This window comes from Myotis lucifugus, unplaced genomic scaffold (genome assembly GCF_000147115.1).
Source record: "Myotis lucifugus unplaced genomic scaffold, Myoluc2.0 scaffold_105, whole genome shotgun sequence".
NCBI lineage: Eukaryota > Metazoa > Chordata > Mammalia > Chiroptera > Vespertilionidae > Myotis > Myotis lucifugus.
Window position 1 is genome coordinate 38,471 of NW_005871153.1, and position 66,709 is coordinate 105,179.

Genomic DNA, 66,709 nt, shown 5'->3' on the forward strand with positions numbered 1-66,709 from the left:
TATTTACAAACAAATAATTATGTTGGAGTTTCAGAGTAACATGGTTGAAAGTATATATTAGAAGCTTTTTGGCAAGTCTCTACTCTGTGCTTCTAAAAACCTAGCAGAAAGCCCCCTTCAACAAGAACAATATCATCAACACTCATTTTACCTCCCATGAGGAAAACTGGGAGAGGTTCAAGTTGGCCTCAAGCCCAATTTGGCTCGTTCATGTCACTCAAATGTACCCCCTCCAACTTATCCCAATAAAATGTAACTAGCTTGCATAAGATCTGCATAAAGTAGTATTTGTTGCCTTGGCTGGTTTGCTCAATAGTTAGAGCGTCAGCCAGTGCACCAAAGGGTGGGGGGGGGGGGTGTCGAAGCCCAGTCAAGGGCACATGGTCAAGGGCACATGGTCAAGGGCACATACCTCGGCTGCAGGTTCAATCCCCAGCCCCAGGAGGCAACCAATTGGTGTGTCTCTCTCACTTCGTGTTTCTCTTCATCTCTCTCTCCCTCCCTCTCCCCTCTCCTCCATCCCTTTCACTCTCTCTAAAAAAAACCAATGGCAAAAATACCCTCCGGTGAGTTAACAAAAATATATATAGATATACAAATAGTCAATAAGCACATGAAGCCCTAGCCGGTTTGGCTCAGTGGATAGAGCGTCGGCCTGCGGACTCAAGGGTCCCGGGTTCGATTCCGGTCAAGGGCATGTGCCTTGGTTGCAGGCACAACCCTGGTGGGGGGTGTGCAGGAGGCAGCTGATCGATGTTTCGAACTCTCTATCCCTCTCCCTTCCTCTCTGTAAAAAGGTCAATAAAATACATATTTAAAAAAATAATAATAAAAAATACTGAAAAAAAATAAGCACATGAAAAGATACTCAACAGATTAGCCATCAAGGAAATGCAAATTAAAACTACAATGAGATACCGTTTCACATCCACTAGGACAACTACCATAAAAAAGGCAGAAAATGAGTTTAGGATGGGTTGGAGAAATCAGAATCCTCAGACACTGTTGGTGCAATTGCAAAATGGTGCAAGTAGCTTTGGAATAGTCTTAGCTCCTCCTCAAAAGGTTAAACATGGAGTTATCATTTAACTCAGCAAATCCAGTCCTATGCATATATCCAAAAGAACGGAAAAGAAGTCCACACAGAAACCTATATACAAATGTTCCTAGAAGCACTATTCATAACAGTCAAAAAATGAAAGGTAGCATTTGAGATCTGGCTCCCCAGCATATATCTCAGTTTGGCTCAAATAAACTCTTATAAAAATCCTCCAAAAGAAAGTAAGAAAGAAACCCAAATTTCCATCAAATGATGAATGGACAAAAAAATCTGGTATATGCACACAATGGATTATTTGGCCATAAAAGGAAATGAAGTACTCATATGCACTACAATATGGATGAACCTTGAAAACACTGTGCTAAGTGAAAGAAACAAATCACAAAAGACCACATATTATATAAATCCACATATGGAATCTACTTGTATGCCCAGAATTAGACTAATTGTAGAAACTAATTAAACTAATTATAAAAATAAATTAGTGGAAGCCTGGGGCAAGAAGGCAGAGTTTGGGGTCAAATGAGTGACTGCTATTGGGTGCAAGATTTCTCTTTGGGGTAATGCAAATATTCTGAATTAGTGCTGATGGCTGCACAACCTCATAAATATGGTTTTTTTAAAAAACACTTAAAAACCTTTACAGTGCTGACCAGTGTTGCTCAGTTGGTTGGAGCATCATCCCATACAAAAAGGAGTGGCAGGTACAGTTCTGGTCAGGGCACATGCTTTAGGTTGCACGCTCGATCCCCACCGGGGGAGCGTGCAAGAGGCAGCCAATCAATGATTCTCTCATCACTGATGTTTCCATCTCTCTCTCCCTCTCCCTTTCTCTGAAATCAATAAAAGTATTTTTAATTTTAATGGTAGAACTTATTATATAAATTATCTCTAATTTCTTTAAGTTTAAGGAAAAGAAAGAAACCATGTGGGGCAGATGTAGACCCAGAGAGCAAGAAGGACTGATGGAAGCAGAGGCAAGGATGGAGGGTTTGCCTCTGGTGAAGAGGACAGACTCTAAAGAATATGCTGTAGTCTCCTAGAGCACTTCAAAGAGAAGAGTTCTAAAAAGTGACTTGAAGAATGGAAGCACATGGGAATCATCACACAGCCTTTCAAACAGGACTATTCTGAAGGTGACAAAACTATTTATGGTTTTTGCTGTGTTCAGGAAAGAATCACTTGCGTAACTTCACAGTCATGCCTCCTACATTCTACGTTGCTGTTGTTCATATCTGAAAAAGGTTGATAGTCATCACTTTATTTTTTTAAAGAACCACAGTCTCTAGAACACCTTTTTAAACAATTTTCTTTTAGCCCAGCTGGTATGGCTCAATGGTTGAGCATCAACTTATGAACCAGGAGGTCTCAGTTTGATTCCCAATCAGGGCATATGCCAGAGTTGCTGGCTTGATCCCCAGTGGAGGGCGTGCAAAAGGCAGCCAATCAATGATTCTCTCTCATCATTGATGTTTCTATCTCTCTCTCCCTCTCCCTTCTTCTCTGAAATCAATTTAAAAAAAAAAAGACATCATTAATTAAAAAAGAAAAAAATTTATTTTATTGATTTAATAGAGAGAGTGAGAGAGAAAACAATTTGTTGTTCTATCGATTGATGCATTCATTGGTTGATTCTTGTATGTGCCCTGACCTGAGATCGAACTCACAACCTTGGCATTTCAGGACGACTCTCTAACCAACTGAGCTACCCGACCAAGGTGACATTCATCACTAAAAAAAATAAATAAATAAAACCACACACAAAACAAACAAACAAAAAACCAACCTTGCCTACCTGGATTATTTATTCTGCTACTCAAATTTCTATCTGATAATAGAAAAACATGGGAGTAAAAATGTGTCCTTTTCCCATTTTAAAGAAATTAATGTTCTCGGAAGCAAACAATTTTTAAAAAATATATTTTTATTGATTTCAGAGGGGAAGGGAGTGGGAAAGATAGAAATATCAATGATGAGAAAGAATGATTGACAGGTTGCCTCCTGCAGGCCCCTCACTGGGGATAAGAGCCCACAACCCACGTATGTGCTCTGACTGGGAATCAAACTGTGACCTCCTGGTTCCTAGGTTGATGCTCAACCATTGAGCACACCAGTCGGGTGAGGAAAACAATTTTTAAAAATCATCTGTTTCTGTCTTTCTATCATAATACCCAATTACCACAACTATCCATGCCTCTCAAAACAGCTTCCTCACAATTTCTAAGTCACTGCAGCTATGACTTAATAATTGTTACTTATTACACCCAAATCCACTCTTTGTCACTCCCAGTCTATTCTTTCCACTGCAGGGAGCACATTTAGAACATATTAAACTTTATCACTTCAGGTTTTAATATAAAGCCATTAATAGTACACCCATGATCACCCCTAACTTTCCAGACTCATTTCTTTGTACTCTTTCCCTCTACAAGATTTAACTTTTTATCCATTCTTAGCCATCTCGGATCTTCCTGGAAAGGCTTCTGTTCAGTGACCAATTATTCCATATGCCTGGGACTGAGGGAGTTTTCCTGGGAAACAGAGACTGGATCATTCATTCTTTCGGTCCACCACCTCCACCTGTCAAACACTAAGTATTGGTCTAAAAACTACTTTCTCAGAAAAGCTTCTCTGACACCTCTTTGCTCCCAAACCATGCACATTAGTTTATTCCCTTCTGCCTTAGCATTCATCACGCTGAATTTGCTTTTTTTCCCCTTTAATATTTTATTTATTGTTAGAGGGAAAGGAAGGGAAAAAAAGAGAGAGTAAACATCGATGTGAGAGCAGAACAGTGTCGGCTACCTCCTACCAGGATCGATTCCAAAACCTGGACTGGGAATCGAACCGGCAGGGAACCTTTCAGTGCACATGCCAGCCAGGGCTGGATTAGCTTTTTAGAAAATATTTTTACTGATTTCAGAGAGAGGAAGGGAGAGAGAGATAGAAACATCAATGATTAGAGAGAATCATCGATCGGCTGCCTCCTGCACGCCCCCTACTGGGGACTGAGCTGGCAACCCAGGCATGTGCCCTGAATGAGAATTGAACCATCACCTCCTGGTTCATGGGTTGAAGCTCAAGCACTCACTGAGCCACACTGAATTTTCTTTTCTTTTTTCCTTTTTTTAAATCCTCACCTGAGGATATTTTTCCATTGATTTTGGAGAGGGAAAGATAGAAATATCGATGTGAGAGAAACACATAGATTAGTTGCCTCCTGTATGCGCACTGACCAGAGCCTGGGAGGAGCCTGCAACCAAGGCCCTTGACCAGAATTGAACCTGGGACCCTTTGGTCCACAGGTGGATGCCAAACCGGTTAGGGCTGGATTTGCCTTTTTTGTTGTTGTTAATCCTTACCCGAGGATATTTTTCCATTGATTTTAGGGAGAGTGGAAAAGAGAGGGAAAGGTAAGAGATAAACAACAATGTGAGAGGAACACATCAATTGGTTGCCTTCTGCAGGAGCCCTGACCTGGGCCCGGCCAGGGAGGAGCCTGCAACCAAAGTACGTGCCCTTGACTGGAATTGAACCCAGGACCCTTTGGTCCATAGGCCAAATCGGCTAGGGCCGGATTTGCTTTTTAAATGTCTTCTACGTTATAAACTCCACAAGCATGGATCCAGTGAAAATTTTGTTGACATTACATCACTAACACCTAGCACTATGTCTAGTCCATGTGGCTAGGAGATGAGTAATTATCTGTTTAATGAATAAATGGATCAATGAAAAGGTTTATCTGTGATGAAAGATTTAGGCTAGGGGAGATCCAGGAAAATTTGAAGATACACCCACTATTCTATTTTCTTTAAGATATCTATTTTAGAAAGCTAATTACAATTAAATGCTCCATTTATCCACCATATATTCAGGATAAGACCAGCAGGATATTAAATAGTCTAAATTCTCACTAGTCAATCTCTATTACAGGTATTTTTCAATTTACAACAGCTCATATTCCTACCCAGAAAATGGGTTCTAGGCAACAGGAACAATAAGTATGACCTAGCTCATGAGACAGCAGGAGACAGGAGGGCATACAGTGGCAAGTACTGGGAAAGGAGACTGCTGAATGGGGTCAGAAAGACACACATGCTGGGCCATAGGGAGAGCCTGGAAATTTGAGAGATTTAGTTTTAAGATTTTGGGTTTTTTTAATGCTCATAGTACATGAGCATTATAAAAACAAAAACAAAACAAAAAACCCCTCAAACCAGAATAAAATCTAAACTAAAAAAAATTCGTAATTCCACTTCCCAGAGAAACCTACTTATATATATATTTTAACACTAGAAGCAGGGAAATGAAATGAAGGGGGAGGAGGAAACTCCTAATAAGCCTCTCCTAATTCCAATATTTACTTAGCATATGTACAATGTGTCACATACTGGAGATCAAAATATTAAGGTTTAGTCTCCACTATGAGCACCAAACTGTGAGTGGGAAATAGTAACACAAGACTACTCTGCAACTGAGATGAGCTGAGAGGGATGAGTGAATGCAATGGAAAAGAGCTCTTACTTATATGAGAGTAATTAGGCAAAGAAATCAGAATTGGCTTTTAAAGAATAAGAAGGAATCTGCCAGGCAAAGAAAGAGAGGAAGGTCTCTGTATACAGAGGAAACAGTGTGTGTTAAGAAACTTTGTAATCTAAATGTTATGATCCTTCTTTTTTTCTTTTTTTTTCTTCTTCCCACATTGGCCCCCATCCAATCACTACACTAAAAAGTGAAACTCAAAAAAAGAAAGAAAGAAAGAAAACGTGAAACTCAGAAAATGCTTCAAAACTGCCTGTAAGATAGGGAATGGGGAAGCAGAGAGGGAACAACAAAAAGATCAAAGTTTACTGCCCTGGCTGGTGTGGCTCGATTGGAGCATAGTACCATGCACTGAAGTGTCAAGGGTTTGATTCCCAATCAGGGCAAACTTGATGAAACAGGCATATATGGAGAAAAAAGACCAAGATGAAATAAGAGTAATTTAGGAAGAAAGGGAAGCAGGGTAAGTTTTTAAAGGATGTAAAGAAACGAAAATGTCAATAGCAGAAATAAAGCTGAATAGGAGGTGATGAAAGAAAATCAAATGAGTGATAAGGACAACCATTTGAGAAGCTTACACAAAGGACAGAAATAATAAGCCAGACACTACTTAGTACAAGTGTTTTCAGGGAAAACAGAACTAAAGCAAAATAACCACAATATTTCTGGAAATGAAAAAAGAACCAATTTTGAAGAGTGTAAGTAGCTAATATATCAGGCAACATCAATGAACAAGACATGAGCTGTCAAAATATTTCAATAAAAAGAAAAAGGAAAATTCCTACCACAATCAGGCACAAGAAGCTCTGAAACAAACTGATGAATGCAAGATGATAGAGTGATTATCTACAGAATTTCTAAGGACATTAATGATCTAATAATTTTGAAGTATGTCTTCCAGTTATTCCTACTAAAAATATTTAGCTGAAAATCTATGCTACCTGACATACATGATGAATCTGTTTAAAGGTTAAGATTGAGAAAAATGGCAATGAGCACTGAATCCATCTCAATAAAGTTTAAATAATTTTTGAGAATTTTTATGAGTTTATTTGAGCCAGACTGATGACAACTGCCAGGAAGCGAAATCTCAGCTTCTAAATAATTTGTGTTAGCACTGAATATAATTACCAAGATAAGTCCTGAAAGATGAAGTTAAAAACATGACATGTACCAAAAATATACTAACAATATTCTGAGGTCCCAAGCTCACCATACAGAGGGAAAAGGGAATAAAGTGAGGATGGATTAAGAGAAAATAACAGTCTTCAGATATAAAAGTGAGTCCAAGAATAATTTTCTTTTTCATGCTGACAAACCAGAAAAGTTTGCTTTTTAAAATTTATATTTGTACTTGAATTTATTTAAACTATAAACTAATGCACTTTAAAAACAGGATGTACACAGCCTGGCCAGTATAGCTCAGTGACTGAGGGTGGACCTATGAACCAGGAAGTTACAGTTCAATTCCCAATCAGGGCACATGCCCAGGTTGGGGGCTCAATCCCAAGTGTGGGGCATGCAGGAAGCAGCCAATCAATGATTCTTTCTCATCATTGATGTTTCTATTTCTTGTTCCCTTTTCCTCTCTGAAATCAATTAAAAACAAACACACACACAAACCAGTAAGCATTACATAAAATGACAGAAACACACCCAACAGAATTCATTACAACATTTCTCATATATGTTTTAAAGATTCATTTTGAATTAAAACAAAAATAAACTACACATAATTTATTTTTTATTGTTGGGTGTTTTTTAAATTGATTTCAGAGAGAGTAAGGGAAAGATAGAAATATGGATGAGAAAGAAACATCTACCGGCTGCCTCCTGCATGCCGCCTACTGGAGACTGAGCCCACAGGGCATGTGCCCTGACCAGGAATTCTCAAAACTCAACAATTGAAAAATAAACACCACAATTAAAAAATGGGTAAAAGATCTGAAGAGATACCTGACTAAAGATGACATATATATTAAAGATGGCAAAGAAGCACGCAAAAAGAGGCTTAACATCATGCCTCAGTGGGGAATTATAAATTAAAACAGTAAGATTCCACTACACACTTAGAATGGCTAAACTCCAAAACACTGACACCACCAAATGCTGGTGAGGATGTTGAGCAACTGTTGGTAAGAAAGCAGAATGGTACAGCCACTTTGAAATACAGTTTTACAGTTATATATAAAACTAAATATACTCTTACCATACAATCCAGCAATCATGGCCCCTGGTATTCACCCAAATCAGCTGAAAGCTTATGCCCACACAAAACCTAAACACAAATGTTGATAGCAGCTTTATTCATAATTGCCAAATGTGGAAGCAACCAAGATAGCTTTTTGTAGGTGAATGAAGGAACAAACTGGTACACTGGGACAATCAAATATATTCAGTGCTAAAAAGAAATGAGCCATCAAGCTATGAAATGATATGGAGGAAACATAAATGAATATTGCTAAGTGAAAGAAGTCAAGTTGAGGTTACATATTATCTGATTCCAACTATATGACATTCTGGAAAACGCAAAACTATGGAGATATGGGGGGTGAGGGAGTAAGAGATCAACCAAAGGACTTGTATGCATGCATATGAGCAAAACTAATGGACACAGACAGTAGGGGGGTGAGGACTTATGCTTGAGGGAGAGGGTGGCGGGGAGAGATCAATGCAGGAAAAAGGAGACTCATGTAATACTTTAAACAATAAAGAATTTAAAAAATTAATAAGGTCATATAATAAGAACTATTAATAAGGAATAAGTCAAATAAGATCATTTCAATAAAGTTTAATTAATAGATATATTACACTATATCCTGCAAACAGAAAATATATTATTTTTAAGATTCCAAGGAACACTTGCTAAATTGGATTATGCTTTAAATCACAAAGAAACCCTCAATAAATTTAAAAGGTATTTTAAAAGACTAAGGTCACTGACAACAAGGGGAAAAAAAAGAGTGAGTAGAGCTGTCCTAAATACCTCTTGAGTCAATGAGAAAACCAACCTAGAACTACCAACTATTTGTTTAAGTATAAGAATATCATTCATGTAAATTATAGATTGCAGCCCAGCCAAAGCTGTACTCAGAGGTAAATTAAGAACACTAAATTTTTCATTATTTTAAACAAAGGAACTAAGAGTTTAATGAGTTAGAAAAAAGTACAACAAAAATTATGAAGAAAAGCAGGAAGAGCAAAATAAAAAGACTAGTAGAAATCAGGGAATCAGAAAACAATAGAATAAACCTCAATAGAATAAATCACTAAGTAGACAAACATCTGGCAAATAAAGTCAAGAAAAATCACGAAATCACACACACAAAAAAAGATGGAAATAGTCCTGGCCGATGTGGCTCAGTTGGTTGGAGTGTCATCTGCAACACTAAAAGGTTGAAAGGTCAAGGGTTCAATTCCTGGTCAGGGCACATACCCAGGCTGCAGGTTTGATTCCTGGTCTTGATGTGTGCAGGAGGCAATCGATCAATGTTTCACTCTCACATGTATATGTTCCTCTCTCTCTTTGAAATCAATTTTTTTTATTAATCCTCACCTGTTTTCAGGTGAGGATTAATTTAAAAAAGGTGAAAATATATACCAGATTTTAATAAAAAAATATTACATGCATCTCTATAACAAATTTAAAATCTTAAAATAATGTACCACCTATGGAAATAGAAATTATCAAAACTAACTCATCAATACCTAAAGATGCCTAGAAAGACTACAGAAGTAACTGCAGGCGTTACCATATGGCCTGTTACTCTTATTAAACTACTAGTAAATTTCTATGATATTCTCTATCCTTTCAATAAGTTCCATACACTTGACTAACGTGAGTAGGGTTTTGATTCCTTCTATGCCTTCTGTTATCGGCAAATTTATTATTATATACCCTTATCAGTAGTTAAAAAAGAAAAACCTGATCATCTCCTAAATAAGTGTCACACAAAAACATTTGATAAAATTCAGAAGCCATTCCTATTTTCTGTAAAGCAGAAACAGAATAAAATAATAAAGAATCTCTAGCCGTGGCCAGGTGGCTCAGTTGGTTGGAGCGTCATCCCACACACCAAAAGGTTGCCAGTTTGATTCCCAGTCAGAGCACATACCTAGGTTTCAGGTTCGATGGAAATAGTCCTGGTCCCAGTGATGGCACATATAGGAGGCAACCGATTGATATTTTCTCTCTCACTCTCCCACTTCTCTCTCTCCCTCTCCTCCCTCTCTCTAAAATCAATAAAAACATATCCTAGGGTGAGTACTTAAAAAAAAAATCTCTCTCTAAAATCAATAGCTGCCATCATCCTTAATTGTAAAAATACCAAAGATGTTCCAAGACAATTATCATCTCTCTTATTTAACCATGACTTGGAGATTCTGCCCAATGTAATAAAGAGCTAAAACAGATATAAATATGTTGACTATTGGAAAGGAGAAAAAAGTTGCTATTATTTTCACAATGAACCAGGAAAACAAAAGTAAATAAAATTTTATTGAAGTCCAGGGAGATAATAAAAATAACAGTGAACACAAAAATCTAGTTATTTCTACGTATTTATCAGAACTAAAACGAGATTCACATTTCTAGTGATAGTAAATATCAAACCTCTCTGAAGGGTCAATTTAAGACTTTTAAATGCTATACCTTTTCATTCAGTAATTCCACTTCTACAAATATATTCTAAAGTAATAATCAGGAATAGAAAGATATTCACCATAGTATTATCTGTATAGTAAATAAGTTAAACATTCAGCAATAGGAAAATAATGAAACTAAGGCAGAGCTCTACAATGGTGTTAGGTAAACATGAAAAAAATCATGTTTAGTCCTTGCCAGCTAGTTGGAGTGTCATCCTGTGCACCAAAAAGTTGTGGGTTTGATTCCCTGTCAGGGCACAAACCTAGGTTGCAGGTTCGATCCCTAGGTCGGGCCACATACGGGAGGCAACTGACCGATGTTTCTAGCATTGATGTCTCTCTGTCTCTGTCTCTCTCCTGCCCCTCCCTCTAAAATCAATGTACATATCCTTGGGTGAGGATTTAAAAAAATTATATTTAAAAAGAATTTTTAAGGAGAACAAAGGAAAACTTTCAAGATGTAATATTAGGTAAAAAAAAAAAAAAAAAAGAAAGCACCCTAGCCGGTTTGGCTCAGTAGATAGAGCGTTGGCCTACGGACTGAAGGGTCCCAGGTTCAATTACGGGTCAAGGGCACATGCCCAGGTTGCAGGCTCAATCCCCAGTAGGGGGCATGCAGGAGGCAGCTGATCAATGATTCTCTCTCATCATTGATGTTTCTATCTCACTCTCCCTCTCCCTTCCTCTCTGAAGTCAATAGAAATATTTTTTTAAAAAGCAAGATAGCAAATTATACAAAATATGATACCAATTTTATAAAAGTAAACTATGTACACACATATATATAAAGAAGAAAGAACTAGCAGATAACATACCAAAATACCAACAGTAGTTACCCATAGGTAAAGAAATGAGTTTTTCGGTGTGTTGTGTTTTTTTCCTTCAAATATTTAATTAGGAAGGTGAAAAAAAAGTTTAGAAAAAATTTACAACAGAGATAAGTTATTAAACATCTGGCTATATTTCCACTATTATATCTGTCAATGTAAGTTCTTATTAATAATTTGCTCTTTAGAGTACCTGAAATTTTATCTAAATGCTTTTCCCCATATCTATTGCTCATGTGTTTATTATATAACAATTCTGCTTCATTCACAAGCCTATGGATTACTAAATAATCTCAAAATTAAAAGGAATAGGAATTAATTTTTAAAAGCTAAGATTATCTTAAAATACACTTTGCTCTTAAGAAATAAATGCAGCCCTAGCTGGTTTGGCTCAGTGCATAGAGCACTGAAGGGTCTCAGGTTGGATTCTGGTCAAGGGCACATGCCCAGGGGACATGCAGGAGACAGACAATCAATGATTCTCTCTCATCATTGATGTTTCTCTCTCTCTCTCCTTTCTCCCTTCCTCTCTGAAATCAATAAAGATATATTTAAAAAATAAATAAATGCAAAATAAAACCTATCTTTCCAGAACCTATTAAACATTTACATGAAACAATATTACCAAATGTAATAGCTTCATCAGAAAGATACTAATGCGGATTAAAAGTACCCAAATAACTCATGTTTTCAGCGCACTGGAAATGAAGGTTAGAGGTTAACATGTTAAGATAAATATATAAGAACAGTAAGAATATCCAAACCATAATGGAGATCAGGAAAGACTCACAAAGAAAGCTATACACCAAGCATGTCAAACTGAAAGGCTAATACGGGTTAAACAAGGTTCAAGTTTATGTGGGCCGCAAAAGAACAAAAGCTTCAATTTTCATAGAAATGTAGGTTTATTTTGATAGAGACATGTTGAATACAAAGGGTTGAAATAAATGAGTAATCGTTAACATAAAATAATAGGACATTTTAATAAAAATTAATATTTTTTCTTGAACATTAACTTACCAGACACTGAATAACTGCACAAATTAATAAGCATAACACAAATAAACCTATTTTTCTTGTTCTCCGAAAGCAAAATATTTCCTGTTGCTCACACTAAACAAGTCAGTCAAGACTAATGACGTGGCAATTGTCTGCTAAAATATTCGCTGCTAGTATTAGTGGAGAGAAATGGTGCACCTGCGCGTAAGGCGCGTAAGGGAAATAAATGCAATATGATTATAGTATTCAGTCGTTAGCAAACGTTGTAGTCCGTTATTAATAATTATGTATAACAGGATATTGTGAAAATTAAGTTACGAAATTTTTATTAAAACGTTTCTTACATACCGTTATATTGGCTGGGCCACAAAAATATTCTTTGTGGCCCCAAGCAGCCCACAGGCCGGAGTTTGACATGCTTGCTATACACAAAGGCTGAGATTTGCATACATATGCATGTGATCGAATTAAGTAGGTGACTAGAGAGAGGTCAAAAGGGGCACTTTTTTTCTTTTCAGATGTGATGCTTACAATAAAACCATTATATTATTTTCTGAATCCCTATAATGCAACTTTCACACCAACGTCAAACTCCTAAAGACATTTTTATATCTGTATTTTATTTCAGTAGCCAAGCTATTTTATATTTTTAAAACTCTCTTATATGACCTCACCACGAGCAAAAAAAAGTCCAGAAGGATTAAGATTAAAATACAACAATTATTAAAAGTACAAGACAAGCCCTAGCTGGTTTGGCTCAGTGGATAGAGCACTGGCTTGCAGACTGAAGGGTTCCGGGTTCAATTCCTGTCAAGGGCACATGCCCAGGTTGTGGGCTCGATCCTCAGTGTGTGGTGTGCAGGAGGCAGTCGATCAATGATTCTCCATCATCATTGATGTTTCTATCTCTCTCTTTCCCTCTCCCTTCCTTTCTGAAATCAATAAAAATATATTTTTTTAAAGTACAAGACAATATAGAAGAATGTTCTGTATATATTTTTATTGATTTTGGAGGGAGAGAGATTAGAAACATCAATGACTGAAAGGTCCCAGGTTCGATTCTGGTCAAGGGCATGTACCTTGGTTGCGGGCACATACCCAGTAGGGAGTGTGCAGGAGGCAGCTGATTGATGTTTCTCTCTTACCGATGTTTCTAACTCTCTATCCCTCTCCTTTCCTCTCTGTAAAAAATAAAAAAAATAAAATAAATAAAAAAGAAACATCAATGATGAGAATCATTGATCGGCTGCCTCCTGCATACCCGGGCATGTATCCTTGATGGGAATTGAATCCAGGAGCCTACAGTCCACAGGCCAGTGCTCTATCCACTGAGCAAACCAGCCAAGATGAAGAACGTTTTTTTGAAAAAGGTGAAATGGGGAAGATCTTAAACAGAAGGCAAAGGATTAATATCTATTATGTATAAGGAATGTATACAATTAGATAAGAAAGTATGGATTGGTTTGGCCTTTTAGTAAGTGAATTTGGCATCTACTGAAACTTGAAGTGTACATTTAAGAATTCTTTTTATGAAAATACTTGCACACATATGCATGTGCACAAAGATATAAGGAATTCATTAGGTCTTCAGTTTTAGTTGCTCATAATTGAAACATAAATGACCATGAGTAATTAAAGTAGAACTATGTAATGGAATAATACCTCATGTCTGTTGAATGATGAGATACAACTATAAGTATTGACAAGGAAAATAATATATAATAATCGATTTTTTAATTTAAAAAAACTAAGGAAAAACTATACACATGGTACTTATTTCTAATTGCACAAGTAAAACAAAATTATTAACAGTGAGTACCTCTAAGGAATGGGACTAGAAAGTGAGGAAAAACTAATCTTCACTTTTTACTCTAAATAATTTACTTGAACCTTTTATAATAAGCACATCCCTCTTCTGGAATTTAATTTTAAAATAAGGGAAAAAAACCAACACTAGCCTGTCATAATAGTTATCCTTGAGGGCTGAGAATAAAGTGGTTTTTGTCCTGTTCCTTAGTATTTTCACTACTTTCAAATTTTCTATGAGAAATATGCATATTTTTAAATCTGAGAAGCCTGTATTTTAAAAAAACACCTGTATTCTTTTAATGATTTTTTACAGAGAGGAAGGGAGAGGGACAGAGTTAGAAACATCGATGATGAGAAACATCGATCAGTTGCCTCCTGCACACCCCCTACTGGGGATGTGCCCGCAACCAAGGTACATGCCCTTGACTGGAATCGAACCTGGGACCCTTCAGTCAGCAGGCCAATGCTCTATCCACCAAGCCAAACCGGTCAGGGCAAAAAAAACACCTGTATTCAATTTCAGTGGTGAAACTAATTTTTTTCCTGAAAAATAATTTTTAATTTAACAGTTATGGTCTCAGAAACTTGGTCCTGGGATTCCAACCTCTTTCACAAAAGTCTTAAATCTAAGTTTGGGAGTAGAACATTTGCTGTAGAAGCAATTAAATGTAAAAACCTATTTTAGAATGGAATATTAACTAACATTTATTAAGCACTTAAGCACTGCATCTGCTAAGTACTTTACCTGCATTGCTCTAAATAGCTCTATGAAATTTGTATGATACTGTTATTATTCCCAGTATACAGATGAAAAAAAAAAAATCAGGTCTTGAAAACAATGCATATCTTGGCCAGGATCAAGTAGAAAAGCCAGGATTCAAACCCAGGTCTCCAGCTCCTAACCACCTGAGATATACGGAATAAGTACCAATGCACCTCAGAGACAATAAGCTAGAACTCAAATCTTGCATGAGTGTTCAGATTGTCTACTGTTAACCAGGTTAGTGATCCTGAAATGAAGAAGTAGTGAAACTCAATTCCGAACACAGAAGAAAACAATCAGTGTTTCTTCAAGTCAATAGGAGCTATTTTTTCCTTCTCTGCTTCTTACCAAGGTGCAAGAAGGATACAAGGGACAACTCAGATGTGTAAGTAACTTAACAACTTCCCTCTTATTAGTCTGAAATTAGTTAGCCCTCTCACTGAAATTAGGCTTTTGAAAACAAATTGATCAGAACTCTGAAGCCTTAAACAAGGCCCAGTTTCAAATTTCATCAGAAGAAAAAACTTAGAAAGCCAAAAGAAACATTATACTTGAATATTAGAATAATCAATATCAACAGATTAAACATAGGAAGGATTTAACAGTAGCTACTTATTTTATCCTCAGCTATTTGAACAAGCTCTCTTTTTTAAAAAGTATAACTGAAAGTTTATCCTTAGCTACCTGAGCAAGTTCTAAGTTTTCTCTTATAATTGAAAAAGAAATATACACCACTGTCAACCATGTCTACTTGGAAACCGGCCTATCAGAAACATCAGAGAAACATAGAAACCCCTATTCATTTGTTGAGTAGATATTCTCCAACTACAAACTTACTGCAACTTTATAAATTTGGTATTAAATGTCACAAAGTCCCGAAGAATAACGCTATGTATAACTGGTAAACCATGAATCAAGGCCCCAAAGGAAGTGGAACACCTAGGAGCTCTTTCTCAGTAAAAGTACCTGCTTATAGAAGGAACCAGCAGAGAAGCTGACATCACAGACTAAGTTTTACACTCAACATTCTATACCTTAACCCTTTAGGGCGGGAGGCCAACAAGACCACCCCTTAAGTTGAAGACAACTGACACTACCAAATTATGGCAGTATTGAAACTCAGTACTAAGCCATCAGTAACAATGACTATTTAGTGAAAACATAAAATTCACTGAATTAAGGTGAATGTCTTTCACCAAAACCTGAAAGTGGGTTTAATGTATATTACAGGTCAAAAAAATTTTGAGGTTCACTTTTCACAATGTAAATCAGTGTTCTTTGTAAACCAGATTTTAAAACCAAGGATGCAAAAACTGCCTTAAATCAATACCCTAAATAGGAGAACGTGAGCAAAACTTTTCATGTAAATTTTTTTCACATCTAAATAAAACATATAGAAGTGAGAATGTTTTACAAATGCCACAGAGCATCTGGCAAAGTTGACAAGTTCTAACCTGCTTTAAAAATTACTATTCACTGCCTTCATCCCAATCGAACTTCATTTAATGTTATTCTTTTGGATAAACTCTACCAAAAAACAACAACAAAAAAAACACCCCAGAGCAAATTACTGAATTCTTGTACATTTCAATATCCTGCCTACCTGTAAGAGCGGAAGAGTTGAACAGAACAGGGGAAAAAACGTGACGTGCACAACCTTGATCCAAAACACAGCTCGTTGTAGTCTAATTTCAGGTCTAACCATTAGTGTCTTTTTTACAGAGATTAAAAAAGAAAACTATAGGTCACTTGTAAAGGAGTCCTGAGATAATTATGTCAATGGGAGTTGGCGTTATCTATGGAGGAAACAAAATCACGGTCACACCAACAGTATTCCCACAAAATGTAGGGTACAAGAAGGGTAAAACAGCAACTGACAATGGTTTTTCACACTTCAGTTACTGAATGAACTTTATATTTAAAGAATTAGTCAAAAGGTTAAGTCCACCGAGGACTCTGTGGGAGCGGTGTGTGTGTGTGTGTGTGTGTGTGTGTGTGTGTGTGTTTTAAAGATAGCCAAACATGGTTAAAAGCCCATCTTCACCTAAATTACCTAAAGAAGCAAATAATCACCTCCTGGCTGAAGATCAAACAAAAAAAAAATCACAAGAAGACCCGAAAGTTCTGCTCTTTAAGCGGAGGCCCTCAAACCCTCGGAAACTATACGTTTTTACGAATGCGAAATGTGGAAGAGATCAGATTTGAGTTTAAAAGTGTCACGGACTCGGGACAATGTGCCTGAGCAATAAAGCTGGGATGAGCAGAGCAGCGGCCAGGGGGGCTGGGGCTCGGGGAGACGGGAAAAATGCAAGAATCCGCCCCGAGAGCCGGTCCCGCAGCAAAGGAAACGGAGGAGAGGAGGCTGAACGGCGAGGAGGGTTTCGGGGAGGGCAGAGCCCCCGGCGCCGCTCGGGCCGGGGCAGGACCGGGTCCAGGAAGAGGAGCCCCACCGGCGCGGCCAGCTCCCCGCTTGGGGCGACAGCGGAGAAGCAGCCGCCCCAGGGAGCAGACAATGAGCCACCGCCCCGGGGGCCGCGGCTCCGGGCGCGCAGGTGGCGGCGGTCCCGGGCCGCCCGCGCCTGCCAGGCCGCGGAGAAGGAAGAAGGAAGGAGAGCGGCGGCCCCGCGCCCGGCCCGTCTGCCCACTTACCCTGCGAGGAAAGGTCCCCGCCCAGGAGGCGCCTCCGTCCGAGCTCCGGCGCCTGCGGAGCCGCCCCGGGCCAGCGCGCGGCGGGCGGGGAGGGGACGCAGGGGGAGCGCACGGGAAGAGGGGCCGCGCTGCAGGCAGCCGCCCTACCGCTAGGCCGAGCGGCAGCCGAGCCCCACGGGCGCCGGGAGGGGAGGGCAGGGAGGCTCCGGCAATGGCGACGGCCCCGGCTGGAGGGGAAGCGGAACAACCGCCGCCGCTGCGCGTGGCCACAACCCTGGGGGAGGGCGGCGGCGGGGAGCGGGGAGGGGTGGGGAGGACAGCGCCCCTCCCGGAGCTCCACGGAGGGGCCGGGCACCGCCTCCCAGTAGGCGGGCTCTGGTGGGAGCTGCTGGGAGTTGTAGTTGATGTGTACAGCTGCTCTTTTTTGGGGTGTGGGCATGTGCTTCATATTGAGAGAGGCAGCCAGTCCCTCATCTGATTCAACATTGTCTCCACTCAGCTCCGGGTCAACCAAAGATGCTGACAGATGTCTGTTATATGAATTGGCTCCAGGACATTTGTTTCTGGGAATTCATCCATTATCCATTTTACTTAAAAAAATATCCTATCCTCCTATATAATAAAAGGGTAATATGCAAATTGACTGAACGTTGGAACAAACGGTCGCTATGACACATACTGACCACCAGGGGGCAGATGCTCAACGCAGGAGCTGCCCCTGGTGGTCAGTGCTCTCCCACAGGGGGAGCCCGCTCAGCCAGAAGCCCAGAAGCCGGGCACACCGCTGGCAAGCACAGCAGCGGTGGTGGGCGGCAGCGCTAAGGCTGTCCGACTGAAGGCTTAGGCCTGCTCCCCAAACCCTGAGGGCTCCCGGACTTCGAGAGGGCACAGGCCAGGCTGAGGGACCCACCGAGCGCACAAATCTCGTGCACGGAGCTTCTAGTATGTATGTGCGTGCGTGCGTGCGTGCGTGCGTGTGTGTGTGTGTGTGTGTATTTTTTCTTTTTCAAATTGATTTCAGAGAGGAAGGGAAAGAGAGAAACATCAATGATGAGAGAGAATCATCCATCAGCTGCCTCCACTGGGGATTGAGCCCACAACCAGGGCATATGCCCTGATGGGGAATTCAACCGTGACCTTCTGGTTCATAGGTCCATGCTCAACCACTAAGTCACACCGGCTGGGCTATCCATTTTTACTTTTTACCTACAAACTCTACGATATTTTGCTGCTAAATTAAGTCCCATCTCCTTACAAATTAAGGCCTCCAACTTTTATCTTTAGAGGAGTTATCGATGTATTCACTACTACTACAAATATTTGAGTGTCTAATATGTACCAGAAATGGTTAAGGCATCAGGGACATAAGAATGTACGAATCACTTTGCCTTTGTGGCACTCACAAATATAAAAATACAATAATTAAAATAGTGATATCTGGATGAGGGAAAACTGGGGAGACTGTTTTGGACAGCTTGACCAAAGAAAGCATCTTAAAGAGGTGACATTTAGGCTGAGAACAGAGAGAGCCATGAGAAGCACCCAGGAGAAAGGATTCCAAGCAGAAGGAGGAAGAAAGGGGCTTGCTAAGGTCAGCTCAGAACGACTGTTTAGGTGAAGCTTAGGGCAAGCAGGGTAGTGTAGTATGAAACCATTAGAGTAAACAATATTCAGGTCAGGAAGGATCTTGAATGCCATGGTAAAGAGTTTGGACTTTTTTCCAAGAAGCTATTAAATTTGCCGAAACCGGATGTTATCTGGATTACACTGTAAGATCACTGAAAGGTCCCGGGTTCGATTCCGGTCAAGGGCATGTACCTGGGTTGCGGGCACATCCCCAGTAGGAGATGTGCAGGAGGCAGCTGATCGATGTTTCTCTCTCATCGATATTTCTAGCTCTCTATCTCTCTCCCTTCCTCTCTGTAATAAATCAATAAAATATATTTTTTTTAAAAAAAGAAGCTATTAAATTTAAGCAGGGAAGTGATGTTATCTGGATTACACTGTAAGATCACTAGGTTGCTACGTGGAGAATGGAGTACAGAGATGCTAGAAGAGAAATGAATTAGGGAGGCAGTAATCATGACGGATACAAGAAAAAATAACAGTAGAAATGGAGAAAGCTAGCCAGATTGTGCTTATCTATAGAGAAAAAAAACCTCTATTGATATGGAGAGTACGAGAAAGGAATTAAAAAGCAATATGGCTATTTACTATTAGATAACCTTAAAAACAATCCTATTATTGGCCCTGGCCAGGTACTCAGTTGGGGATTCAATCCCCGGTCAGAGTACATACAAGGATGAATGCATGAATAAGTAGAACAACAAATCGATGTTTCTCTCTTCCTTCTTCTCTTTTACTTATCAGGATAAGTAAAATAAATCTTCTCAAAACATATCAAAGTGAAACTGCAAAATATCAAAGGAAAAACAACCAGAAAGAAAAGACATGCCCTGTAAAGAAACAACTATAACAATGGGTTGCCAGTTGACAATGAAAAAATATTTTCAAAGTGCCAAGAGAAAATAACCAAATTTAGAAGTGTATACCCAGCTAAATTATCAGTCATATAAGCAAAGGGAAAATAAAGATATCATCAAACAAAAAAAGATATATTACAAAACAGAGACCTACTAAAGCAGTGGTTCTCAACCTTCTGGCCCTTTAAATACAGTTCCTCATGTTGTGACCCAACCATAAAATTATTTTCGTTGCTACTTCATAACTGTAATGTTGCTACTGTTATGAATTGTAATGTAAATATCTGATATGCAGGATGGTCTTAGGCGACCCCGGTGAAAAGGTCATTCGACTGCCAAAGGGGTCGCGACCCACAGGTTGAGAACCACTGTACTAAAGGAACTCCTTGACTACCAGAGGGAAAAGGGGGTGGGGGAGGTAGAAGAGGGTATAGGAGATAAATGGTGATGGAAGGAGACTTGACTTGGGGTGGTGAACACACAATACATATGATGTATTATAGAACTGTACACCTGAAACCAATGTCACCCCAATAAATTCAATAAAAAAGGGGAAAAAAGGAACTCCTTAAAAACATATACTTCAGGCCCTGACTGGTTTGGCTCAGTGGATAGAGCGTCGGCCTGCAGACTGAAAGGTCCCAGGTTCGATTCCGGTCAAGGGCATGTGCCTTGGTTGCGGGCACATCCCCAGTAGGGGGTATGTAGGAGGCAGCTGATCGATGTTTCTCTCTCATCGATGTTTCTAACTCTCTATTCCTCTCCCTTCCTCTCTGTAAAAAATCAATAAAATGTATTTAAAAAAACAAAAACAAAACACATATACTTCAGGAAGAAACTGATTCCAGAAGTAAGGTCTGAAATACAAAAATCAGGTAGATAACTAAACCTATGATCCTATCACTGATTAGGACAATGCTGAAGGGCATACTTAGTCCATATTATTTCATTGTCTCTCAGCCTACCAAAACCCTCTTACATTCAATAACCTGACAATAGCATATTTTGTGAGTATGGGGAATAATACAGATAGGTGTTCGTCACCTCACTCTAATTTCTTTATCTCCATACCATATAAACCAGAATCAATTATCAAAATACAGGTAAATAGCTTGAAATGAATAGAATATCTGACTAGAATAATCCTTAAACTCATTATATTCTGAAATAATTAGAGCTACAATAGATCTTTCCAGTTCCCAAGCCATGTATATACCATCCTCCATGAGAAATAGCTAAAATATCTCAATTCCGATAGAGTGGCTGAGAAACACACACACACACACACACACACACACACACACACACACACACAAATCTCTGTTACCCCCTTACTAGTAGTTGAGGTTTCCTCTCTGTTATTTTCACCCAAAAGAACATAATACTTTAAGAAAAATAAACCGCAAAAGTAAAACAAATACTGGATCATAATAATCAAGAGAATAGTACCCATTTTCTTGTCCTTAAAAAAAAAAAGATGATATACATAATTACAAAACTGATTTTTAAAAATAAAGTGCTTATTCATTTTTAAAATATCCACAGAATATACAGAGTTCAAAACCAGAAATGTTCTATCAAAAGTAATGTCATCTGGCCCAGCCTGTTTGGCTCAGTGGTTGTGTGTCGACCCATGAACCAAGAGGTCAGTTTGAGTCCCAGTGAGGGCACATGCCTGGGTTTTGGGCTTGATCCTCAGTAGGTGGTATGCAGGAGGCAGCCGATCAGTGATTCTCATCATTGATGTTTCTATCCCTCTATCCTTCTCCCTTTGTCTCTCTGAAATCAATCTATAATAATAAAAGCATAATATGCTAATTGGACCAGACAGCCGAACGATGTTCTGGAAGAAGCTGGGGTGCAAGGGCCGAGCCACTTGCATGAATATTGTGTATCTGTCCTCTAATAAAAACATATATATATATTTTAAAGTAATGTCGCCTGCAACCACTTATTAGGCAAGAATGGTCATATCCAAGTGTTTTTCACTGACATACATTTTTTAATACTTTTGAATAGCTATATAAATGAGTAAATGGCTAAAACATGTTCTAAGCCACAATTCAGACAGGGTGGAAATTTTAGTCATTTTAAAGATTTCTAATATTTCTGCCTTATGGCACTGGATTGCTTTTTTCAATATTTAAATTCTCAAACACATCTTCAAAAAGAAATGTTATGACTGGTCGAGCCATACATGTCAAATTATAAAAGATTTATTCCCATAAAAACACCAAGCTATTGCCCTGGCCGGTTTGCTCAGTGGTTAGAATGTCGACCCTCAGACCAAAGGGTCACAGGTTCTATTCCTGTCAAGGGCACGTACCTTGGTTGCAGGTCCCCCCAGCCCTAGAAGGGGTGAGTGTGGGAGGCAACCAATCAATGTGTCTCTCTCACACAGATGTTTCTCTCTCTGTCTCTCCTCCTCTCTCTAAAAAATCAAAAAAATGTCCTCAGGTGAGGATTAACAAAAAACAAACAAACAAACAAACAAACAAACAGAATGTTTTAGGAAATCCGTTATAGCATATAAACTGTATATCATATCCCTTTAATCTATTTAAAACAAACAATGCCAACATAACATGGTTTTAGTGGCTTTGGTTTTGGAACATGCTTGCTCTAAAAAAATTGCCCTAAATAAATGGAAGGGCATGCTCGCCCTTTTATTTTTTAATTAGCTTATGGCACTTACTTTATTTTCTAATTTTTTTTCCAAAGTAAAACAATAAATCAAGACTTTTCAAAAAAAATCAGCAATGTTAATTTTAATACAGATGTGGTACAGTATGTTTAATTACAGGAGGGCAGAGATTCTAGTTAAATAAAATCGAAAACCCTTATTACCTCCAATATAAAATTACTAAATTAATGTCTCAAAAGAAAATACTAGTATAAAGCTTTATTTTTTTATTTTTTGTTAATCCTCACCTGAGGATATTTTTTCATTGATTTTTAGAGAGAGTGGGAAGGGGAGAGACAGAGAGAGAAACATCAATGTGAGAGAGACACATCGATTGGTTGCCTCCCTCAGGGATGGAGCTTGCAACTGAGGTACATGCCGGGGACCCTTCAGTCCCCGGGCCAATGTTCTATCCACTGAGCATACCGGCTAGGGCTGGTGAAAGCTTTAACTCACACGATTATTCACTACAGATTTATGATTTATCAATTACATTCTCCACCACTTTGGCAAAAGGATGAAGTTGGTTTCTTTTTAAAACAGTTTATAAATCTAACATAGTAAAGATTATATATAAGTTCATATTGTACTTTTTACATACAAGAATGAAACAGTAAAGTCAAGTGTCTTGCATACACTAAGAACAGCACAAATTTGTCACAAACTTAATGCAGAAGTTGATGTGAGGTGTATTCAAAATGTAGAAATGTAACATATGTATGTACAGAAGGCTGAGACTATTAACAAACAATATACTGTATGACTTTCTTCTTTTTAGCACAGTTGTATTTATTAATATAGCCTTTTGGTTCTAAATCAAGACCTCTTATTTTTTTTAAAAAATCACTTGAAGATACAAAAATATTTTTGCAAATGTGTAACTTAATAAAATATACTCTTTCTGAACTGTCTTCCTGACAAATTCAGTATTAAATCAGAACTAAATCTTAGTACTTAGTTTCATCAAGTCCTTTGACAATTCATATATTAAAAAGCAATATAGCCTGGCTGGTGTTGCCCAGTGGTTGAGCGTCGACCCATGAACCAGAAAGTCATGGGATTGCAGGCTCAATCCCCAGTAGGAGGCATGCAGGAAGCAGCCAATCGATGATTCTCTCAACACTGATGTTTCTATCTCTCTCTCCTTCTTCTTTCCTCTCTCTGAAATCAATAAAAACATATATATATATATATAGATATAGATATTTTTAAATATATTTTATTGAATTTTTACAGAGAGAAAGAGAGAGGGATAGAGAGTTAGAAACATCGATGAGAGAGAAACATCAATCAGCTGCCTCCTGCACACCCCCTACTGGGGATATGTCTGCAACCAAGGCACATGCCCTTGACCGGAATTGAACCTGGAACCTTTCAGTCCACAGGCCGACGCTCTATCCACTGAGCCAAACCGGTTAGGGCTATATATAAATATTTTTTAAAGCAATATAACTTATAAAAGGAGAATGGAAATGTTTTAAGGAATAATTAATATTAATATTTTCTTAGTTGTTTTATTTTAATATTTTCTTTGAAACTCTGGATGACTTCAATATTCTCATAAAATTAAGATTTAAATAAACTCATTCATTAAATTATTTTATTCTTATTTATAATGATTTTCTCAATTTTTAGCTTAAATTGTAATGTTTCTATTCACAAAATGAGAACAATTTGTCTCTAATACATAAAGTACTCACTTTTGTAACCCAAATGAGGATAAAAATCACTTCTCACAAAATAAATAGTAATGTGACAGAATTAAGTTTCCTGTACTAGCACTAGATGCTTGAAGATTATCAAAGGTCTACACAACAGAGCACTCAATTCTGGAATTAGTTGAGAATGATCCAAAATTTCCTCCAGTAAACATAATTTTAGCCAAAAATGAAGACAAAAGACAAAATAATGACAATTCTAAAAGAATGCTTCTAATCACAAACGATTAGGTCTTATTTAGGTTTATGGAAAGCATTTAATTGCAGAAAACTTATAGGGGGAAATGGCCATATTTGAAAACAGCCACAAGAATCAAAGTAGAACACAGGATGGTAATAAGTAGAGTTACAGAACATACTAAAGTGGTATGTATAGTCAGTCCCACTGGAACCTGTAGAGTCACATTCTTATACACCTGTGGAGAGAGAAGTTAGAGACATTTAAAATGGATGTTCTAAGTAAGACCACTATCTCTTTATTTTTATTTTTTGGCTTTTAAATATTCTTCAGCCAATTCTACACTACATGTAACATTATTGTTTGAATGATTCTTTTGGATTGAACATTTAATGTAAATAAATCAGACTCAATTCCCACAATAATTCTTAAATTCTCATTAGTTTTGACTTTTTCTATACTTTACATAGAATTGAGTATATCCTTTTTAAAAACCCAGGCCAGCCAAGCCGGTGTGGTTCAGTTGGTTGAGTGTTGTCCCATGTAAAAGGAGTTGTAGATTCAACTTATATTTTCAGTTTATATTTTCTATTTGGTTTTGAAGATAAAAGGTTCAATTAGAAACTTTGGGAAATTTTATGGTTTAAAAATAAGTTTTTAAAGACATTAATATTTGGGAATATTTTTATTTTTGCCTTCTTTTTATAAATACCTAGATTATAATTTCACATCCAAAAAAGATTATTTTATCACCACAATCTGTAACAAAGTCCTATTTGAAAATTATAATCTTAAAAAATGGCATCTTAAGCAAACAAGCCTTAATATAGATCACCACCTTAGTAATGGCCACCTATAACTCAAAGTAAAGAAAAAAAAATCAAATAGCTTAAGTATGACTTCTTATTTCAAGTTACATGGTCTTAAAGAGAATTGAATTCAAAATATTTTAACAGGGTAATTACTTATTTCATAGCAATGCACACTACCAATTTTTAAATCAATAAATCATAAACAAACACTAATCATACTCTTCACTCACATACTCTTAAATGTAATTCTCCAGATGTATTTTAGAGTTTGAAAAAAATTATGGTACAGGGGCTTGTCAAGGGTGGGGGGGAAAAAAGGACACTTATGTAATACCCTTTGTAATACTTTTAGCGAAAAAAAAAAAAAGGTTTCCAAGACCCCTCCTCAGTTTTAGTAATTTGCTGTAACAGCCCACAGAACGCAGGGAAACATTTACGTTTACCAGTTGGCCATAATAAAGGGTATGTGATTTAAATGTAATTCTCCAGATGTATTTTAGAGTTTGAAAAAAATTATGGTAACATATGTGTGATATTGTGTTTTATATAAGACATACGTATTTGATTTTCATTCCCTTTCTGGCTCAAAGCTCCCCAAACTGTTGGAATTTCCTAAGTGTTAAGAGTAAGCATGGTGTCTTTTATGTTGGTGAAGTAGCTTTTGGAAAGCACCTAAGGATGAGGACTGGTTGCCAATGGAGCTAACCATGTGATAAGAGAGTTGGAAGTTTCAGTCCCACCCCAGACCTCCAAGAAGAGGAGAGGGGCTGGTTTGTTCAGTGGTTAGAGCATCAACCCATGGGTTTGATTCCAGGTCAAGGACATATACCTCAGTTGCAGGTTTGATCCCTGGCTCCCCTAGGGGTGTGTGTGGAAGGCAACCAGTTGATGTGTCTCTCTCACATAGATGTTTCTTTCTCTCTCTCTCCCCTCCTCCTGCCTCTCACTTTCTTTAAAAATCAATGGAAAAAAACTTATCCACTCTGAAGAGAGGAAAGAAGTATATATAAAAGCCTAAATGACCATTATGACTGAACAACTGGAACGACCAGTCGACCAGTCGCTATGATGTGCACTGACCACCAGGGGGCAGACGCTCAATGCAGGAGCTGCCCCCTGGTGGTCAGCACACTCCCACTTCCAACCTCCCGTGGCCCACCAACCTCCCATGGTCCCTCTCCACAGCCAGCGGGCCCCAATCACCCCAACAGGAACCTCCCGTGGCCCGCCAACCTCCCATGGTCCCTCCCCACAGCCGGCAGGCCCTGATCACCCCGACAGGAACCTTCCGTGGCCGCCCCCCCCACAGGCCTCGATCGCCAGTCAGGCTGAGGGACCCCACACATGCACGAATTCGTGCACTGGGCCTCTAGTGTTAACATAAGAAGATAAGAAGAAAACTGTAGACTTCTTAGACAACTGTCTAAAAACTATCACAGTTGAAATAATACTAATTTGAGTTTTATTATCCTTTTTTTTCACTTAGTCTGTGTAATACAATGAAGTTAACTAATTTATTTTATTCAAAAATTAATAAAAAGTTCTAAATAAAGTTTATACCTGATGGATATACCACTGTTTTTCTTGGCCATTTCACACCTTTAAATCACCTATCAGCTATACTTAAGCTCTGGACCAATGAGGCATGGGACTAACACTAAATCTCCAGCCCCCAAATTAAATGATTCTATATAAAGGAGGAACCACTGTTGTCATCTGTAGCAAAGAAATGACATTACAAAAAAACAGCTTTCTATGGTAAAATATAAAAGTCTAATCCCTTAAATGTGGCAGAAACATTATAGAAAGAATTTTAAATGCGACAGTACAATCTAAAAATATAAAATACTAACTTACTGATTTATATTTCATATTGTTCCATTGGCAAATATCCTTATTCTTCAAAGTACAAGGAGCTGCCACTTTTGACTGAGCCCAGCACTTCAAAATTGGAAACTCTGAGAAAAAGTGGTAGAAAATCATATCACAAAACTTTAATCTGGACTAGAGGCTAGGCCAATTTGTCATTTTGGGATATGAGTATTCAAACATTTTAATACACAGTGTACATGATTTGGCTCCATCTATCACATATTGTTTTATTTTAACAGCCTGTTTTAAGTGAATGCCTAAGAAATTATGTAATTACAAAGACTGTGCATGACTTTTAAACAAATCCCATTACACTAGAGGCCGCTTTTTTAAGTATTTGAATTTAAACTTTTTTCTTGAGGTATAACACATATTTAGAACAGTGAACAGGTCCTAAGCATCCAACTCAATAAATGTCCAGGTGTAAACACACCCATAAAGAGCTTTCAGACCAAAACCCAGATAACACCAGAACCCCAGATGCTCTCTCGGGGGGAACACATTTTCAAACTTTATTTAAGGTAAGTCAATATCATTAATAGAAAAAGAAACCTAGGTTGGATGAACAAAGCTAACAGAGTTGAACGCTTTTTTATTTTTTCATCATGAAATATATGATGGCAGCAAATGTATGCCAGTCTTTAGCAACAGTGCTACTAACTTTTGCAAACATTCGAATCAGCCCAATTGTGGAGGCCCAAAAGCCAAAAATCTGAAAGGGGTTTCTTAAATTAAAGTCTTTATTCTAGGAAAACTGAAAATAGTAAAAGCAAATTTTTTTAATTTACTCAAATCTACACATTAAAACAGAACAATTACTCACAAAACCAAAAACTCAAGGACTACATTTATAGAAAAACTAGGTGATAAAGTAGTCTCACACACCAAATACGTGCAAGTGTAAACAAAACACCAACAGCAATAAGCACTGTGATGTCAGCATGAATAAACAGAAAGCAGCAAAGGGGCAATGAGGATCAATGGCTGAAAAAGAAGCACACCAGACATTTACACCTACTTATGAAAGAACACAGCACTTGCCAAAAGAAGCAAACCTGGATCTAATCACACCCCTGAGCCAGGTGCTAATTTCCAAGAAATAAAGAGGTCAGATGAACTGTATGATTACTATCACCAAAACCCCAACTCTGAGAAAAATGTTAAATGGGCAAGACTAAGCTATAGTGCAGTGATGGTGAACCTATGACATGCGTGTCAGAGGTGACATGCGAACTCATTTTTTTGGTTGATTTTTCTTTGTTAAATGGCATTTAAATATATAAAATAAATATCAAAAATATAAATCTTTGTTTTACTATGGTTGCAAAGATCAAAAAATTTCTATATGTGACACGGCACCAGAGTTAAGTTAGGGTTTTTCAAAATGCTGACATGCCGAGCTCAAAAGGTTCACCATCACTGCTATAGTGTGTCATATCATCCATATACTTGGGTGATAAAAGCATAAATATAAGGGCCCAGCAGTGTGGCACAGTGGTTGAGTGTTGATCCATGAACCAGATCACAGTTCGATTCCTGGTTGGGGCACATGTGGGGGTTGTGGGCTCAATGCCCAGTAGAGGGTGTGCAGAAGGCAGTGGATTGTTCTCTCTCATCATTGATGTTTCTAGCTTTCTCCCTCTCCCTTCCTCTCTCTGAAATAATACGTGTGTGTGTGTGTGTGTGTGTGTGTGTGTGTATATTATATATAAATTATATGTACATATAATTTATATCTATAAAAGGAAGTGATTGCTCTAGCTGGTTTGGCTCAGAGGATAAAGCGTCAGCCTGCAGACTGAAGGGTCCTGGGTTCAATTCTGGACAAGGGCACATGCCTGGGTTGCAGGGCTCAATCTCCAGTAGGGGGCTTGCAGGAGGCAGCCAATCAATGATTCTCTCTCATCATTGATGCTTCTATCTCTCTATCCCTTCCTCTTTGAAATCAATAAAAATATTTTTTAAAAAAAATAAATAAAAGGAAGTGATTAAATGTCAGGATAGTGGGTTTAGTCTTAGGAGATAGGAGGAAGCTATGTTTGAGACATGATACATGGATCTGCTGCTAGAGTGGCTGGCAAAGTGCTATTTCTTGACCTGCGTGGTAATTTAAAGGACATCTGCCTTATAATAACTCACTAAACTATATATTTGTGAAGTTTTTCTATAGCTATGCTCTATTTTACAACCAAAAAGTTAAAAAGAAAGAAAAAAGAATCATGCTTTTGTTATCCCTTGATTTCAGACCTGCCACCATACCTTTATTTTTATTTTCAACCCTCAGAAAAGATATGCAACCCTTACCTTGGTCACAATACATCAGTAAATCCGGGTTACTGACCACAATAAAGGTTTCTCCATCTTTACTATGTGGCCGATGATAGCGGTAGTGCACAGGCAAAAAAGCTTGGAAACAATCAATGCACTGTGAATCTTGTCTGGCATAAATGAGAACTTCAGATTCCTTGGACAAGTAGTTTGGAGCTTCTATATTAAAATTTTCTGAAACCATGACTGCCTGTCAATACAAAACAAATATTAATCCAAGAGAAAAAAATGAATGAGGAAGATTTAAAACACAAAACTAAACCAGAAGACTGCTATACAGGTAAAAAGAAATTTAAAATTCATCCCCCTTATAAACAATTTCCATTCCCCTTCCATCCTCAAGTTAAGAAAACACAAGATGTGATCTGTGTTTAATAAAAGTAAACTGAGGAAATTTTCCCACAATAAAAATTATTTCTATGTACTCTCCTTATCAACCTTTGTTTAGGTGATAAAACAGGTACTAAGAAAAGAGAAATTTTGTGAATAAGTGTAGCATGGTTCCATAAGTATGAAAACTATGACAAAAAACAGTTAACCCAGTATTGAGTAAAAATGATTGGTATCATTCTGGTAATTTCCTGTTCTTCAGAGAAGCAAGTAAGGTGGTAGTGAGATAGATCACTGTGGTCAGGAAGTCAAAGCAAAGGTCAGCACTCTTTCTACACCGGGTATAAAAAGGTAATGGAAAAAATAGTAAAGTACTCCTTAAAAAAATAATATGGTAAAAACCATTTTAAAATAAGTATTCTACACCAAAAGTACAACTCCACGTGTGATAGAAATTAACCCTGAATTATAATATGCACATGTATATGTATTATGTATCCATATATGCATGCATACATGTTGATATATTAAAGAACACACATATATACAAGTTGTTGAACTTATGGCAAAGGTCAAGGAATTATATAATCTTATGAGTCATAAGGAACCTCAGAGGTGATCAAATTAAACCACCATCTCAATGAGGATATTTTTCTCAAGTATCCAGCCACTAATTGATTACTTTCAATGACTGAGTCATCTCATTTTATCTACTGTTAAAAGGTTATTCCTTTTCTATGAGAAGAAACTGGATGCTCTGGCCTATAACAATCACCAATTATCTGTGCTTACAATGTCTTCAATAAATCTGTTCCTTATTTCACTAAGATTCCTCAAACATCAGAGGTCCTCAATCATGCTGCCTCCACATCTTCTCTTCCCCAAAGAAATATTCACAGTTTTCTCCGTTTTTCATGACTTGGTTTCCAAGCCATTCATCACATTAGTTGCCGTTGGAAAACACTCAAGGACTATAATAGCAATATTTCCTTCCTTAAGCAAAAATTGCATTAGCTTTTTAGCAGTCTTTTTTCAGTATGATATAGCTATAGATATATTCTTTTTTAAAAAGTGATAGACTTTAGCCCAGCCAGTGGCTCAGTGGTTGAGTGTCGACCCCTGAACCAGGAAGTCATGGTTCAATTCCCAGTCAGGGCACATGCCCTGAGTTGTGGGCTCGATCCCAGTAGGGGGCGTAGAGAAGGCAGTTGATCGATGATTCTCTCTCATCACTGTTGTTTCTATCTCTCCCTCTCCCTTCCTCTCTCCAGAATCAATAAAAACATTAAAAAAATTAATACACTGTATTTTTTAGAGCAGGTTTAGGTTTACAGAAAAAAAACAAGCAGAAAATACAGCCTCCCCATAGACCCCCATCACCGTACACACACACACACACACACACACACACACACACACACACACTTTTCTTTATTATTAACATAAAAGTGTAATACAGCTATTTTATTTTTTAAATTGATTCTAGAGAGAGAGAAAGGAGAGGGAGAGAGAGAGAAACATCAATTGGTTGCCTCCCGTATGCACCCTGACCAGGGTAACCCGCAACCTGGGTATGTGCCCCAACCAGGAATCAAACTGGCAACCCTAAGGTGCATGAGAGGGTACTCAACCGAGTCATGACTAAATTGAACAGGTGACTCTTAATGAAGGTAGGGAAACCCTAACTAAGGTGATTCTAACTGAAGTTAGGAAAATCCTTAACTAAGGAGTAAGATTCCTTTCTGGAAAGAGCAACAATTGCAATTAGACAACCTTGGCTTCATTTCTTGGCTCTTCTTTCATGTGCCCATGTGACCCTGGGTAAGCTTGACCTCTTTGTGCTTCAGTATCCTTAACTATAAAATAGAGATAATACTCCCAGGGTTGCTATAAAGATTAATCTATGGCCCAAACCGGTTTGGCTCAGTGGATAGAGCGTCGGCCTGCGGACTCAAGGGTCCCAGGTTCTATTCCGGTCAAGGGCATGTACCTTGGTTGCAGGCACATCCCCAGTAGGGAGTGTGCAGGAGGCAGCTGATCGATGTTTCTCTCTCATCGATGTTTCTAACTCTCTATCCCTCTCCCTTCCTCTCTGTAAAAAATCAATAAAATATATATTTTTTAAAAAAGATTAATCTATGTAAAGGAGTGGGACATAATCTTTCTTTAATGCTTATTTTACCTCGCTTCTTTAAAAAAAAAAAAAAAGAAGAAAATACCTGGCATATAGAGATCCAATAAATATTAATATCTTTTCCTCCCATACTCAAATTATACAGCTGTTGGGTATGTCTCTCTAATTTAACAAAGTTGCTATTGAAACAGTATTTATTAATTGTTCATTTTCTTAGTCACTAAACTGGGAACCATACTGCCAAAAAGCATTTCATCAGCTCAGTTTAGTTGGCTTACTACTGACAAGTATGACAAGTATCACTCACTTATTAAAGAATACTCCTATTCTATCTAAAAAATGTTACTTGATACTTTTACAAATGTATCTAGTGTTTTTTTACATACTATTTTGCCTTATCCAAATTATAGCATCCCTTAAAAAATTTCTCTCAAAATAATGCTCTAATAGTGTAAAAATCCTCTAACAGTTGTACCTCTGTTATGTTTCTCTCTCGTAATGAAGCCAACTCATATGGATCCACGAAAAGTCCTGCTGGGATGTACTGTTTAATTAAGAGTCGGCAGGTCTGTAAGTCCTCAATGCTTTCTCCAAATTTCACTTTTATTAAAAGGTCTCTGTAAGACAAGTATGTTCAGAGAAAATCTCTTCATTAAATTGTTAATGAGATAGCATAACATTACATTCAAATTAGTAGAAACACTATTTTAAAAATTATAAAGAGACTATAAAGTCAAATGAAATATTTATCTCATGTCAGAACTACCCATTAGATTTTTCATAAATTCATGTCATAAGCCATCCTATATAATAAAAGGGTATATGGAAATCAACTGAACAGTGGAACGACCGATTGCTATGATGTGCACTGACCACCAGGCGCAGATGCTCAATGCAGGAGCTGCCCCCTGGTGGTCAATACGCTCCCATAGGGGGAGCGCCTCTCAGCCAGAAGCCGGGCTCATGGCTGGCAAGTGCAGTGGCAGTGGCAGGAGCCTCTCCTGCCTCCGCGGCAGCGCTAAGGATTTCCGACTTACGGCTGAGGCCTGCTCCCCACACTCCCCGGGCCTAAGCCGGCAGTCAGACATCCCCCGAGGGCTCCCAGACTGTGAGAGGGCGCAGGCCGGGCTGAGGGAACACCTCCCCCCGCCACTCCCCTCCAGTGCATGAATTTCGTGCACTGGGCCTCTAGTAGTATTACATTAATGCAGTGATTTTCAACCAGCAAAAGGCACACTGCTGTGCCACAAGATTTTTTAAAACATGCAATACCTGATTATTTAATTAGGGGCACTGACCAATTTTCCCTTAGATTGTAAAAAAAAATGACAACAGTAGCCATCCCGTGTGAATGAATCAAAATTATACCTATTTTTGTCAGATTGGCAAAAAATACATATTTTGGTGTGCCACAGAATTTTAGTAATTAGTTTATATGTGCCATGAGATGAAACAGATTGGAAATAGTTGTATTAGTGTGGAAAAAAAAAAAGATCAATAGAAAGGGATAAAGTCCAAAAATAGACATACACAATTTTTCAATTAAGGTTCAAATATAATTTGATGAGGAAAGGATAGTCTTCTCAAAAAGTGGAACTGAAACAATTGGATATACAAAAATTAATTTGAAATAGACTATAAATCTAACTGTTAATTGCCCCAGCTTTCTGTCTGGAGGCACGTTTTGGACCAAGTGCAGTGAATGAGACCCAAAGCACAGCATGATATTTTCACTTAGGTGAGAAAACAGAAATAAAAGTTAAGGAAAGCTGCCCTCGCCCGCTCAGTGGATAGAGTGTTGGCCTATGGACTCTAGGGTCCCAGGCCCAATTCCAGTCAAGAGCACATGCCCAGGGTTGTGGGCTCAATCCCCAGTAGGGGCGTGCAGGATGTTTCTCTCTCTCTCTCTCTCTCTCTCTCTCTCTCTCTCCCTCTCTCTTCCTCTCTGAAATCAATAAAAATATATTTTAAAAAAAAGTTTAGGAAAGCTGAAGTGGTTGGAAGTCACAGCACTAAGTTCCAGAGAGGAGGAAACTATGCAGAAAGAGCTCTAGAAATCTGAATTGGGGAGTTCCCTTGAGTTTCTGTTGAATACTAAGGTATGCATGAGTGAGGTGTAACTCCACAAAATGGGCACAGAATGACCAGGGAACTAAAAGACGAGAAATTCTAAAATTTTACACAAGGTAGGGAGACATTTGCATTCCAACCAACCAAAGTATAGAAATCCCAATGGGGATACCAACCAAAGCTTTCAGTTGAAATCCCGATAGGGTAAAGCCTTAGTAGCTAAATTAGCCTTGCAGTAATGGCCACTTTTAACTTTAGGCCTACACAAAAAAAAGGTAAAAAGGATCAAGTTGATAAACAAGTAACTTAAAACTCTAACAGAAAAAATAAACCCAACACCCTTTAAAAGAAGATAAAATCCACACACTCAAAAAGGTTCATATCTACAACATTCACAATATTCAGTATCCAATCCAAAGTTACAAACATGCAAAGAATCAGGGAAATGTGACCAATAACCAAGAAAAAAATCATTCATAGAAACAGATTAGAAATGACAGATGTGACAAAATTAGCAAAGGACATTAAGTCATTATAAATATACCTATTATATTCAAGAATTTAAAGAAAAACACAAACATTATGAGGGAAAGAGAAGAAATAGCTCTATATATAAAAGCCTAATAAGCAAAGTGTCCTTTCAGGAGTTCAACCGACGGGGAGTTCAATTGCTCACTATGATGTGTGCTGACCACCAGGGAGCGGCGCAGAACGAAGGAAGGCCCGGGCAGCCAGTAGCCAGGGAAGGGAGGCCCTGGCCGGCGGCCGGCAGCCGCTAGGGACCCTACCCATGCACAAATTTCGTGCACAGGGCCTCTAATCTCTCTCTCTATAAAAGCCTAAGAGACCATCGCAACCAAACGGACAACCGAATGGACGACCAAACAGGCTGCGTGGGGCGACCAGGCCGGCAGGGGGGTTAATGAGGGGCGACCCGATGACCAAGCAGCAGGCTGTGTGGGGCGACCAGGCGGCTCAAAGGAAGCCAGTCTGGGTCCCAGGTGCCTGCGGGTGGCCCGAGGGAAGCCAGCCTGGGTCCCAGGTGCCAGAGGGAAGCCGGTGCTGGCAGCTGGGGGAAGGAAGGCCTACTCTTGCATGAATTTTCGTGCATTGGGCCTCTAGTATATAATAAAGATTAAGACAAACACAAACTAAGAGAACTTGTCCCTAAAATAAATGGTAAAGGAAATTCTTCAGGCAGTAAAAAAAATATCAGAAGAAAGCTTGGTAAAAAAAAAAATTGAAGAAAACTTGGATCTATAAGAAAGACAGGCTCAGCCGGTGCGGTTCAGTGGTTGAGTGTCAACCCATGAACCAACAGATCACAGTTTGATTCCTGGTCAGGGCACACACCCGGGTTTCGAGCTTAATCCTCAGTAGGGGGATGTGCAGGAAGCAGCTGATGGATGATTCGCTCTCATCATTGATGTTTCTATCTCTCTCTCCCTTTCCCTTACTCTCTGAAATAAAAAAATACATATAGTAAAAAAATAATGACAGAAGAGCAAATGGTAAATACATGGGCGAATATGAAAACATTTTCTCTCATTTTTTAATTGTTTTCAAATATTGATAGAGAAACTGGACCACTGAGCATTGTTGGTGGGAATGTAAAATGGTGCAGTCACTACTGAAAACAGTATGCCCAGCAGGCATGGCTCAGTAGTTGAGCATCGACCTATGAACCAGGATGTCACTGTTCGATTCCCTGTCAGGGCACATGCCTAGTTGTGGGCTCCCGGTTTGGGGCATGCAGGAGGCAGCCGATCAATGACTCTCTCCCATCATTGATGTTTCTATCTCTCTCTCCCTCTCTGAAATCAATAAAAATATATTTTAAAAAAACAAACAAGTATGACAATTACACAAGAAATTAATATGAATGAAACTTTAGGACATCATGCTTTGTGAAATAAGCAAATACTGTATAATTCCACTTGTATAAGTACATAGAATAGTCAAATTCATAAAGACAGAAAGTAGAGCCCTGACCAGTTTGGCTCAGTGGATAGAGCATTGGCCTGCGGACTCAAGGGTCCCAGGTTCGATTCTGGTCAAGGGCATGTACTTTGGTTGTGGGCACATCCCCAGTGGAGGGTGTGCAGGAGGCAGATGATCGATGTTTCTCTCTTATCGATGTTTCTAACTCTCTAGCCCTCTCCCTTCCTCTCTGTAAAAAATCAGTAAAATATATATTACAATTCAGGTGTTCTTTAATATTTTCAGCTGAAAATTCTCAAGAAAACTGATTCTAAAGTTGGTCAGGTTTGCCACTTAGGGAAAACATTTTTTAATAGATGCGTGTGGCGTATGGGGAAGGTCAGCCACTTGTGTCTACAGATGCTTATGGCGTACAATGGGTTAATCATTATTTCAAACTGTAACCACATTATAATAAATCTGCTACTTATGACTGGAAGAAATCAAGTGATTTTTTTTCAGTTTTATCCTTTTTTCAACTATTAATTTTTTTGCTCTAAAATATATGAAACAGTACTTTGATACAAGTAAAAGTCAACAGGCAACTTACCTGTGGAAACCATCTTTCAAAATTTCTTGCCGCAAAATAATTTCAGAACAACTGGCCTTTATGCCTATAAGAACCAAAAGATTTGATTTTTAATAAAACAAGCACTCAATGAAAGAATACTTATATAATTAGAAAATAATTGTTTTAATAGGCTTTACTTGCCTGGAGAATCTAACCAACCTAAAAATGAAAACAAAAACTCTAAAACTTAAGCAAGTTGAGCTATATATAAATCTACTTCTAGTATAGCATGAGAATTAAGAACATTGACTTTGGAATTAGATTGCCTACCTTCAAAACCCTGTCTGTCACTTAATAGCTATATGACTTTACATAAGATAGTTTATTGCTCTGCTAGTTGTCATGAGACTTAATATACTAGGTGTACCAGTTAATAATGCGGATTTTTTTCAATAGATGGAGTTTCACATATGTTGATATATATGCGATTTGATATGTATGCTATTTCGTTGTATTGACAGCAAGCTTCAAAACTTACGTCAAATTTGCTGAAGGTGTTAACATCATAGATATTTTTATGCTTAAAAATGTCAAATTTCATGCCAAAAAAAAAAGAGCATTTGCGGGAAGTTTCAATTCATTACTTTATTTTGAAGGAAAAGTGCTGCTGAAAGCTTTGGGAAGCTTATGGTGAATATGCTCCATCTCAAGATACTTGTGAACGCTGGTTTAAACGCTTTAAAAGTGATGGTTTCGATGTGAAAGACAAAGAACGTCCGGGTCAACTGAAAAAGTTTGAAGATCAACAATTACAAGCATTGTTGGATGAAGATGCGTGTCAAACTCAAAAACAACTTGCAGAAAGATTAAACGTTGCTCAGCAAACAATTTCTGATCATTCACAAGCAATGGGAAAGATTTTAAAGGAAGGAAAATGTGAAAAGGAAAATTTCACATCAACTGAATGAAAGACAAATGGAAAACCAAAAAGTCATCAGTAAAATGTTGTTTCAACGGCACGAAAGAAAGTCTTTTTTTGCATTGAGTTGTGACTGGCGATGAAAAGTGGATTTATTTTGAGAATCCCAAATGCACAAAATCATGGGTTGATCCAGGTCAACCATCAACATCGACTGCAAGGCCAAATCGCTTCAGAAAGAAGACAATGCTCGGCGTTTGGTGGGATCAGGAAGGTGTGGTATATTATGAGCGTCTAAAACCAGGTGAAACCGTTAATACTGATCACTACCAACAACAAATAATCAATTTGAACCACACTTTGATCATGAAACGACCAGAATGTTCTGGAAGACACAGCAAAGTAATGTTGCTTCATGATAACGCACCATTACACACTTCAAAACCAGTTAAAAACACGTTAAAAGATCTTGCCTGGGAAGTATTAACCCACCAGCCGTATTCACCAGACCTTGCTCCTTCAGATTACCACTTGTTCTGATCAATGGCACACACACTTTCTGAGCAGCACTTCAAAACTTACGAAGAAGTGGAAAATTGGGTCTCTGAATGGTTTGCCTCAAAACAAGAAAAGTTCTATTGGGACGGTATCCAGAAATTACCTGGAAGGTGGGGGAAATGTGTAGCTAGTGATGGACATTACTTTTAATAATGCACTTTTGATGTTTCTCTTGAAATTATCATGTTTTCTTTGATTACAAAATCCACCATTTATTAACCGGTACACCTAGTATGAAGTAGTTAGAATAGGTCCTACCATATAGTGCTATATGTGTTTGTTATTAATATTACTTTATTCAGGTGATCTTTTGGTGTAAGGGATAACACTCCAACCAACTGAGCCACACCAGCAAGGGCAGAAAATCTGTTTTAAGTCCAGCTACCTATAAAACTGAGAAGACAGTACATTTGCCTTGTGGAGATGTTGGAAGGGTTTAAAATAACAAAAATAAAAACGAGTCTTTTTTTTTAATCTTCACCCAAGAATATTTTTTCTATTGACTTTTTTACAAATTTTTAAAATATATTTTTATTGATTTCAGAGAGGCAGGGAGAGGGAGAGAGAGAGAGAAACATCAACAATGAGAGAGAATCATTGATCGGCTGCCTCCTGAACGCCCCACACTGGGGATCGAGCCGGCAACCTGGGCATGTGCCCTGTCAAACTGTGACCTCCTAGTTCATCGGTCAATGCTCAACCACTGAGAATACGGGTCAGGCCTCCACTGACTTTGAGAGAGAGTAGGAAGGAGGGAGGGAGGAGGAGGAAAGAGAAAGAGAAAGATAAACATCTATGAGAGAGACACATCAATTGATTGCTTCCTGCACGTGCCCCAACCATGCCCTTGATGTAGTACGTGCCCTTTATTGGGAATTGACCCTTTGGTCCAAAGGTCTGATGCTCTGACCACTGAACCAAACTGTCCAGGGCTAGAGTCTTTTCAAAAGGTTCTTTTATAAACTTAGAATAACCAGAAATCTCACTATACAGACTCATGGGAATTAAGAACATTGACATTCAGACATTAAAACTATTACTTAATGTGAGCATCATCACTAATGATCAGATCACCAACTCTGCCAAGTGCCTTGCTATATAATTTTATTTCATTTTCAAAAGCTGGCACTGTGTAGGAAGAACATTAAAATAAACACATGAAAACCATATTGTATTCTATGTTGCTAGGTCCATTATATATATATCCCTGAAAAGATGCATGAAAAAGCATGTCATAGAGATTAAAACATCTGAAATATACAACAGAAGGGGAAAGTATGAAAAACTAACATTTATTAACTAATACCTATATGATAGATCCTTTACTTGGGGCTTTCACATGAGTTTCACAACCTTAGCAAAACAGGCAGTCAAAATTACTGCCATTTTCCTGGCTGGGTGGCTCAGTTGGAAGCACTGTCCCATCAACCAAAAGGTTTGGGGTTCAATTCCCCGCCTCCCCGCTGCCTTGGCGGGCCTGGGGCCTGCGGGCTGGGGGCAGCTCCTCTGTTGAGTGTCTTACTCTACCCCCTGGTGGTCAGTGTGCATCATAGGGTCCTTCTGCCCCTTCAGTCGATTTGCATATTGGGCTTTTATTATATAGGATCACCAGTGGAATGTCTTCCCCAACCCACTGAAAGCTCCACGAGGGTCAGGGCAGCGTGTTTTTAGCTCAGGGCTGGATCCACAACACACAGCACAGCACAGCACTCCAGTCCACGGACTGGGGCCCAAAGAAATGAACCAACGCGCTTGCCTAAACCGGAGTCATCAAGAAACCCCAGCGCAATCCAGTCTACTATTAAAGTATTTGTACGACGCCGTCCTCTTCCCACGCCCCGGCGTCTCTGTATTCAGGACTGCGGTTCTCACACTTCACAGGCAAGGGGCCTTGCCGGCTCCTTGTTGGTGCAAGAAGCTGCATGCATCCCAAGACGCTTCATCGCTGTACTTCCTTCACAATATTTCAGTGACTGTGTGGCCAGAACAGAGCCGGACTCCCCACGTCCAGAGAGCCATGCGGGGGGCAGGCGGAGCCCCAGAGAGAGGAGGCACGTGGCCTTTGTGCTTAGCCTCCCCCAGCTCACCCCACAGTCCGAGGCGCCGGGATACAGAGAAGCACCTCCGCAAACCGCCCAGGGGAGAGGACCCCCAGAGTCCGAGCAGCTGCCACCCCTCAACCTCCAACCCGCAGCCACGCCCCTCCCTTTACCCGCATCGGTGTGGGCGGCAGCGAGGGCCGCGGAGGACTTGCAGGCGAGCTCGGCTGCCACCCAGAGCAGCAGCCAGGCCACCGCTCGGACCACCGCGACCGCGGCCGGGGCAGCCAGGACGCCGGAGAGCGTGCGCCGGCGAGGAGCGCGCCTGGAGGAAACGCGGAAGGAGGAGCCTGCCTACGCTTCACGCCGCCCCGAGCGCGCCGCCGCGGGGTTCGCGAGGGACGGAAGCCTCGGTGCGCGCGCGCGTTCGGTCCCGCCGTCCCCCCACTGCCCACAGCCCGGGTCCCCGAAAGTTCCGGCGTCTCCCGAGGCGGCCGTCCCGGCTCCGGGTTCTCTTCCTCGCTGCCCCGCCTCTTACCGCCCCGGTCGGGGGCGGGGCGAGAAGAGGCGCAGGCGCCGTGAGTGCTCGGGGCTGTTTCCGTGGGAACGGCCTCGGGCGCCCGCAGCCCGACCCTGAGCCCTGCACGCTGGCTGCGGAGCCGGCGCGCCCGGTGTCGGCCTCCACCTCCAGGTCCAGGTATGTGGATTCGGGCCGCCTTGCGGAGAGTTCACCCCGTGGTCACCCTGCGGGACTGTGGCCGTGGCCTTTCTGCAGCGCCAGCTCCGCCCGGCCTCCACGTCCAGGCCAGGGCTGCTGTGTGCACTGCGGTTGGGCGGAAACGACCCCTCACGGAGGTTTTAGTTGCTGGCCGGCATCAGAGGCACTTGCTGTGCTTCTCTAAGGGTAAAAAAGTCGGCCTTTCACTACTGGGGACGTGAGTCGGGAGACGATCGTCTACCTGTTGGCAAAATCCGCACCCTTTTCGGTGTGGGGGAGGCGTGGCTGGGTTGGGGCAGTCCCTGGTCCCTGGTCCCTGGTCCCTGGTCCCTGGTCCCTGGGGGAAGTATGACTGTCGGGAGGCAGGGGTGGGCACAGGCGTCCGTCTGACCTCACGAGGTGGGTTGAATGCGTGAGTAGACCGAGAGGGCATCCATGGCCGGTTGGGGCAGAATAGGGGCTTCGGGATGGATGTCTCAAAGAGGAAAGATGTCAGAAGATAATAAAACCGAAAAGAGCAGTATCCGTACACCATTCAGAACGATGGAGGCAGATTTGGGAAGAAACACTTGAAGGATTGGAGCGGGAAAGGGAAAGTAGTTATAAGCCTCGTAGAATTATTTTATATTTTAGACAGAATGCAAACATTACTTTAGTAAAAAATAAAAGTTAAATTTTAAAAATAGGTGGGGGTTTTTTTTTACTAAACTGTATTATTATTTTAAATATATTTTTATTGATTTCAGAGAGGAAGGGAGAGGGAGAGAGAGAGAAACATCAAGGATGAGAATCATTGATCGGCTGCCTCCTGCATGCCCCCTACTGGGGATCAGGCCCACAGCCCGGGGATGAGTCCTTGACCAGAATGGAACATGGGATCCTGTAGTCCGCAGGCCGGTGCTCTATCCACTGAGCCAAACCAGCTAGGGCTAAACTGTATTATTGAGTATCTATTGCATGCGTCCTTCACGAGTACAGCTATTTACTTGACTGTGTGGAATTTATATTGTGCTCAGTAGGATCTCCTAGAAAGTTTACTAATACACCAAATTTTAGTGAGGTGAACTGGGAATAGTATTTGTTAGAAGAAGGAGAAGGGGAGAAGGAAGGAATGGGGTGGGATCATTGCATTAGGTCAGGGGCAGACCACAGAAAATTGAAAAAGCTTTATATATTATTAATTTTCTAAGAGTAAAAGTTCTTACATCTCACAGTAAGGGGTGGATAAGAGAGATTTTGATATATCCTTAGAACAAACATTTGGCAGTAATATAAAAGTTAGCATTTTGATGGAACATTTAATGACAAAATCACATAGGTTGTTAAATTTAAAAGGCGACATCCTGTACCTCCTGAAAGTTTTTACAGTCTAGAAGCCTGATCAAAAAAGTAGACCCACCCAGCTACTGTAGTTTAAAAAAATAAAACTGTATGCCTAAAACCGTATACCTAGAAAAAAGACTGGAAGGAATTAAGGGTGACTATTTTTTATGTTTCTTCTTCCCCATGTCCCACCTTCACCTCCAGTTTTCTACAGTGAACATGTATTAAATAACTCTGTGCCTGTAGTGATTTGCTGACAGAACTGAGTTTATGAAGCTATCATTACTTGTCCAACTGAGTGGTTCAGTGGTTGAGCATTGACCTATAAACCAGATCATCATTGATTCCCTGTCAGGGCACATGCCGGGGTTGTGGGCTCCATCCCCTGGGGAGGGGGGGGGGGGCATGCAGGAAGCAGCCAATCAATGATTTTTCTCTCATCATTAATGTTTCTATCTCTCCCTCTTCGTTCCACTCTGAAATCAATAAAAATATCTTTAAAAAAGAAAAAGATATCATTACTCTATGCTGATTTACTTCTAGATTCCTTGATATTTTCAAAATTTCCTGGGAATAATATAGTCACATCTAAAGCAGTCCCTATAATTAAGTGTACTTTGGCATTGGGGACAGGGGAAGGAAGAGGGAATAGAAAGTATTAACCTAAAAAATAGCTGCGTTTCTTGTAACTGAAAAAAAAAAATGTAATGAGACAAATAAGTTTAACTAAAAGTCATATAAACTTTATTGCCTTGTATATGTATAGGCTGATTCTGCATTGGCTCTGACTTTTTTGTTTTTTAAATCCTCACCTGAGGATATTTTTCCATTGAGATTATATATATATATATATATATATATATATATATATATATAGTTCAGAGAGGAAGGGAGAGAGAGATAGAAACATTAATGATGAGAGAGAATCATTGATTGGCTGCCTCCTGAACGCCCCACACTGGGGATCGAGCCTGCAACCTAGGTATGTGCCCTTGGCCGGAATTGAACCTGGGACCCTTCAGTCCGCAGGCCGACACTCTATCCACTGAGCCAAACCGGCTAGGGATTTCCATTGTTTTTTTAGAGAGAGGGAAAGACAGAGAGCAATATCTATATGAGAGAAACACATCAATTGGTTGCCTCTTGTACGCGCCCCGAGAGGTACGTGCTCTTGACCAGAATTGAACCCTGGACCCTTCAGTCATCAGGCCTATGCTTTATCCACTGAGCCAAACCTGCTAGGGTGGCTCTGCCTTTTTAAAAAATATGTTTTTATTGATTTCAGAGGATGAGAGAGAGAGAATCAACAATGATGAGAATCATCCATCAACTGCCGCCTGCATGCCCTCTACTGGGGATCAAGGCCGAAACCCAGCCATGTACCCTGACCTGGAATTGAACTATGACCTCCTGGTTCATGGGCCGACATTCAACCACTGAGCCACACTGGCTAGGTGGCTTTGCCTTTTTGGTCAGACTTCTGGACTGTAAAAACTTTCAGGATGTACAGGGGCTTATTTTAATACATTGAATTAAACAAGTATGTACAGGTATTGTGCTGGGATATTGTGGTAATCAGTGGAAATGTTCCCTGTCCTCATGGAGCATATGGAAGAGAAGGGAAGATAAATGATTAAATAAGTAATTACAAAAAAAACCTCAATGAGTAAAATGACTAGGAAAGTACAAGGGAAACAGATCTGGTCTGTTGAACCTCTCAAAACATAATGATTAAGATTAAAAAAAAACTCTTAGTACCTTGACATAGACTTAGTGCCTTGTATATACTTGTTTAATTGTTAAATAAAAAAGATCCTATAAGTCAGTTTTTGGGCTGACTCATGGGTTCATATATAATCTTTGATTAAAAGTACAGTACAGTAAGAGAGCCAAACTGAACTGCATTCCAAGCTCATGTGTGAACATACCTATACCCCTCAATGAATCAGGGATCCAACAGACTAAGGCTAACCCAGGGCCAAACTAAACTTTCAGGGTAACGCTCAAAATATTGAGATTGATAGGCTGAATATGTATCTATAGAACTGATCTAAATCTGGACTAGAGCCATATCTGCTGGGGAGGAGAGAGAGGGAAGAGTGTGATTAATCCAACACTTAATTTTTTCCCCTCTTTTGCAGGAAGTCATTATGTGACTAACACATTTTCAGATTTCCTCTCATTTACCCTGAAGTGTATATGAGAATGACGTGCACTGCCAAGAAATGTGGAATTAGGCTTCAGCCTCCAGCTATTATCCTAATCTATGAGAATGAAATGAAAGGGAAAAGTCGCCAGCGCATCATGCCTGTCCGAAACTTTTCAAAGTTTTCAGGTAACTCATGTTTTATTGACTTATCTACTTATTTAAAATATACTTTTATTGATTTCAGAGAGGAAGGGAGAAGGAGAGAGAGATAGAAACATCAATGATGAGAGAGAATCATTGATCGGTTGCCTCCTGCACACCCTACACTGGGGACCGAGCCCACAACCCAGGCATGTGCCCTGACGGAATCAAGCCAGCGACCTCTTGGTTCCTGGGTCGAAGGTCAACCACTGAGCCACACCGGCCAAGCTCAGGTGCCTCATGTTTTATCTCACCTCCCATCTTAAATACTCCCTAAATCACTGAATAAGAGCGATTTGAGTTTTATGTAATGGTCTGACAGGGCATTCAGAGTTAAACAGACCTGGGTTCAAATCATGTCTCTCAGGGTAGATATGTGACCCTGGCTAAATGACTTCCTCTCAGTGAGCTTCAGTTTTCTCATCTGTAAAAGGAAATTGATAATCCCCGCCCTTTCAGAATTGCTGTGTAGGTTAACTGTGATAGCATTATTCAATAATATTAATTTCCTTCTCTCCCTCCAAATGTGATTTTTACTTATAGTCTCCACATTTTCTTAGTACCAGTACTAATATCTAAAGCTGTAATACTACTTTTTCTTCTCGACATTTTCTCCAGTTGAAAGGGTTTAACATCTTCTCAAAATGATTTTAAGTTAAGAAAATTAAAAAAAAAATCCCTCTTCTTCTACCACCTCAAAGCTCGATATAAAGAAATAGTTCTGCAGAATGATTTGTTCCAAACAAACCACTTAGCTATTTGGCTATAATGGCAGATAATGCTGTCAGTAGTTTGTGGTGCACCAATAGCTTGTGGTGTATAGGTTTTGTGTGGTGTATAGTTTTGTTTCTTCCTTCCTAGATTGCAACAGAGCTGCTGAACAATTAAAGAATAATCCACGACACAAGAGTTACCTGGAACAAGTGTCCCTGAGACAGCTTGAGAAATTATTCTGTTTTTTACGAGGTAACTTGCGGGGGCAGAGTTTGGCAGAAACAATGGAACAGATTCAACGGGAAACAACCATCGATCCTGAGGAAGACCTGAACAAGCTAGATGACAAGGAGCTTGCCAAAAGGAAGAGCATCATGGATGAACTTTTTGAGAAAAATCAGAAGAAGAAGGATGATCCAAATTTTGTTTATGACATAGAAGTAGAGTTCCCACAGGATGAACAACTGCTGTCCTGTGGCTGGGACACAGAGTCAGCTGACGAGTTCTGATATCAAAAACAAAAATGTATTGGGCTAGCAGAAACTCCATGTTCATACACAGAATGTAGAGTAGTCCTAGAAAAATCTGTGAAGAACACTAAATGTACACATCAGGTCATATTTGGATTGACCGTGTTACTTTTCAAAAACAGGACATGTAGGTGCATTGACCCATACACAAAAAAAGGCTTCGGGTTTGATTCCTGGTCAGGGCACATACTAAGGTTGCTGGTTTGATCCCCGATTGGGGCACATACAGGAGGCAACCGATTGATGTTAGAGTCTCTCTCACATCAATTTTCTCTCCTCTCCTCTCTCTAAACATATCCTTGGGTGAAGATTAAAAAAAATTTTTTTCATTGAGGCACAGTAAGCAAATTATAGTTTGATAAGATTGGAGGGCATATACAGTTACTAGGGAATTATCCTGTATGATTATGTCTTTACTTATATTTAACTCTGTTTTATAAGTATTTAATTCTAGAGTAGAGTGCCCCTGCACAATGTGCTGCAGCTACAGTTCATGTCATTTGAGGGACAACAGGAGAATTCTGCCCCTCAGATATCAGGAAATATACACCAAAGACATTCTGAAACCCTGAACCTTTTTCCATAAAAAAGAGGTTTGTTTGTAAAATGGGGACTCTACCCATAATAAATGAACAATAGGTACTGCCAGTTTAGGCCTATTCATGAATTTGGATCTACAAAGAGGAAATTTTTGTTGGCAAGGTTATATGTATACAGATAATCTTTCTTATTATTTAATTGGTAGAAATCCTGTGTTTTCTGCAAGGAACTTAATACTCATTAAATAAAACTGTAAAAATTATTCATTCTTTCTACCTGTCCATTTCAACTCTTTACCATTAAAAGCCTCATTAAAGGGATTATTCTTATGGTGATATCACCAGGGACAAGATGGTCATGACTCATGTATATTTGCCATAGGTAGCAAAAGAATTTTCAGAATTGGAGATTCTTTCATATCTACATAGTATTCTGTTGCATAGATATAGATGAAATATTTCAAAAGTTGACCTTAGGTTGCGTTCCCCTTTCACTATACAAACAATGCCACAGCAAATAACCTTGTACATTCTCTATTTTACGCATGTGCATGACTATAAATAATGTATAGAGGGGACTTGCTGGGTATGTGCATTCTAAATTTTAATATATTACTGTTTTCCTCTGAAGAGATTTGGTCATTCATTCATTCATTCATTTATTCAGTAAACACTGTTAGAGTATTTACTCTATGGAAGCTTCCCCAGGACATTTCAAAAGGGACAGCTTTAAAGGAGAGGGAAGAACAAGAGAGAAGACTGACAGACCAGTTATGCCAGGGGCAGGACCAGGTTTATGATTTCAGTTTTCTTAATGAACAAGGTGGAGCCACCTGATTAGTGAGGCTGGAGAAGATCTAGGGGCTGAGCAATGAAAAGCACTAGAAGGGGTGGCGCCAAAAGGCAGGTCTGACAAGTTGTGACTGGTGAGCAAGTAAAGCAATTGGGTCAGAGAAGGGAAATGCTGAGTTAAAGAGATCTCAGAAGTTTAGCAAGTCCTGGTGGTGATAACATCAAGCATCTGAACTTTCCAGACCAAGACTGATGGAGAAGACAATCCATAAAACCAAGAAGTTAGGAGTCGAGATTAAGGAGCCTGGAGGAGCAATAGCTCAGATATTGAAAGATCCTGGGAACATTGATGGGGGCAAAGAGAAGAAAATCAGCCAGATCCTAAAGTAATTTGGGTAGGTATAAAATGCTTACTATGGTTTTGGGCAACGGCATCAATAATTTGAAGAAGGAAATATAGAGGGATGAAATTAATAGATCTTTAGCCCTGGTGGTGCGGCTCGATTCCCCATCAAGGTGTATGCCTAGGTTGTCAGTTGCATCCCAATTGGGGTGCTTACAGGAGACACTGATCAATGTTTCTCACATCAATATTTCTCCCTCCCGCTCCCACTTCAGACAGGGAAAGAAACATTGATGTGGGAGAGAAACCTTAATATGAGAGAGACACATTGATTGGTTGCCTCCTGCAATCGAAACCAAAGTACATGCCCTTGACTGGAATTGAACCCAAGACCCTTCGGTCCCCAGGCCAGTGCTCTAACCACTGAGAAAACCAGCTAGGGCAGAAAAAAGTTCTTATATGTTCCACCAAAAGAAGAAAAACAAAAACAAAGCAAAACAACTAACAAAATTGGTAGTACATGTTGAAGACGGACAGGATAGTCTTTAAATTGAATGACTGCTCCTTATTCCCAACCTCAATATGACCATCCTGATGTAGGAACTTTCAGTTTCTGGTAGGAACTATTGGGTTAACAAATTCTATTAGGGTTGCCTTCTTGACCTTGACCTTCTTGATAGTAGCCTTATGTACTTAGGAGAGCAAAACTACCACCTGCCTCAACACTTATAAGAAAAGTTTAGCCAGAGCCAGGCATCTGTCATCACTACTGTTAAATATTCATTGATGTCATTGTCCCTCTTTCCTGTTATTACACTGGCTACTACATAATTTTCACATATTTGGTGAGATGCATTCTCTACTGACAAGAAACGTAGAGGTATCCATTATGTGTGATAATCATAGAAATAGAATGGATAATTAAAATCTTAATGTAACCCTCAAAGTTTATTTTATCCAAGTCTTTTCATCTCTTCCTTCACTTTATCTCTTTCCCCTCCACTCTACACCAACACTCTCATCCTGAAATTAGAGTTATCAACTAGTAACAAAATAAGATTTATGTTTTTGCTCTCTCACATCCACTGTTAACCACTTGCGAAGTACTAACACACTCCAAAACAGGTAAAGACTGACAGGACAAATATACATAAATTTTATGTAAAACATATATCTATATAGTTTTTATATAGATATATAAACTTGTGTTAAGGAAAATTATCTAAAACTTACAAATAAGGGAAAAGATGAGGGCCACATGTCTTTTCAACATTATATTGCAGCATTATTTAAAAATTTTCACAAGGATTATTTAATTTTCTAGGACAGTGTATTTGTGTTTGACTTTGTTGTTTACTGTTTGATTGGAGCCCAGACACTGTGTATTTAGTTCCATGTTAATTTGAAAATTGTTGTCAGTAGAGAAGATAACCTGTAGGTTTATTTGCCTATAAGACATTAACCACTTTTTAAAAATATATTTTTATTGATTTCAGAGAGGAAGGAAGGAGAGAGAGATAGAAACATCAATGATGAGAGAGAATCATTGATTGGCTGCCTCCTGCACGCCCCACTGGGGACCAAGACCGCAACCCTGGCATGTGCCCTTGACCAGAATGGAACCCGGGACCTGTCAGTCTGCAGGCCGACGCTCTATCCACCAAGCCAAACCAGCTAGGGCAGACATTAACTACTTTTTGAACCAGTGTTCATCATTTTATTGATACTTCATTGATGAGTTAATAAGTCTTAGATATGTATTCATTTTACATTGGTATGAAAATTATGTTTTTTAAATTTTGAGAATTAAACTTTGATACCTGATAGCCCTGATAAAATAATTAATATATTTTTTAGATTTGGGGGCATGCTTTTGATATAATGGGCTGGCATATTTTAAACTTTTAACCTTTGACATTTTCACCTAGGAGAGGAGTTGGGAACAGGAAGCCAGAAAGAACGGAAAGCTTGAGGCAAAAGAGAAAGAGGCCAAGTTGAGAAGTTAGACAAATAAAGGACAATTGCCATATGAGGGGCCACTCTCCCCGTTTGGGTCACAGCTGGCCCAAGCAAGCAAGCTGTGTCACTATCTTCTGATAAGCCTTTGGGAAGGTCCACCCTGGCACTGCCAAGTTAACCACGAGGACTCCAGAATAAGAGGGCTGGGGAAGCAAACTAGTTGGGAGGGTTGGGGCTAAGGGTAGTAGCTAGGAACATTGTCTGGAATATGCAGATGCAAATGCATTGTGCATCTTAAAGTCCCTCCCAGCCTACTCCATTACCTGCAGCCATAGTATGATCTTAAGGGAATGAGGATGTACAACTATTGCTACTAAAATTAAATTAAAAAGGAAAAAAAAAACACTACCATCAGAGGGCAGTATTTGTATTTTTAATTTATCAAAAGGTAGCTCTGGCTCAGCACTAAAAGGATGTTAGTAATATTTTCTTAAAATTTAAACAATGTGCCTGCATCCACATCCAGGTGAGTGCTGGGGTAAACCTGGCTCAGCCTTGACATTTTTTAAAAATAATCTTTTAAAAATGGTAGGTCTTTTGTGTCATACTTAGATTCATTCATTTCAAGCACTTACTTTGTGCCAAGCACTATTCTAGGTAATAGGAATACAGAGAACAAGACAGGATCCCGCTTTCATGGAGCTCACATTTCAGTGTGGAGAAATAAGTAAATAAGGAAAATATTATATGATCATACATGCTGTGCAGATAAATTTAAGTGGAGTGATACGGGGTAAATCCTTCACTTCAGCATCATTCCCTCCTGTAGAATCTAAAAAGGAAGACAAGAAAAACATTCTATCAGCCTGACAAAGCCACAAATGCAAATTCCAAGATCATGTAACTAAGACACCTGATATATGTTATCAGTCTTTTAGATGTACAGAAGTAACACTAAAATTCAAAGTCACTATTGAATTTATACCCCATTGAAGAACAGCTAAAGATCTTATGATATATTTTAAATTTTTTATTTTTCAATTACAGTTTACATTCAATATTATTTTGTGTTAATTTCAGGCGTACAGCATAGTGGTTAGACAATTTATAATATTTTGAGTGACTGGACTAAAACCGACAGGATGAAATATAAAGAAGATAAAAGTAAAGTCCAACACTTACATTAAGAAGTGTCAACTGCAGGAGCACAGGATAGAAAAGAATTCACTTCATAATGGCCCTGGTCAGGTAGTTCAGTTAGAGTTAGAGCATCCTCTCAATATACCAAGGTTGTAGTTTGATCCCAGGGCACATACAAGCATTAACCAATGAATGCATGAATACATGTACACCAAATCCATTTCTCTCTCTCTCTCTCTCTCTCTCTCTCTCTCTCTCTCTCCCTCCCTCCCTCCCTCCCTTCCTCTCTCACTCCCTTCCTCTCTTAAATCCATTTTTTAAAAAAGGAGTCATGCCCTAACCGGTTTGGCTCAGTGGATAGAGCGTCAGCTGCGGACTCAAGGGTCCCAGGTTCAATTCCGGTCAAGGGAATGTACCTTGGTTGCAGGCACATCCCCAGTAGTGAGTCTGCAGGAGGCAGCTGATCAATGTTTCTCTCTCATTGATGTTTCTAACTCTCTATCCCTCTCCCTTCCTCTCTGTAAAAAATCAATAAAGTATTTTTTTTTAAAAAGGAGTCACTTCATAGCAATTAATGTGAAACAGAGGGTTTAATGGACAGTAAATTCACTATAAACAGACTGCAGAGTGGCTGCCAAGGAAGCTAATGTAATTCTGCGCTGCACTAATTGAGCATTTAATGTCCAGATCAAGAGAAGGAATGGCCCATTGTACGCTGCCTTGGCCAGAACCTGTCTGGAGCCAGGGTCTCTTTCAGGAACCTAACTTTAAAAGGGACATTGACAAACGAGTGTGTCCAGCAGAGAGTGACCATGTCACACGAGAATCTATTGGAAGACGTGAAGAGGTTTTTGCCTGGAAAAGAGAAGATTGCTCTTAATGAATATTTATGTAAAGACTTTTCATGTAGAACAATGTAACAGTACTTTTGGGGGGGCGGCGAAACTAGGCACAGTGGGTGGAACTTCAGGGAGCAACTCTCAGTCAATAAAAGGAAGAACCTTCTGAGGATCAAAGTTTCCAGAAACAGGAAAGATGACTTTGTGAAGATCTGGCTGTCCCAGAAAGCAGTCTGGCAAGGCACTCCACGAAAGGTTGATCAGATCAGTGTTTTTCAAATTGCTTTCTATGGAGGGGTATCCCAGGGAGCCAGGGTGGGTCTAGGTGGGGAATGGTCGTTGTTCCAGAGGGTAGAAAGGAGGGAGACTAAGGAGGAACTGAACCCCCCATTTAACCATAGCAGGTCAGTTCTTAGTTTTTAATTTTTCTCTTTCTTGGGGTTCCACTAGAAATATTTAAGGCCTCTGTTACTAAAATCAAATATTTAAAACCATTGGAGATGATGACTTTCTCACCAACTCATGTGGTGACACACCTCCTCACTCTGGAGCACAGGCAAGAAAAGTCCTAGCTTTGTCTGAGCTCAATCACCTCTGAAGCTATCGAAATGGTCCCCTCCTTTCCCTTAAAAAAAAAAAAATCAGCCTCAATCTTTTGGTTAAGTAGCTCTTGAATGCGTAAGGCCTGACAATTTGGTGGATACATAGCACTGACCTTTAAGCCTTTCCTCACATGCACCCTTCCTCCTGTTCTGCCTCCTCCATCACTCTCCACCTCTGACAGACAAGGCTTGCTCCTCAACCCAAGGGGAGAGAAGTTTCAGTCAGAACTCTAGCCCTGGACATCTATACTTCTCCTGCTGCAGTGGGCCCTCCAGGAGACACTTGACCACTATAGGCCACTGAAGGGGAGCTCACCAGATAGGAGGATCCCTTCCTGCTCGCTAGGATTTCCCAGCTACCCAACGCATGAGCTCCCTCCTCCCTACTCAGAACCTCATTACTACTATTTATTTATACCAGGACTTCTCAAGCCAGGCTTATGGTTTTAGTTGCCATAAAAAGGTGAGCAGCTTTTTAAAAGTATAAACTTAGTTTAAAAAAAAAAGTATAGACTCAGTTACTCCTCAGATCTCCTGAATCAGAATCTCCCAGGGAGGGATCTAGAAACCTGTTTTGTGACAAACTTCCCCAAGGGACCCCATTTGGGAACCTCTGGTCTATACTATCACTTTAACATTGAGCCCACTTATCTTGTATAATTACTGTTTCCCCTTTTCCCTCAAAGTGAAGGGCCCTGTGTCACTTGGACTTGTGCCTCCATTTCCCATCAAGTCCAGATTGTAGCAGCTGACAATGAAATAAAGCATGAGTAACACCTGGAGTCCTCTTTACTTCCTTTATATCACCTGAGACTTTAAAAATAGCCTATCTAATAAAGCGGTAATATGCAAATCGACCATCACTCCAAAACACAAAGATGGCCGCCCCCATGTGGACACAAGATGGCTGACAGGGGAGGGCAGTTGTAGGCGATAAGGCCATCAGGGGAGGGCAGGGGAGGGGCCCCAGCTCTGCAAGAAAGGTCAGATGGAAGGTATCAGGCCTGCAGGGTATGACAGTTGGGGGCGACCAGGCCTGCAGGGGAGGGCAGTTGGGGGGGACAAGGCCTGCAGGGGAGGGCAGTTGAGTGGGACCAGGCCTGCAGGGGAGGGCAGTTGGGGGGCCCAGGCCTGCAAGGGAGGGGCAGTTGGGGGGGACCAGGCCTACAGGGGAGGGCATTTGGGGGTGACCCGGCCTGTAGGGGAGGGCAGTTGGTGGTTACCTGGCCTGCGGGGGAGGGCAGTTAGGGATGACCAGGCCTGCGGGGGAGGGCAGTTAGTGGTGACCAGTCCAGCAGGGGAGGGCAGTTAGGGGCAATTGGGCTGGCAGGGGAGCAGTCAGGTGTCGATCATGCTGGCAGGGGAGTGGTTAGTGGGTGATCAGGCTGGCAGGCAGAAGCAGTTATGGGCAATCAGGCAGGCAGGCAGGTGAGCGGTTGGGAGCCAGCATTCCTGGAATGTGAGAGGGGTCCCAGATAGGAGAGGGTGCAGGCTGGGCTGAGGGACACACAACCCCCCCACCGTGCATGAATTTTGTGCACTGGGCCTTTAATAAATACATATTTTTTATTAATTTCAGAGAGGAAAGGAAAGGGAGAGAGAAATAAAAACATCAATGATGAGAGAGAATCATTAATTGGCTCCCTCCTGCATGCACCCTATTAAGAATCGAGCCCGAAACCCAGATATATGCCCTGACAGAGAATCAAACTGTGACTTTCTGGTTCATGGGTCAGAACTCAACCACTGAGCCACACCGGCCAGGTGGAAAGAGCATTTCTGAAATGGAACTGTACCAGAGAGCCGCCCAAGTCAGAAGGGGCTGACTCTCCCCCCTCAGCTCTTGTCACACTCACCAGAAGGAATTCAGATGAGTGACAGAAAGCAGTATTGAAGCAAAGCAAGTGAATTTATTAAAAATACACTTGGCATAAAGCACAAACGGGCAACTCAGCTAGTCTGAGTGCCTCACCTGGTGGGGGTTCAAGGGTTTTATACTTTTCTCCCTATAGATTTCAAGGTTCCCTATAAGATAGACTAGATTTCAGGGTTCCCTTTTTACATTGTTGTGGCTTTTCCCAGAATTTATGAGGGCATCTGCCAATATTATCTTGGCAAGTCTCAAAACTGCTGACTTCTTTGTTCAGTGGGTGAGATAAACTCTTCCTTTTTTCCCCTTCCCTTCCCTTTCTCCTGCCCTAGCAGCTATTTGTCCTGGCTAACATTCCCCCCTCAAGTGATACCATCCAAATGCTTCTGGGGTTTTTGTTATTTATCCCCCAGACTTCATCTGTCCTTGGGTTCAGCTGGCACAAATGGCATTAATTGGGTCTTTGTTCTCTATTTTCTCAGACCAAGGTGATTTAAGCTATGTATTCTCTGTTTAGGGAGGAGAGCTATAAACCATTTTTCTCAAGTGTCCTTGGTTGGGGCAGATAAGGTCTTGTGATTTACAAGCTGGCTGCAAGCTGCCCAAACTGTTTGGCCTTGTTTAATTTTCTTGTCTCTGTTTCTCCATTCCACTTGCCCAGGAATTTTCCTAGTTTCTTACTATCCTGCCACAGAATCATATTGCCAGTGACCCCTGACAACAGGACCATATATTGGAATCACCTGAGGAAACAGACTCACCCTGGAACACATATGTCTTCAATGAGGTGGTGAAGTATGTCAAGGGAAAGCATCCCATCTGTTGCCAGAACTATTGTAACTTATTAAGTACAAGTCAACCTCACTGGAGGCAAAGTGATGCTGATTTTGCCACATCAGGTGATTTAGCGGCTCCTCTAGAGCCACAGGGGCAGTGCTGTGTGGGCCAGGCAGCGTGGGCCTCTGCTCCGAAGGCCCAGGATAGATAATTCCACTTCTTCTTTCTGTGGAAAAAGCCCCAACCCCTGCAGGGTGTGGCAAGAGCCGACCTGAGGAAGAAGCTTTGCTCAATAGGAAATGAGCAATAAGGATGAAATGAGGAAGCCTCTAGGCTTCAGCTTGATGGTTTTGAATTACAAAATAAAAAGAATGTGTAAAAAGTGAACACAATAGTGGAAAATTGGAAACAACCCAGATATCTATCAATGTAAGAAACATCCAAACCTGAAGAGCATTTTTATGAGTTTGTTTGAGCCAAAATGATAACTTATGCCGGGAGCAAGATTGAAATGCTCCAGGGAATAACAGTTTTGCATCTTATTTTATGCATTTGAAATTAAGAAAGAAACATGGAGGTGGGAGAAAGCAAGGCAGGGACTGGATTACAGGATAGTTAACAAGATTATATGCTTTCTTGAGGATGGTTGCAATTTATTTCAAAGGTGCACTAGCCTAGTTGCATAAAAACAATGGGCAGGGCTTGCTTAAGGTAAAGATAAACCTTTTACTAAAGAAGTTATAGTCCTGGGGTGTGAGTACCCGCCACGACCTGCCCAGTTAGGAATTTATGATCAGATCACCCTATGAGGTTACTTTCCAAAGAACTCCTTTTTTTGGTTCCTATATCCATCAAAAAGACATTTGTTAAATTGTGGAGTGTTCGTGCTGTGGCATATTGTGATACGCATAAGAAAAAGGAGGTAGACTTAGTGACCTGGAAATATCTCCTAGATACATGGTTAAGTGAGAAAAACAAGTTGCCAACTAGTAAGTATATTACAATTCATGATTTAAAATGTTAGTAAAACTCTTGAAGGATGATCACAAAGTAACTTGCCAGTGGAGAGGGAAATGAGGTTAAAGTGAGAGGGGAGGAGCTTAAGTGGGATATTTTTAAATTAAAAAAAATAAAGTTCTGAATGATCTGAAGTTTTAACATGTAATTGTAATAAGTCCTAACTAATTTCCAGACACTGTTCTAAGTGTTTCAGACCTACTAACCTACTTAATACTCTCAATAAACCTATGGAAGTAGTTATCATTAATTTTCCCCATTTTATAGCCAAAGAAACTGAAGCACAGAGAACACACAGGTAATAAATGGAAGAGCTGAGATTTGAACCGAGGTCACCTGGCTCCAGAATTTGTGCACTAAACCTCCTCACTATTATGGATTATGTCTCTCAGTGAACTATGTTGGTCCATTGGATGTTAACTGTAAATGTAATATGGTCCCAATTAAAAAAACAAACTATATGGGGTGGGGGAGTGGAATTTAGGTCTCTAACGCTATCTCTTTAAAACATTGATCCAAAGATTCACTCTGAATTCCAGCTCAGATGAAATCATTTAGGAGTGAAAAAAGTTGTTTCAAAACACCAAGTCTTGCTTCTCTCTCCTATCCAAACTGCTGGTTAACATTTCTTGAATAAAGGCCAAATGCTTTTACCATGGAAATAGAGATATGGTTTAATAGGCAAATATCTCTCTGATTTAATACTACCAAGGTTTAAAGAGCAATTATATACAAAGAGCAAATTATGATATGGGATGGGAGAAGACAGGCAGGAAGGAGAGAGCCTGAGAGCACTTAGAGAGTTCACATGGGGAGGGTGGAGGCAGCAGATTATCATACACCTGTCATATTATCATGTACATATCCTATTAATAGCTATTTTAATAACACAGCTTCACAGTGATTCAAGCCTTGGCTTTTATAAGCTCTTTCTCATGTATTTTACACCTTTGATCCTTCCTTGAAGCTAGAGAATATTGATATACCCATTTTACAGATAAGGAAATCAAGGCTCCAGGAGATTGTAAGGTAGTAAATTACCAAGTTGGAGCTGGAACCCCAAATTCCTAATTCTCTTTCCAGGACCCTTGAATCACACCCAGATACCTCAGGCACAACACAGCCCTACCCAGGGTTAGGCCCAGGTCAGCATCAGTGGAAGAAAGTGGAGCAGATGAAAGACCCAGATGTTAAGGGTAGTGATGGGGTCCCGGCCAAGACCCACTGACGGGTGTCCAGGTGCAATGACAGAGCAGGAGCCCTGGTCAACCAAAGGGCAACACGATGCCAAGGCCAGCCGCAGGTTGGGGGAAAGGCCCACCACGTCAGCCAAAGAGGAAGGAGAGTTGATTTGGCATCTATATGCGATGACTTCGCTCCCACCCCACCCACATTTCTAGGATCTTCCTCCTACTCCTTTCTCTCTTCGCTCCTCTATCCCACTCCTACTCTCATTTACAGTCATAACAAGCAGGAAAATACATACTATTCCCTTGAGTATAATAAAAAGCCCTACTAATTCTTTGAACTTCTTTCGGTTTTATCACCTAATTAGGATAGGTGAAGTTCCATAACTCAATCACTTCACTCCTTAATTAATTCCCATTAATCTCTTTACTGCTTCATTCAGTCTTAAACTCCTTTCATATTCGCTCTCCCTGCTAGTGCTACAGCAGCTTTAGGTATCAAATGACCTCCAGATGGATATTGTATACCTCCCACAACTTTGTGTCACATCTGCTAAAAAGGTGTCATGCCAATGACACAAAGACATGGATAGGCTCCACAAATCCATGTGACCTGGAGGAAAAGTATAAATGAGAACAAACATGCTTCAATTCCTCTGGGTTAGCTGATGACTCCTGACATTTCCTGCAGTGTGTTTGGACTGATGATAGTAGTGGGTGGGAAAAGGCACTAAGGAGGCAAGAATATTAACAGTTAAAAAGCTAGTGTGCATTCCAAGGAAGGCATCTCATGATTTTTGTTTCCATATTTTATTTTTGTTCTTACCACTGCCCACATAATTCTAAAAATCACCACCAGGGGGCAGGAGTAGGCCAACGTCGGATGTTTGAACCTGCTGGGTTTGGATTTCCTTTGGGAGAATTTCCTTACAGAGCAATTACTGTTCCTATTATACAGATTAAGAAACTAAGGCAGAGTGAAGTAAACAGGCTGCTTAGCATCATATGAGTGGCAGAAGTAGGATTGGAACACTGGTTTTGGTAATCCATTTGGCAGGCCCATTTGGCAGGCTCTTTTAGAAATTACCTAAGTTTGTAGCTATGATTTCCACATTTTTTTCAATGTTAATAGTCCCCCCCCATTTTTAAATGTTTAAAAAATTCTTTATTGTTTAAAGTATTACATATAGTATTACATACGTCTCCTTTTTCCCCATTGACCTCTCCCTGGCCACCCCCACCCCCCCTTTACATGCCCTCACCCCCCTAGTGTCTGTGTCCATTGGTTATGTTTATATGCATGCACACAAGTTCATTGGTTAATCTATTACCCCCACTCCCACCCCCGCCTTCCCTCTGAAGTTTGATGCTCTGTTCGATGCTTCTATGTCTCTGGCTCTATTTTTGTTCATCAGTTTATGTTGTTCATTAAATTCCACAAATGAGTGAGATCTTTTAATATTTATCTTTCTCCGACTGGCTTATTTCGCTTAGCATAATGCTCTCTATGTCCATCCATGCTCTTGCAAATGGTAAGAGGTCTTTCTCTTTTGCAGCAGCATAGTATTCCATTGTGTAGATGTACCTCCATTTTTGTTTTGTTTTGTTTTTTATTGATTTCAGAGAGGAAGGGGGGGAGAGAGAGAGAGAGAGAGAGAGAGAGAGAAACATCAATGATGAGAGAGAATCATTGACTGACTGCCTCCTGCACGCCCCACACTGGGATTCAAGCCTGCAACCCAGGCATGTGCCCTTGACTGGAATTGAACCCAGGACACTTCAGTCCATTCAGTCCACAGGCTGACGCTCTATCCACTGAGCCAAATCAGCTATGGCTGAATTGTACATTTTAAATTGATATACTTTGCTGCACTTTGATAAACTAAAAACTTCCTAGCAAGACTGGTCAAGAGGAAAAAACACAAATTTTCAATATAAGGAATGAAAACAAGAATATCTCTGCAGATTCTACAACATTAAAAAGATAGTAAGATGATATAACTATCTTTGTGCAATAGATTTAACAATTAAGAAAACAACATTGCTACATTAGTATTGACTAAACTCCAGACTTTACTCATATTTCATCAGATTCTTTTCATTAGTGACCTTTATCTGTCCCAGGATCCAGCCCAGGGTCCTACACTGTGTTTAGGTATTAGTCTTTCCTTATTTTTCATGACAGATATTTGTAGAATGTCCCTCAAATTGGGTTTGTCTTAGGTTTTTCTAATTATTAGAGTGGGATATGGGCTTTTAGAAAGAATACCACAGAGGTGATATGCCCATCACATCATATTAGGGTGTATGATATCCACCCTCTGGTGATGTTAGGCTTGATCATTTGGCTAAAGTAACATCTGCCAGCTCTCTCCACTATAAAGTTGCTATTTTTCTCTCTCCATACTCTATTCTTTGAAAGTGAGCTACTAAGTTCAGCCCATACTCAAAAAGCAAGGGGGAGACAAATATCAACTGATCCCACTTGTATGTGAAATCTAATAAACAAAATAAACTGATGAACAAAATAGGTCCAGGGGCACGGATGGATTGAAAGACTGACAGATCTCAGAGGGAAGGGAGATGGGAAGAGATTAACCAAAAAACATACATGCATGTATGCATAGCCCGTGGACTCAGACAATAGTGTGGTGAAGGCCTGCAGTAGGGAAGAGGCTGAGGGGGAGGGGGGGAAGCAAAGAGGGAGAAATGGGGGACATCTGTAATACTGTCAACAATAAAAAATTAATTAATTTTTAAAAAGCAATGGAGATAAGAGGAGGCTAAGCTTACCTCCTAGAGTGGGAAGTAGCTACATGCATTATTTGGAATTATTTTGTAAGGAATATTTGTCTCTTCTTTCCCAACTATTTATTTATTTATTCAGTAATTTCTTTATGTCAATATGGATGCAGAGCAAAACAAGGAAGAATAAAGAATGAATATGAGCCCTGAACAGTTTTGCTCAGTGGCTAGAGCGATGGCTGAAGAACTGAAGGGTCTCAGGTTTGATTCGTGGTCAAGGGCAGAACCTGGACTGAAGGTTCAATCCCCACCTAGGATTGGTGTGAGCGGGAGGCAACCAATCAATGTGTCTCTTTCACGTCCATGTTTCTCTCTCTCTCTCCCTTCCCACTCCCTTCCACTCTCTCTAAAAATCAATGGGGAAAATATCCTCATTCCTTGGGTAAGAATTTAAAAAAAGAATGGACCTCTTCCTCTGTGCTACCTATAGAGGTGGCAGCCATCTCCTACTCGGCACCATGACTGCCCTCAGACCCCTCGTGAAACCCAAGATTGTCAAAAAGAGGACCAAGAAGTTCATCTGGCACCAGTCAGACCGATATGTCAAAATTAAGCGAAACTGGCAGAAACCCAGAGCATTGACAATAGGGTGCGTAGAAGATTCAAGGGCCAGATCTTTTTTTTTATTATTATTGCTTAAAGTATTACAAAGAGTATTACATATGTCTCCTTTTTTTTTTCCCCGCCCTTGACAGTCCCCTGGCCTCTCCTACCCCCCAGTGTCTTATGTCCATTGGTTATGCTTATATGCATGCATACAAGTCCTTCGGTTGATCTCTTACCACCCCCCTCCTGCCTCCCAACCCTCCCCGGCCTTCCCGCTGTACTTTGACAGTCTGTTCGAGGCAGCTCTGCCTCTGTATCTGTTTTTGTTCATAAGTTTATAATGGTCTTTATTATCCATGAATGAGTGAGTTCATGTGATATTTATCTTTCTCCGACAGCCTTATTTCACTTAGCATAATGCTCTCCAGTTCCATCCATGCTGTTGCAAATGGTAAGAATCAAGGGCCAGATCTTGATGTCCAACTTTGGTTATGGGAGCAACAAGAAAACAAAGCACATGCTGCCCAGTGGCCTTCGGAAGTTCCTGGCCCATAACAACAAGGAGCTTGAAGTGCTGCTGACGTGCAATAAATCTTACTGTGCTGAGATTGCTCACAACGTCTCCTCAAAGAACTGCAAAGCCATTGTGGAAAGAGCAGCCCAGCTGGCCATCAGAGTAACCAATCCCAATGCCAGGCTGCGCAGCGAAGGAAATGAATAGACAGATTGTGTACACATTGTATGTATGTTAATAAAATCATAAAATTCTGCAATAAATAAATAAATAAATAAAAGAATGGATATGAAAGTAAACAGGCAGTTGATTGGCACCAGGGCTCAAGTCAATTATTACTTAACTTGTTTTCTCATTTCTTTGAGATTTGGAGGCTCAGAGCCAGGACTAAGGTGTCTTTTGGATGACTAGATCTGTGAGGGATCGATGTTTTGTGTCACCCAGCTTTGGAACCAAGAAAACGGGCCATTGTGTAGATTTCTGACAAATGCATGGTTGACACAGGAACATAAACTGATTCCTCTCTCAAGAGCAAATTAAATTAAGAAAACTGAAGACACAGAAAAGAGCTTATAATACATGTGCTACCTTTTCTGTAACTGCCCAAATATAGCAAGAAGTACCTCAGCCCTGCATTAACCAGAGTAGTTCTGTACTCAGCTTTCAAGGATATGGAGGAGTGTCAAGAACAGTGGAGGGTCTGGGTGATGGAAATGGAGAAAAATAGTTTATAAGTGACAACCTATGAGAAGAAATTTAACTTTGTATGTATCCCCAGAGCTAACTAGTATCTGGCACATAGAAGGGTTTCTTTCATCAGGAAAGGTCAGAAGGGGCAGAAAGAACAAACAACTTTTATGGGAGACAGCTGCAGCAGGGAGGTTACGGGAGATGGCCGCAGCCCGGGAGAAAACTGAAAAACAAGCAACTTGATAAGAAACTAGACAGGCATTAATTCACAACGGCGCCAAGATTCCCAGAAGAATGACCCCCTTGCTCCCCCCGTTTGCTTCCCCCGTTTGCTTCCCCCGTTTGCTAGAGGGGTATATAACCTGTGCTTAAACTCTTAGTCGGGGCTGACAGCCGCTGCTCTGCTGCGTTCAGAGTAAGCTGGTAAGCCCCAACATGTTGGTAACTAAATAAACCCTTTGCCTTTTGCATGAGAAGCGTCTCTTGGTTCTTTGTGACAGCGGCTTGAGTGACAACCTATGAGAAGAAATTTAACTTTGTATGTATCCCCAGAGCTAACTAGTATCTGGCACATAGAAGGGTTTCTTTCTTTTTTAAAAAAAAATTTCTCTAGATTCCTTTTTAAAAAGTTTTTTTTATTTTTATTGATTTCAGAGAGGAAGGGAGAGAGAGAGAGATGGAGAAACATCAATGATGAGAGAGAATCATCAGTCAGCTGCCTCCTGCACACCCCCTACTGGGGATCGAGCCCACAACCCAGGCATGTGTCCTTGACTGGAATCGAACCTGGGACCCTTCAGTCCACAGGCCAATGCTTTATCCACTGAACCAAACCAGCTAGGGCTATAGAAGGGTTTCAATAAATATTTGCTGAATGAATGCTTGTCTTGGGGATCTGTGCCCATTCCCTCAGTAGAACACTGAAGGGCATGGAACAAGGAGTAAGACATGTCTGTGGATTTGGACTTGAAATGAGCTCAAAGCAAATAAATAAATATTCTTAAGTTAAACCTAAAATATCTATGATGTTGCCCTGGCCAGGGTGGCTTAACGGTTAGAGTGTCAGCCCACAGAGCAGAGGGTCTCGGGCTCAATTCCCAGTCAAGGGCACATACATACCTAGGTTGCAGGTTTGATCCCCAGCCCGTTTGGGGTATGAGCAGGAGGCAACCAATCGATATGTCTCTCTCACATCCATCTCTCTTGTCTCTTTCTTCCCCTCACCCCTCCCTTCCACTCTCTCTTAAAATCAATGGAAAAAAATATCCTCTAGTAAGGATTAACAAAAAGCAAGCAAGCAAACAAAATCTATGATGTTGAAATCATAGGGAAGACACTGAGCTGAGCTGTCATTCCCTGATTATGACATCAATTTGAGGATGTTGGGGTGGGATGATGAAGCTGTTTTGTGTGTGTGTGTGTTTTTTTGGTTGTTTTTTTAAGCTCCAGTTGACTGATACCAAGAAACCCGTGGGCAGTTCTCCAGCAGAGCACCCCTCGTCGTGCTCGGTAACTTCTAACTTTCCTCTTGCCCCATCCTCCTCAGCTGCTGTCAGTTGGTTTGTGGCAGAGGGGAATTCCAGCCCATTTTAGGGAAATTAATAGGGAGGTTCCTGGTCGGTATCCTTCAGTGGATCCTGAGACCCTGACGAGAAGGGTAGAGCTGAGACACACAGTTCTGGGAAGGTTATGAGGCCAAGAATGGGTATGAATTAACTAAAACCCTCACAGACAATAAACAAAAAAATCCATTTAAGTGTTCTCACAAATCTAGAAGCTCAAAGTTTTACACAATCTGATAAAATAGGGTAACAGGAGGTGAGGTTGCTTGACCATTACCTTTGGGCCATCAGCAAACCAGGCATCTCCATGTCACTTCATTTCTTAACTAAACTGACCTCCTACCCTTCCTACTTTAATTTTATATATTTTTAATTGATTTCAGAGAGGAAGGGAGAGGGAGAGAGATATGGAAACATCAATGATGAGAGAAAATCATTGATTAGCTGCCTCCTCCAGGCTCCCTACTGGGGATCAAGTCCACAACTCAGGTATGTGCCCTGACCGGTAATGGAACCGGCAACTTTTCAGTGTTACCGGAGGATGCCCAACTAACTGAGCCACAGGGGCAGTGCTTATTTTTAAGTAATATCTTATTTATAAATATTTACAACATTTGCCTACTTTGCACAGATAGTTGAACGGAAAGCTCCTTCGAATCATGGGATGTGAGATTTGCAAGATGCTGAAGAGATTATTCAGTTCAACCTCCTCATTTTGTAGGTGGGGAAGGCAAATGTTTGGCTTAACGGTACAGGTCGCGTTAGAAGCCAAGTGGGACTGTGACCTCAACTATAACTCCCAGTGTAAGGTTCTTCTGTTACCCTAGGGCTGCTCCCTACCTTGGGTAACCTCAGAGTGGATTCAACGGCCAGACCTAAGGCTGTCCTACCTTCCCACCTATCAAAGCTCAGGAACAGACAGTGGGAAAACTTATTAAATGGGAGGTTTTTTAAAAATCATATATGTAAAAAAGAGCAGCTTGGAACTGGGAAGAACAGGTCCCATGAAAGACGGAAATCGTTAGCCATTGAGGACTCAGAGGAGCAGGACCATTTCACCAGCAACCATCCCGCATTTGCCACAAGCCCCCAAGAGAGGCGACCTTCAATCATCTCACAGGAGGTGATGAGCGCTGTCACCCACCACCAAAAATAAAGCAGGAGCTAAAATTTAATACTGAAACCCAGTAATATGAAAACCTGGTAGTTTCGCTAGCCACTCAAACTTAAATTGTCCTCTGAGAATGAACAAACCCCATAGACATGAAAGTTCAGGCATTAGTTAATTCTTAACAAACAAGCCATGGGGCACTATCTTGGTTACCATGCAACCGAAATACAGCTCTCTAAATGGTTAAGTCATTATGACTACAAACAAAATACAAAACTAAGCAGTAAGTTCCAACATTTTGCAAGGGTGCAGAGACTTACATTTATGGGACAAAGAGATCAACATCAGAAGAGCAAGTTCCCCCAAAGAAGTAGAATTTGGTCATGAACTCACAAAAACACATCCAAGGAAAGCACCTAATAAATAAAAGAAGGGGGAGCTGAATGGGTGCAAACTGGGGAGAAGAAAGATTAAATGAACTGAAGGGGATAGCTCTAGTGATGACCCAACAGAATTCAATGCCACCAGAGGCTGAGCTTCTCACTTAAAGACGTATCAGCAAGATTCTTCCTTTGAAATCTGAGAAACATTGTATCTGTTTCCAAGATCTTAAGTGCCAAAAAGGGGATGGTATTCAAGTTAATAACTATCAAAAAGGAAAAAAAAAATCCAATTGTTAAAAGATTTCACCATGGGTCTGAATAAACTTAAAAAGCACAAGCAAAGATGTTCTGCCTGCTGGGCGGGAGGGAGAGGGAAGTGGGAGCCCTGAAACCCACAGAAAGCTGAGTAGTTGCGGGAACCCTTTCTCGTCTCGAAAACCTCAGTAAAAGTACGCAGCTAAAGGTAAATAAAGCACATTTTTTAAAAGACCGTACTTTCATTTCTTTCACACTGAGCAGGATATTCCAGGGTTCATCAATTTCTTGTTTGTGAACACATTCTTTATGCAAATGGTTCTTTCATTTTGAAATGCAGCTGTCTTTACAAATTCAAATATTTTACTTTCTTGCCCTTTTTAATCTCCCCCCCCAATTAATTTGCCCTGTGGACAATATCTCCATTGAACTAGTCCATACTTTTATACATTTTATATTTCTCCTGTTCTACTAAACTTTTATTCCCTTAATATTTACAAAATGGCGATATCTCATTCTCTATCCATTTTTGGACACTTTTTATTTTATGTGCAATTTCTCCATTTGTCTATCCTCACACACACATATCCAAACGGATTAACGTTCATGTGAAACTGGAACTTAAGTAAAGAACTGTGTCTCTGCCTTATCTTGGTCAATTAGCTTCTCTAGAGCCATTCTTTGGATCCATTAAATGGATTAATTTTGCTAACAATTTATCATGCATCCCATACTGCATTCTTGCCACCCAATAACTTCAGTGATGACCCAACATAATATTAAATCAATCTCTCTCTCTCCCTCCCCACCCCTCTTTCTGTCTCCCCCCCCGCCCCCCCTTAATCCTGCCCCAGGGATATTTTTCCCTTTGATTTTTAGAGAGAGTGGAAGGGAGGGGAGGGAGAGAGAGAGAGAAAGAAACATCAATTTGAGAGAGACACGTGAGTTGGTTGTCTCCCACAAGTGCCCCAAACAGGGCCGGGGACCGAACCTGCAACCCAGATATGTGCCCTCAACCAGGAATCAAACCCAAGACCCTTCAGTCCTCGGCCTACACTCTAACCATCGAACAACATTGGCCAGGGCAATATTAAATCTCTTTTTACATCATGATCATTTAAGCTTTCAAATCCCAGGTTATATCTATAGTCTTCAATTTCTTAATGAACACTTGGATTGTATTTGTTCTGATTAATACTGTAGTAGAATTGTAGCCATTTTTGCAATTAATGATAGTTGTTTTCAGCAGTGAGAAGGAAAACGAAACAATTCAATCTGTGTTACAATGCTTCCCTCTCCCAGAAAGAGCCAGCTGACAGAGCAGAGCACCTGCCTCTGCAGACCTTCTGCGCTCAGGGGGTTACATGACACACATGTAAGGTATTTTCTCCGGGATAAGATACATATTGCAGATTATTTTACAATCCTTCATAAAAATCAGTCCAGAAGATAATTCTAACGCTGTTGGAACTCCTGGGAAAGAGGAGTGAAGCAGAAAACATTGACTTTAGGAACAAAGCTGATGTAACAAATGAAGGACCTAAGGCGATGCTGTTGGGAAAGGTGTTTGTCCTGTTTGCCTTTGTCTCCAGGCAGGCAATTTGCCTGTTAGAAAAACTGCAGGAAATGGAGTTAGAACACAAAAGTTACTTGTATTTCAAGGGGAATGCATAACATTTACGAAAACTTAGAAAATTGGAGGGAATTTCCTTTTCTAATCAATCATTATGATCAAAGCGCAGTTTTTGTTGTTATCTCTCAAAGGAAGGATGTTCTACCATGTGAAACACAGGTACCAGAGGAAGATGCTGTTGGTTTTTAAAAAAATCTAGTTCAAGGAAGTATGCTTGAAAAGTTTAAGAGAAGTTTTCTACAGAATCTCGAAAGCTTAGGAGAGGTGGCAGTAACAGGTTGCAACTTGAAAAGTCTTTCCCCCAGATCTCCAAAAAACATTGAGAGCAGGACACGGGAAGGTTCATGGGCAAACCACATTTTAATTGGGATAAAACTGGCTTTTAGAAGAATAGAAGAAAAATAGTTGGCCACTGAAAAGCAAGACAAGGATAGGTATTTTGCTAAGTGATAAGTTACGTAGTGATATAAGTAAATAAATACATGTATATTGATGATGGTGCTATCAATATATAAATTTATGGTGACCTGTTGGTACCTCCTATGTACTCAGCCTCGGGCCCAGGATGTTATTTCAACTAAATCTCATGAAGTATCTCACAG

General features: G+C 40.2%; 2 protein-coding genes and 1 long non-coding RNA gene across 5 annotated transcripts; 2 read left to right on the forward strand and 1 right to left on the reverse strand.

Annotated features, from left to right (window-relative positions):
- Window positions 1-24,388: 24,388 nt before the first annotated feature.
- Window positions 24,389-41,063, reverse strand: PIGX (phosphatidylinositol glycan anchor biosynthesis class X). Its single transcript, XM_006092853.2, has 7 exons — window positions 41,049-41,063; window positions 40,082-40,262; window positions 36,432-36,495; window positions 32,307-32,448; window positions 29,344-29,557; window positions 27,025-27,125; window positions 24,389-24,593 (listed from the first exon to the last, which is right to left on the reverse strand). The coding sequence occupies exons 1-7, from the start codon at window positions 41,061-41,063 to the stop codon at window positions 24,450-24,452; spliced, it is 861 nt and encodes a 286-aa protein (XP_006092915.1). The 3' UTR covers window positions 24,389-24,449.
- CEP19 (centrosomal protein 19) lies at window positions 40,370-46,712 on the forward strand. 3 transcript variants are annotated; one of them, XM_014459215.2, is made up of 4 exons: window positions 40,370-40,605; window positions 43,235-43,321; window positions 44,088-44,284; window positions 45,161-46,712. In XM_014459215.2, exons 3-4 carry the CDS (start codon window positions 44,149-44,151, stop codon window positions 45,520-45,522), a joined length of 498 nt encoding a protein of 165 aa, XP_014314701.1. In that variant the 5' UTR covers window positions 40,370-40,605; window positions 43,235-43,321; window positions 44,088-44,148; the 3' UTR covers window positions 45,523-46,712. The 3 variants fall into 3 exon arrangements, with proteins under 3 accessions (XP_014314701.1, XP_006092867.1, XP_023613075.1); XM_006092805.3 differs by lacking the exon at window positions 43,235-43,321 and having other exon boundaries at window positions 40,371-40,605; window positions 44,091-44,284; XM_023757307.1 differs by lacking the exons at window positions 40,370-40,605; window positions 43,235-43,321 and adding an exon at window positions 40,670-40,812 and having other exon boundaries at window positions 44,091-44,284.
- A 13,131-nt stretch (window positions 46,713-59,843) lies between these two features.
- LOC111826829 lies at window positions 59,844-60,669 on the forward strand. Its single transcript, XR_002830259.1, has 2 exons — window positions 59,844-60,002; window positions 60,358-60,669. It is a non-coding gene; the product is annotated as an uncharacterized LOC111826829 (long non-coding RNA).
- Window positions 60,670-66,709: the final 6,040 nt, after the last annotated feature.

Excerpts from the sequence above, each read along its gene's own strand:
- PIGX (XM_006092853.2), bottom strand. Across the intron at positions 36,496-40,081 it reads TGCCGCCCACACCGATGCGG|GCATAAAGGCCAGTTGTTCT; the intron begins GTAAAGGGAGGG and ends TGGTTCTTATAG. Across the intron at positions 24,594-27,024 it reads ACAATATGAAATATAAATCA|GTGTATAAGAATGTGACTCT; the intron begins GTAAGTTAGTAT and ends CTCTCTCCACAG.
- CEP19 (XM_014459215.2), top strand. The coding sequence starts at position 44,149 with ATGAGAATGACGTGCACTGCCAAGAAATGTGGAATTAGGCTTCAGCCT. Across the intron at positions 44,285-45,160 it reads AAACTTTTCAAAGTTTTCAG|ATTGCAACAGAGCTGCTGAA; the intron begins GTAACTCATGTT and ends CTTCCTTCCTAG.